The following is a 72,089-nucleotide window of genomic DNA, read 5'->3' as shown; positions in this document are numbered from 1 at the left end:
GGATTAAGGGGTCCTCGGGCGTCCAGCCTGTTGGACATGTGCCGGTGTTGGGACCCCAATTCTAAGTCACACCGATCTAGCATGTAACACGTCATATCACTTTGCAGCCTCACGGACGGTATTCCCACGGGTGTCGCCTTACCTGGCCCGGGATCGTTTGCGCCTTTTGGCTCACGTATATGATAGTGTCGCTAGCATCCATATGACAGAAAACCCGGGCCGACATGACTAGTCGTGAACCCAAAGTGGCACTAACTTACGGGGACAGGCATACATGAAACAACATCGAGCATGTCGGTCATCAGCGTGTGAATCCGGGCTGTAGCAACAGGGCTAACAGGACTTCAGAAATCTGGGCTGTAGCAGGCTAGGAGGACTCTGGAATTCACCGCGTGACATTTCCCCGAAGGGACAGACACAGGAATGATGGGAATCACATGCCGGCCAGTCTAAGTGTTCCGGAGCAGTAGTGCTGGGCTAGCAGGACTCCGGTAAACCGGGCTGTAGCGGACTACCAAGGCTCAGTGGAAGCACCAGACTACATTTCCCCATAAGAGAGGCTACCAAGGATAGACAACTAGGTTGTCGGATCCCACACATAGCAATACACGTCACACGTACGCATAACATGCAAGTATGTGCTGTACAATATGGCATCACAACATAACTCAAACTCATATAGATAAAGGCCCAGAAGGGCCACATAACATTTAATACAAACAGGGGTCTCATGACCCATCATTCAGAGCATACAAGCAACGGAAGCATTACTTGTCTGAGTACAGACAACTACAAAAGAAAAAGGCTGAGAAGCCTGACTATCCACAAGACCCTCCCAAGGGTACAAGATCGTAGCTGAGGTAACAAGCTAGTCGTCGCAGTCCATGCAGAACTACTACTGAGATAGAAGCCTCATCTGCATAACATAAATAAAGCAACGTGAGTACAAAGGTACTCAGCAAGACTTACATCAGGTCCTATCATACATGCATTAGTATCAAGAAGGTAATGTGGGGTTTAGTTGCAGCAAACCAGCTTTGACTCTGTGGCCATCCTGTACAACGACTGCTGGTAACTCTTTTGAGGTGGCGCACACGAGTCCACTAATCACCACATCAATACACTACTATGGATTCATTCCCGTCTCCCTACGAGAAGGCCATCCATAGCACTCATACTTGTCTTGAGCATTCTAGAGTATCCACTTCAAGTTGTCTATGTACCACGTAAGCGTCCAAGAAGTCCATAACCGCGGACACGGCTATTCGAATAGATCATGTTAACCCTGCAGGGGTGTACTTCTTCACACACGCTCTCGCCACTTACCGCCATGTACACGTCATGTATCTCGGCAACCTTGAAGCGGAAGCCTGGCGAGGGAGTCGGCCATGACCTAACTAACCACACAAGACTCTAGTCCAGGTTTATCACCTATTCGGGTTCCATCCGCAAGGAGATCCGGCCGGGGTTTCACTCACGGCCCCAAACGATGTGTGCAAGGTTCCCAAGCCCACCTCGCCGGATGGATCTACGCTTGGTACACCGTGCCACTTGTGCCTAGTCTGTCCCAAGCCCACCTGGCCGGGTGCCACTTGGTAGACTACTAACACTACCTACAAACACCAGAAACTAATTGCAACTGCTGGACAGAGATCAAGTTGGTTAATAAGTCGAGAGAGCTTGGAGCGCCCGGAGCCCAATGTGTGGTAGTAGCTAGTCATTGGACAACATACACAGAACTCAGTGCTTAAGGACGATTCCAGTGAGACAACCCACCATGTACTCCTACATGGCCTCTCACCGCTACCTTTACCAATCGTGTTCACACACTTAACTCTCAGCACCAGAACATATCGTAACACTCCAATTCATTCCCAATGAATCAGACCTGACACAACTCTAAGCAATAGCAGGCATGGCATGGTAGGAACACAACATGGCTCAATCAACTCCTACACATGCTAGTGGGTTTCAACTATTTACTGTGGCAATGACAGGTCATGCAGAGGAATGGGTTCAACTACCGCCGCATAAAGTAGCAGTTGAATCGCTAGTGTCCTAATGGAATAAAAGAGAACAGGAGCGAGAGAGTGGGATTGTATCAGAATGAACAAGGGGGGTTTCCTTGCCTGATAGATCAACAGAGGGGCACTACTTCTCAGGCAGGTACTCTGGAACACTCTCCGGAGCAGGACCTATCGAGAAGGAACGATGTCGGCAATCAATACACAAGCATATGCAACAATATGATGTATGAAGATGGCATGAATATGTGATGTTGTTTGTGCTAATGCATCTAGCATTCATTTGGTTGAAGTCCATTTGAACCAAAGATTGAAATGCAACTCCAAAATAACCTGTTATAAATGCCATTTATGTGTTTTCACTTATACAGCAGGTATAAGTTAGTTTGTCATGCATGAAACTAGTACAGATGGATAGATTGAATTTTTCTGATAATTTTTCTTACATAAATTATTTCAATCTGAGCTACGGTTGAATTTCTATGAATTTTAGAGGTTTATATCATTTTCTGGATTTTCCTGATTTATTTTTAAACCAGAAAATGATTAATTGCGTCAGCATGACAGTGGCATGACATCAGCGAGTCAACCCCGGCTGACCAGGTCAAACCTGACGTGTGGGGTCCACACGTCAGTGTCACAGTGTTAAACGGAGGGTTTTTTTACTAATCTAATTAAAATTAGTGGCGCTGGGCCCATTGTCAGTGTCTCAGGGGATTAGTTAGGTGGTGATTAGCCTTAAGCTAATCACCTGGCAGGTCGGGCCCGCACGTCAGGCCGGCGAGGTCATCACCGACGACCTCTGGACGCAGCGGTGTCCGCGATTCAGGCCACGAGGGCGGCGGCTAAGGGCACCGGGGCGTACCCCGGGCTCTCGCGCATCCAGGGGAGGCGACGGGAGGGCACGGGGTGGCCGGAGCTCGCCGGAGCGGAGCTCGGGGCGGCGGCCGGGGCACGGCCTCGGTCGGCAGAGGGGCTAGAGGATGCCGGAAGAGCAGGGGAGAGGGGGGTTCGACGGCGGGGCTGACAACGGACTTGCAGGGCTGCTCGTTGTGGCCGGGGACGCGCGGGAGACGACAGAGCGACGATGGCGATCTACGGCAGCCGGAGGCGAAGACGATGGCGATGGTGGCGCTCCAGGGCCTCCCGAGGCACGTGGCTTGGCGTCGAGGACGAGGAAGACGGCGCGGAGCTATTGGACATGTCGGGGAGGCGAGGCCGTGGCGGTGGGCGCGGCAACGGCGTGCGATGGCAACGGTGGCGCTCGGGCGTTCGCGGGAGAGGGCGACAGCGGCGGGGAGGAGGACTGGAGAGAGCGAGAGAGGCCTGGGGGGTCGCGTGGCGTCGTGCGGGGTATCCAGAGCGACGAGGAAGAGGCCAGGCAGGCAGCTCGCGTGGCGCGCGGAGCGTGCGCGCGCGCCGAACACACGCCTCGCCTACTGGCGCGAGGTGGGGGACGGTGGCGGTGGCCAGTGGGCTGGGCCAGCACAGCTAGGCCGGCACAGTGCAAGGCCGCAGGTTAGCCCAGGTAAGGTTTTTCCTTTTTTTGTTTTTCTTTTCTATTTCTGTAATTTGTTTTCTGATTTAGTAAAATACTAAATCAATTTGTTTGCCTCTGATAATTTTTGTAGGGACTAGTTGGATTAATCCAAAACCCCACACCAAAAATCAGAGATATTGGACATATATTAAATATATAACTAATATATATCCAATGCAAATATTTATGCATTAATTCCAAATGGCCAAAATAAATATTTATGAGCTCCCAAAAATATTGGTTTGAATTTTACCTCTGACCAATATTTTCAGAGAGCAACATGAACATTTTCTTGGACCTTTTTGGAGCAATTTTTAACTGGGTTATTTCCAGAAATGATTTCTGAGGGTTTCACAAATCCCCATTTCAAATTTAAATGAAATTTAAACATGATGCACACATGACTAGCTAGTCTAGGTCATACCAGAACTAGGGATGTGAAAACTCGCCCCCACTCAAAAAAATCTCGTCCCGAGATTCAAGGGTCGACGGGAATAAACTGGGATACTCCAGTCGAAGACGATCTTCTTGCTCCCAAGTAGCTTCTCTCTCGGAATGATGAGACCACTGGACCTTGAGAAACTTGATGTTCTGACGTCGGGTGACACGCTCTGCTTGATCAAGAATGCGAATAGGGTACTCTCGATAAGTGAGGTTATCTTGGAGATCAAGCGTTTCGTGGTCCACTCCGCGGATGAGATCCGAGAAGCAACGCCTGAGTTGAGAGACGTGGAAGACATCATGAACTCGGGAAAGGTGTGGGGGTAGTTCCAACTAGTAGGCAACCTCTCCTCATTTAGCGAGAATGCGAAAAGGACCAATGTAACGAGGAGCCAACTTGCCCTTGATACTGAAGCGATGGGTACCCTTTAAAGGGGTCACCCGAAGGTAAGCCTTGTCGCCAACCTCATAAGTCATTTCCTTATGACGTCGGTCATACTGACTCTTTTGATGAGATTGGGCTGTTTTCAAATTCTCGCGAATGATTTGAACTTGCTCTTCTGCCTCCTGGATCATATCCGGTCCAAAGAATTGTCTTTCACCGGTTTCTGACTAGGTCAAAGGTGTTCGACATCTTCGTCCATAGAGAATCTCGAAAGGAGCTTTCTTGAGGCTGGATTGGTAGCTATTGTTATAAGCAAACTCGGCGAAAGGAAGACACTTCTCCCAATCCATACCGAATGAGATAACACAAGCTCTAAGCATGTCTTCGAGAATTTGGTTGACCCTTTCCACCTGACCACTTGACTGAGGATGGAAAGCGGTACTGAAAGAAAGATGGGTTCCCATGGCAGTTTGGAAAGTCTCCCTGAAATGAGAAGTGAAAAGACTACCACGGTCTGAATTGATCTCTAGTGGAACACCATAAAGTCAAACTATTCGAGAAATATATAAGTCAGCGAGCTGACTAGCGGTGATATTCTCTCGAACATGTAGGAAGTGAGCCACTTTGGAAAGACGATCAATGACTACGAAGATAGCATTATTCCCTCTCTTGGTCCTGGGAAAGCCGGTGATGAAGTCCATACCAACTTTATCTCATTTCCACTCAGGAATAGCTAAAGGCTGAAGGGTGCCAGCAGACCTCTGATGTTCTGCCTTAACGCGATGACAAATGTCACAGTTAGCAATGAACTCAGCGATTTCTCTCTTCATCCTAGTCCACCAGAACCTCTGGCATAGATCTTGATACATCTTAGTACTACCGGGATGAATTGTGAGAGGAGATTCATGCGCCTCCTTAAGGATCAGTTGTCGCAGATGTTGATTCTTGGGAACCACCAAGCGATTCTCAAAGAAAACAACACCTCGATCATCTATAGAGAAACTACCACCAACTCCCTTGTTAATGTTTCTCTTGATCCGGGAAATTCCCATATCCTGCTTCTGAGCAGAGATGATTTGGTCCACAAGAGTAGGTTTCGCCACCAAGGTAGAAAGGAATCCATGAGGAGCAATGTGAAGATTAAGCTTACAGAATTCCTCATGAAGAAGTCGTTGGCCCTGCCGCAACATGAGATTTTTGCAATAGGACTTACGACTTAGCGCATCAGCCATGACATTTCCCTTGCCTGGGGTGTAGGTAATCCCTAAGTCGTAATCTGAGATCAACTCCAACCAACATCTTTTCCTAAGGTTCAAATCTGGTTGGGTGAAGATATACTTGAGACTCTGGTGATCGGTGTAAATCTCGCAACGTTTACCAAGAAGGTAATGTCGCCATGTCTTAAGTGCATATACTATGGCTGCAAGCTCTAGATCATGTGTAGGATAATTCTCCTCATGTGGATGCAACTTTCGAGATGCATAGGCAATTACATGGCGATGCTGCAAAAGAATGCAACCTAGTCCCTGTCGTGAGGCGTTGTAGTAGATAATAAAGTCTTTAGTGAAATCCGGTGGCACAAGTATGGGAGCAGAAGTCAGACGTCTTTTCAGTTCCTGAAAACTGTACTCACACTGTGGGGACCACTCAAACTTTTTATCTCTCTTGAGAAGTTCTGTGAGAGGTTTGGCCACTTTGGAGAAGTTCTCAACGAAGCGGTGACAATAACTGGCTAGACCAAGGAAACTCCTAACTTGTTTAACTGTTTCAGGTGGAGTCCAATCAAGAACGGCCTGAACTCTCTCAGGATTGACAGCAATGCCCTTACCAGATATCACGTGGCCCAGGTAGGTCACTTCTGGCAACCAAAATTCGCACTTGGAGAACTTGGCATAAAGGCGGTGCTCTCTGAGTTTCTCTAACACAAGTCTAAGATGTTCGTCATGCTCTTCCTCGTTCTTCGAGTAAATAAGGATATCATCGAGGTAAATGACGACGAACTTATCTAGGTACTCCATGAAGATCGAGTTCATCAAGCGGGAGAATGTAGCTCGACCGTTGGTTAGACCAAAGGACATGACGGTGTACTCGTACTAACCATAACGAGTGACAAAAGCCGTTTTAGGAATGTCCCCATTTCTAATCTTGATTTGATGGTAGCCTAACCTCAAATCCATCTTGGAAAAGACTGAGGATCCAGCGAGCTGATCATACAGGTCGTTGATCCTGGGGAGCGGATACTTGTTCTTTATCATGAACAAATTAACGGGACGATAATCTACAACCATACGGTCCGTACCATCCTTCTTCTTGACGAAGAGAACGAGGCAAGCCCAAGGAGAAGAACTAGGACGGATGAAACCCTTTTGCAAGGACTCATCAAGTTGTTTCTTAAGCTCAGCTAGTTCTAAGGGTGCCATCTTGTAACGTCTCCTAGAAATTGGGGTGGTTCCCGGGAGAAGATCTATGACAAACTCTATATCTCTGTCAGGTGGAACACCTGGTAGTTCTTCTGGAAAGACATCCGGAAAGTCATGGACTACCGGGATATCCTCATGGTCTGGAAGAGGGCTGGCATTAAGAGAATAAAGCTGACGCTTTGCAACTCTGGTGGAGACAGTGACTGTCTTGCCAGATGGGTGTGTGAGCTGAACAGACCTGGTGTAACAATCAATCTTGGCATAATGAGCTTTCATCCAGTCCATACACAAGATGATGTTAATATATGAAGACTTAAGAGATATCAAGGAAGCTAGGAATACAAGTCTGTCAACATGTATTTCATTGCCATAACTTATCCTAGAAGTTTGCCATTTGGATCCAGGAGTTTGAATGAGTAGTGGGGAGGGCATATCACAAAATGACATGTCGTGCAAGCGGGTATAACTTTCGGAAATGAAGGAATGAGACGCCCCAGTATCGAACAGAACCGATGCTGGATGACAGTTTACAAGGAGTGTACCAAGAACGACATCTGGATCATCATGTGCGTCTTTAGCTGAGACGTGATGCACACGTCCATGTTCAGTGGGAGCTGACTTGGCACCGATCATCTTGCGTGATGGCTTACTACCACGGCCAACAGAATTCTCGGTCTGGGATGGAGCAACACTGGTCTGAGTGCAAATACGGGCAATGTGGCCTGGCTCTCCGCACTTGTAACAAATCTTGGAGATAGGACGTGGACCCGCATTGGCAGGCGGTCCACCAATAGGCCTAGGTGGAGAATATGGCTGAACTGGGTGCCTCATAAGATGGCGTCGGTGTGTAGCCGGGTGGAAGAGCAGAGTTCGGAACCCAGATCCGGCGCTTCTGAGAACTAGAACCGGAGGAAGAACCCAAATCACGGGTGTGCTTACGAGACTCCTCGTAAGTGAGCTGAGCTGTCTCTGCGTTAATGGCCTTGTTCACAAGAGCCTGGAATGTATTGCAATGGTGAAAGTGGAGATCATGACACAACTTGGGGTTGAGACCCTTCCGGAACCTAGCCTGCTTCTTGGTGTCTGTGGACACTTCTTCTATAGCATAGCGGGCGAGGTTATCAAACTCTCTAATGTAAGCATCAACAGCCATCTTACTCTAGGTGAAACTACAGAACTCTTCTCTCTTGCGATCGATGAGGGCTTGAGGAATGTGATGCTCGCGAAAGGCCTCAGTGAAATCTCTCCAGGTAGGAATCTGACCAGCTGGAAGCATACCCTCATAGTTCTACCACCAAAGACTAGCAGGACCTTCCAGGTGATATGCAGCGTAGGTTACCTTGTCACTTTCAGCTACGTTTGCAGAACGCAGCTTGTGTGTGATACTACGGGGCCAGTCATCTGCATCGAGTGGTTCAATGGAATGATGGAAGGTGGGTGGTTTCAGACCAATGAAATCATGGATGGCCGCTGACTCTTTGCACTGGGGTGCGGTGTTCTCCTCGATACGTGCTAACAAGCGGTTAGACTCACGCTTGTTCTTCTCCATCTCTAACATGAACTCTGCCAATGAAGGCTGGTCGGGAGGATCCTCCTTATCCCTACCACCTCCGTGGTTCAGGGAACGAGCAACAGAACTTTGGTTAACTGACGACATCCTGAGAAGCAGAACCAAGGACGAGGTCAACAACAACTATAGGATGCAACATGTAGCACAAGGAAATTTAGTATCTCTCAAACTCCTAAGACGATTCTGGCAGCATAACGGCAGTAAAATGATCAAAATGAGACATTCTGCAAAAGACGGGGTAGCACCATACTCAACATCATCACTCAAGGTTCTGAGATAGTACTAATCAACTACACCGGAAGTCCTCGAAAACTAGAGTATGACTCTGATCAACCAATCCTATGAGACTACGGAATAGTAACACGTGATCCTGATAGACAGAAGAGAAAGCCTAGTTCCTTAACCCCGTAGGAAAAATAGGATGACTCAGATCAGAAGGGCATGAGGTATAAGGAGTAAAAGAGCCTTACGTTCCCTTCCACATCAATTCCCCTATATAACTAAAGAATTTCTAGACTCAACTTCGACCAGTTTGGCTTGGTAATCCTACAGGCAGTCAGGCTCTGATACCAAAGCTGTCGGGAACCCGATTCTAAGTCACACCGATCTAGCATGTAACACGTCATATCACTTTGCGGCCTCACGCACGGTATTCCCACTGGTGTCGCCTTACCTGGCTCGAGACCGTTTGCGCCTTTGGCTCACGTATATGATAGTGTTGCTAGCATCCATATGACAGAGAACCCGGGCCGATATGACTAGTCGTGAACCCAAAGTGGCACTAACTTACGGGGAAAGGCATACATGAAACAACATCGAGCATGTCGGTCATCAGCGTGTGAATCCGGGCTGTAGCAACTAGGCTAACAGGACTCCGGAAATCTGGGCTGTAGCAGGCTAGCAGGACTCCGGAAGTCACCACGTGACATTTCCCCGAAGGGACAGACACAGGAACGATGTGAATCACATGCAGGCCAGTCTAAGTGTTCTGGAGCAGTAGTGCTGGGCTAGCAGGACTCCGGTAAACCGGGCTGTAGCAGACTACCAAGGCTCAATGGAAGCACCAGACTACATTTCCCCATAAGAGAGGCTACCAAGGATAGACAACTAGGTTGTCGGATCCCACACATAGCAATACACGTCACACGTATGCATAACATGCAAGTATGTGTTGTACGACATGGCATCACAACATAACTCAAACTCATATTGATAAAGCCCCAGAAGGGCCACATAGCATTTAATACAAACAGGGGTCTCATGACCCATCATTCAGAGCATACAAGAAACGGAAGCATTACATGTCTGAGTACAGACAACTACAAAAGAAAAAGGCTGAGAAGCCTGACTATCTACAAGACCCTCCCAAGGGTACAAGATCGTAGCTGAGGTAACAAGCTAGTCGTCGAAGTCCATGCAGAACTACTACTGAGACAGAAGTCTCATCTGCAACATAAATAAAGCAACGTGAGTACAAAGGTACTCAGCAAGACTTACATCAGATCTTATCAATCATGCGTTAGTATCAAGAAGGTAATGTGGGGTTTAGTTGCAGCAAGCCAGCTTTGAATCAGTGGCTATCCTGTACAACGACTGCTGGTAACTCTTTTGAGGTGCCGCACACGAGTCCACTAATCACCACATCAATACACTACTATGGATTCATTCCCGTCTCCCTACGAGAAGGCCATCCATAGCACTCACACTTGTCTTGAGCATTTTAGAGTATCCACTTCAAGTTGTCTATGTACCACGTAAGCATCCAAGAAGTCCATAACCGCGGACCCAGCTATTCGAATAGATCATGTTAACCCTGCAGGGGTGTACTTCTTCACACACGCTCTCGCCACTTACCGCCATTTACACGTCATGTATCTCGACAACCTTCGAGCGGAAGCCTGGCGAGGGAGTCGGCCACGACCTAACTAACCACACAAGACTCTAGTCCGGGTTTATCGCCTATTCGGGTTCCATCTGCAAGGAGATCCGGCCGGGGTTTCACTCATGGCCCCAAACGATGTGTGAAGGGTTCCCAAGCCCACCTCCCCGGATGGATCTACGCTTGGTACACCGTGCCACTTGTGCCTATTCTGTCCCAAGCCCACCTAGCCGGGTGCCACTTGGTAGACTACTAACACTACCTACAAACACCAGAAACTAATTGCAACTCCTGGACAGAGATCAAGTTGGTTAATAATTCGAGAGAGCTTGGAGCGCCCGGAGCCCAATGTGTGGTAGTAGCTAGTCATTGGACAACATACACAGAATTTAGTGCTTAAGGACGGTTCCAGTGAGACAACCCACCATGTACTCCTACATGGCCTCTCACCGCTACCTTTACCAATCATGTTCACACACTTAACTCTCAGCACCAGAACATATCGTAACACTCCAATTCATTCCCAATGAATCAGACCTGACACAACTCTAAGCAATAGCAGGCATGGCATGGTAGGAACACAACATGGCTCAATCAACTCCTACACATGCTAGTGGGTTTCAACTATTTACTGTGGCAATGACAGGTCATGCAGAGGAATGGGTTCAACTACCGTAGCATAAAGTAGCAGTTGAATCGCTGTTGTCCTAATGCAATAAAAGAGAGCAGGAGCGCGAGAGTTGGATTGTATCTGAATGAACAAGGGGGGTTTGCTTGCTTGATAGATCAACAGAGGGGCACTGCTTCTCAGACAGGTACTCTCGAACACTCTCCGGAGCAGGACCTATCGAGAAGGAACGATGTCGGCAATCAATACACAAGCATATGCAACAATATGATGTATGAAGATAGGTGTCAAAAAATATGATGTATGAAGATGGCATGAATATGTGATGTTGTTTGTGCTAATGCATCTAGCATTCATTTGGTTGAAGTCCATTTGAACCAAAGATTCAAATGCAACTCCAAAATAAGCTCTTATAAATGCCATTTATGTGTTTTCACTTATACAGCAGGTATAAGTTGGTTTTTCATGCATGAAACTAGCACAGATGGATAGATTCAATTTTTCTGATAATTTTTCATATATAAATTATTTCAATCTAAGCTACAGTTGAATTTCTATGAATTTTAGAGGTTTATATCATTTTCTGGATTTTCCTGATTTATTTTTAAACCAGAAAATGATTAATTGTGTCAGCATGACAGTGGCATGACGTCAGCGAGTCGACCGCGGCTGACCAGGTCAAACCTGACGTGTGGGGTCCACACGTCAGTGTCACAGTGTTAAACGGAGGGTTTTTTTACTAATCTAATTAAAATTAGTGGCGCTGGGCCCATTGTCAGTGTCTCAGGGGTTTAGTTCGGTGGTGATTAGCCTTAAGCTAATCACCTGGCAGGTCAGGCCCGCATGTCAGGCCGGCGAGGTCATCGCCGACGACCTCTGGACGCGGCGGTGTCCGCGATTCAGGCCACGGGGGCTGCGGCTAAGGGCACCGGGGCGTAGCCCGGGCTGTCGCGCATCCAGGGGAGGCGGCGGGAGGATGCGGGGTGGCCGGAGCGGAGCTCGGGGCGGCGGCCGGGGCAAGGCTTCGGTCGGCAGAGGGGCTAGAGGGCGCCGGAAGTGCAGGCGAGAGGGGGGTTCGACGGCGGGGCTCACAGCGGACTTGCAGGGCTTCTCGTTGTGGCCGAGGACGCGTTGGAGACGACGGAGCAGCAATGGCGATCTACGGCGGCCGGAGGCGAAGACGATGGCGATGGCGGGGCTCCAGGGCCTCCCGAGGCACGTGTCTTGGCGTTGAGGATGAGGAAGATGGCGCAGAGCTGTTGGACATGTCGGGGAGGTGAGGCCGTGGCGGTGGGCGCGGCAACGGCGTGTGGTGGCGACGGCGGCGCTCGGGCATTCGCGGGAGAGGGCAACAGAGGCGGGGAGGAGGACTGGAGAGAGCGAGAGAGGCCTGGGGGGTCGCGTGGCGTCGTGCGAGGCATCCAGAGCGACGAGGAAGAGGCCAGGCAGGCAGCTCGCGTGGCGCGCCGAGCGTGCGCGCGCGCCGGACACACGCCTCGCCTACTGGCGCGAGGTGGGGGACGGTGCAGTGGCCAGTGGGCTGGGCCAGCACAGCTGGGCCGACACAGTGCGAGGCCGCAGGTTAGCCCAGGTAAGGTTTTTCCTTTTTTTGTTTTTCTTTTCTATTTCTGTAATTTGTTTTCTGATTTAGTAAAATACTAAATCAATTTGTTTGCCTTTGATAATTTTTGTAGGGACTAATTGGATTAATCCAAACCCCACACCAAAAATCAGAGATATTGGACATATATTAAATATAACTAATATATATCCAATGCAAATATTTATGCATTAATTCCAAATGGCCAAAATAAATATTTATGAGCTCCCAAAAATATTGGTTTGAATTTTACCTCTGACCAATAGTTTCAGAGAGCAACATGAACATTTTCTTGGACCTTTTTGGAGCAATTTTTAACTGGGTTATTTCCATAAATGATTTCCGAGGGTTTCACAAATCCCCATTTCAAATTTAAATGAAATTTAAACATGATGCACACATGACTAGCTAGTCTAGGTCATACCAGAACTAGGGATGTGACAACCGGACTGATGGGCTGTGAAGATACAAGACCGAAGACTCTCACCCGTGTCCGGATGGGACTCTCCTTGGCGTGGAAGGCAAGCTTGGCGTCCTGATATGAAGATTCCTTTGTAACCGACTTTGTACAACCCTAGTCCCCTCCGGTGTCTACATAAACCGAAGGGCTTAGTCCGTAGAGGGGCAGAATCATGCTCATAGTCATACATGCTAGACTCTTAGGGTTTTAGCCATTACGATCTCGAGGTAGATCAACTCTTGTAATATTCATATTCATCAAGATCAATCAAGCAAGAAGTAGGGTATTACCTCCATAGAGAGGGCCCAAACCTGGGTAAACATCGTGTCCCCTGTCTCCTGTTACCATCGACCTTAGACGCACAGTTCGGGACCCCCTACCCGAGATCCGCCGGTTTTGACACCGACATGGGGAACTTCTTAGCAGCTTCCTTCTGTCGGCGTTCTGGGAACGGGGGTCCCCAGACTTGCCTGCCTGCGGCCCACGGCGTGGCTCCACTAGCGGCTCTGTATGGCCCATCTCCACCAGCAAACACTCAAGACCCTCGCGAGGGGCCGAGCCTTGCGAGGCGGGTGACACAAGACCTTCTCAAGGGTTGCCTCACTAGGCTGGCTCGCGAGGAGCAGAGAGATCAAGGCAAGGGGCACCTCGCGAGGTCCCCATGACGTGAGCCATGATATCCAAGGCCAGGTGGGTGCAGAGTACTCGTTTCCTCTTTGGTGCTAAAGGAGCAGGTGTAGGCGTGGAGTCCCGAGGCATTAGACAAAGGTTTCCAGATCGGTGCAACGAGACCAAGACCAGCAGGACGGCAGGACGGAGGTCATCGCGGAGCCCATGACGGCGTCACCACCGGAGCCGTTGGCAGGCGGAGACCACCTTTTGTCAGGATAGCTTGTACTAGTTGCCCCCCTTCAAATTGGCCGTTGTGGGATCCCTTCCCGCCTAATATTTGGGAAGAGGACCCGGGCCTCTCTAAATAGGACTAGCCAGCACCGTAGGTGGCAAAAGATTCAGCCCCAAGGGATCATTCTGACCATCCTCACACACACAAGCTCACCGAGCTCAAGAACGCCTCTCCTCAGGAGGTAGTTCTTCCCTTGTACTTGTTCATCCAAGCCTACTAAGTAATCCACCACACCACACTGGAGTAGGTTATTACACCACATCGGTGGCCCGAACCAGTATAAACTCTTGTGTCCTTTGTTCTTCGGGTTCGGCGAGCTGAGCTTTGAGATTGCGGTGAGAGTGTGAGCTAGGGGACAGAGATCTTCATGCGCACCCCAGAGTTTGAACCTCAAGGGTTTTGCCGGAACCCGTAATCCGACATTTGGCGCGCCAGGTAGGGGTGTGCTGAAGCTCTCCTTCCGTCACTCCACCGCTCCACCACATCCATGGCAGACACGCGTCGAGCCCGCGCCGAGCGTCGGGCCGCCCTCGCCGCCCGTATCGCTCAGACAGCCCCTGTCGGCAGGCCTCCCCGTCGTTCTCCGTCACCCGCCGCCAACGCTGCCACTGGCCCGGCGGTAAACGAGCAGCAAGCGTCCTCGCTGCACCCCTCTGTGCGGCGGGACGGCTGCACCGCCACCCCGTCGCTGACTCCAGCCGGCTCATCGTCCCACGCTCGTCGCGCACCCACGGACGCGCAGGCCGCGCTGCTCATGGCACGTCAGCTCCTGCGCTACCGCCCGGTCGACGACCTCTACGAGGACTAGTTGGACCGCATCGCCGAGCTCATCAGCGCCGCTGGGGGCTCCCCCGCATCGTCCCTCTCGCTGCCTCGCCCTCTGCCAGCTATGGGCGATGTAGCTCATGGAGCACCTCCACCACCTCCGCACCAACACGGCACCCTGGCACCAAGATGCGCGGCCCCTCGGCGCGACCCGCCGCGCCGGGCACCCGCGCGTGAAGAAGGAAGCTGCCAAGAGGTCCCCCGACCGAGAGAAGATGCTCCCGCGCTCGCGGCGCCACTATGTCAACGCCGCATGCCGCCTACGGCAGCAGTACGCGGGCACCAAGACCAAGCTCCTCCCCCGCGGCGGGCACCGGTGGCTACGGCATGCTGTCGTGCCTTCACCCCGGAGCTGCGTAGCATCGTTTGGCCAGGCAAGTTCAAACCAGACCTGCCTCCGCGCTACGACGGCACCCCCAACCCTGCGGAGTTCTTGCAGCTCTACAAGCTGAGCATCGAGGCGGCCAACGGCGACGAAAAATTCATGGCGAACTGGTTTCCCATGGCTCTCAAAGATGGTGCTCGCTCGTGGCTCCTGAATCTGCCCCCTGGTTCGATCTCCTCTTGGGGCGAGATGCATGATCTCTTCGTCGCCAAATTCCAAGGCACTCGCGACCGCCCGCCGGCTGCTGGTGATCTACGCCGCATCAAGCAGCAGCCGGGGGAGACCCTGCAGAAGTATATCCAGCGCTTCAACATCGTTCGCCTCAAGATCCCCAAGGTGACAGACGAAGCCATCATTTCAGCATTCTCTGATGGTGTCCGCGATGTCAAGATGGAGGAGGAGCTCGCCATCCACGAGGAGCTATGCACGGCTCTGGATATGTTCAACATGGCGACCAAGTGTGCGAGGGCTGAGGAAGGGCACCTCTCCCTCCTCGAACTCCCAGCTGTTGACCTAGAAGAGAAGAAAGCCAAGGCCAAGGACGTGAAGCACAAGGGGGTAGCCGTGCTCGCGGCGGAGCCAGACAGAAAGCACGGCCGGGACCACCCCGAGTCGTCCAAGAGCAGCCGTTCGTTCTGCGCCTTCCACAACGTACACAACCACAACACCAATGACTGCCAAGAGCTCGGGGCCATTCGAGATGGACGCTTCGTTCGACGCCTCGAGCGCAACGACCGTGGCTATGGCCGAGGAGGAGGATGAAGTGGAGGACGCTGGGACGACCACGACCCCCGTCAGGAGTGGCGCGACCAGCCTCGCGGGGACCGCTGGCAGGACCAGCCTCGTGAGGACGCCTGGAGGGACCAACCTTGTGAGGACCGCCCCCAGGGCAATCCTGGCCTTCCTCCACTGCCACCACCGCCAACAAGGAACGACGACCACCATTAGGACGAGGGGGCTGGGGGCTTCTAGGAGCCGCGAGCTATCGTTTGCATCTTGGGCGGTGCTCAGGCCCCAGCTTCCCAGCGCATCTTCAAGCAGTTTGCTCGCGAGGTGAATGCAATCCTTCCCAGGCTCGAGGCCACGCGCCCGCTCAGGTGGTCCAAGTGCGCCATCACCTTCAGCTCGTCGGACCAGCTCAAGTGCGCGGCCACTGCTGGCGCCCTTCCGCTGCTTTGCTCACCCGTCATCAGCAACGTCCATGTCACCAAGACCCTCATTGACAGCGGTGCAGGGGTCAATGTCCTGTCCGTCGAGACGTTCGACAGCCTCCATGTGCCATACGATCAGCTACAGCCTACAAAGCCATTCTCAGGAGTGACCGATGGCTCCACCACCCCGATAGGGCAGGTCCGCCTCCCCGTCATGTGTGGCTAGCATGACAACTACCGCACCGAGCTCATTGACTTCGATGTCGCCCACGTCCGTCTGCCCTACAACGCCATCCTTGGGTATCCAACGTTGACCAAGTTCATGGCGGTGACACACCACGGCTACAACGTCCTCAAGATGCCGGGGAGTGGCGGCATCATCACGGTTCCGTGTGAAGAAAGAGATGTCGTGTGCTCCCTTGAGCGCGCCTTCCAAGCCGCGGCAATTGAAGACCCCGACAACGAAGGCACACTGTACCCTCCTGAGGCCATCCCCAAGAAGAAGAAGCAGCTACTCCACCTAGCGCCTCAGGGAAGCGGTGTCTCTAGTGGTACACTTTAGGGTCTGCGCCCACAGCCGGGGCGCCTCCCTCCCTCGCATAGGAAGGCGCGCCCGGCGCCCTCCTTAGGTTGGGCTCGGGGGCTCTCTTCTGGAGGGCCTCAGACCTAGCCAATGTCACGAGGGAGGCGCTCGGGCACAACTTGGAGGCGTGCTTCGCTGCATGTTTCCCTCAAGAGGGCACAAGGCGAGGAGCGCCAAGTGCTCAAGAGTTCATCACCCAAGCGATCCAGGAGCTTCAGGAAGCAAGGACCATACGCGGCGACCGCCGCCCACCACCCGGCGCAGCTCCCCATCATGGTGAGGACGGTGGGCTGCGCATCTGCGTCGACATTCCAGGGCTCAACAGGGCCGCAACTCAGGAGCGCTTCTGGCCTTCGCACGATGGTCGGTGCGAGGGTCCACCTCACAGCTATGTTCGCATGTTGTTTGGCCTGCCGAACGCGGCTGTCACCTACCAGGGTCACCTACGGAGCATCCTGGCTGCTGAGGAGGCCAGGCATCACGCAGTCCTGGCGGAGACGAAGACGGTCCCCAAGGAACCACCCGAGCCCCTAGAGACTCCTGAGGCTCAGGGCCCTGGTGGCTCGTGAGGAGCGACCTCTCCAGCGCGCACCTTCAGCTACCTCAACACCCCTTCGGCAACGGAACCAGGTGAGATTTTCCATTCTACTCAGCTAGGAGCGCCCCTCGGGTTGCATCATTCCCAGGTCGTGCAGGCATGTCCCCGCGATGTGTATCTTTTTGCATCCTTAGCTTACTCTGTTGGGGGCGCCCCTCAGGCTGCATCATCCCCAGGCCGCTCGGGTCCGTCCCAGTGGCATGAATCGTTCTTGCATCTATTTGAACTAGCTTATCTTCCTGGATGGTTTCCCTATGGCTATCGCTTGCTTGATTACATCTCGCGGCATCCCGCATTACTAAACGATCTCCTGTTTACCCCGCGGCGAGACCTCCACACATCGGCATGGTGCTTGTGCTCGGGTCCGTCACTGCAACACTGATAAACCTAAGAGATCAAGCTCTGGGTCGCGGCCTGCACCGCGCACGTCACCTCATCGGATCTTCTGTGCCTCCGCCTTCCTGTGGAACAATCGACAACTGGGTAACCAACGTGATCACGGGCAATATTCCCTCTCCAACTAACCTGCAGGAACCTCCCGAGGATGGCAGCGGGCGGTACCGCGGGCTCCCTTCTTTCCCCATGCAATTCGCTTGCGCGTTAGTGGGGGGTCCTGAGCATCGCGCCGGAGGAACTCTCACTGGCTCTCCAGCCCTCACCCCCTAGCCTTGTCCACGACATCATGACCTGGCATACCAGCGGCGGCTGAGCTCGCTCGAGGGCCGGGACCCAAGGACGTAGAGCACAGGGAAGAGCGTGAAAAAGATGGGGAAGTTCGCACGGGCCTAACCCAGCTACACTATGGCCATTGACGCACGAACCTGGCGCTGCAAGAGGAATCGGCTCTGGGCCGCTAAGATAAGTGTTGCACTCACGTTGGCTAAGCGCTGTGGCATAGGATTCCCAACTCTTGCAGCCTTGCTACAGCGATGCCGCCTTCCTTTCCTACCTTTAGGTAGCTTCTTGCATGATAAAGGGACCACTTGAGCATCGCGCCTCAGGAGCTCTCACTGGACCTCAGGCCGCTCACATCCTGGCCTTGACCACGGCATCGCGACCTGGCATACTAGCAACGGCTGCAGCCTGCCTGGGGACCGGGACCTGTCGGCGTAGAGCGCTAAGTTAGCGCGAGGACGCAAAGGGGGTCCCGAACTGTGCGTCTAAGGTCGATGGTAACAGGAGACAGGGGACACAATGTTTACCCAGGTTTGGGTCCTCTCTATGGAGGTAATACCCTACTTCCTGCTTGATTGATCGTGATGAATATGAGTATTACAAGAGTTGATCTACCACGAGATCGTAATAGCTAAAACCCTAGAAGTCTAGCCTGTATGACTATAATTGTATATCTCCCGTTCCGGACTAAGCCCTCTGATTTATCTAGACACCGGAGGGGACTAGGGTTGTACAAAGTCGGTTATAGAGAAAGGAATCTTCATATTTGGCCGCCAAGCTTGCCTTCAACGCCAAGGAGAGTCCCATCCGGACACGGGTAGAGTCTTCGGTCTTTGTATCTTCACAGCCCAACAGTCCGGCCCATATCCAATAGGCTGGACGCCCGAGGACCCCTTTGTCCAGGACTCCCTCAGTAGCCCCTGAACCAGGCTTGATTGACGAGGTGTCCGGCGCGCAGATTGTCTTCGACATTGCAAGGCGGGTTCCCTTTTCCGAATACTCCAAGATAGTCTTCGGACGCAAGGAATGTGTCCGGACCTGCAACACAGGTACCACACACACAGCCGTAGAGAGTATAATATTTCACGAGTCCCATCCGCTTGCAAGATGACATCATGCCTGCCCGGTCATTATTTCGATCCGTTTTCGTCTGCCGTTGTGCGTTTTGAGATGCGGTTTCCATTGGCACGTCTTGTCAAAGCAGAGATCGTGTCCGCTTATCGCGGGATTCTCATCAATACGAGCGTGGGTAATCCAACCGTGCCGTTTGCACAACCCTTGGGAATAGGCGAGCTTTAAGGCGAGTGGGGAGGCATTCGATATTCACTGCCTTTAGAAGGGGATAAGGATTCCCCTTCTTCACCCACGCATTCTCTCTTCCTCTGCCCTTCCATTCTCGAGCTCCAGCGCCCAGGTTCCCATCTTTTCCGCCTTAAGCAAGCACTCCACCATGTCCGGGTCTGGAGGGCAAGGCATGTGGATGGCCTCCTCCATTAAGGAGAAGGACATCGTCGAGCTTCGGGAGGCCGGGTATCTGGCGAAGGAAATCGCCCACCGGCTTCCGGCCAAGGGGCAAGTCGTCCCTACACCAAGGCCAAACGAGAGGGTGGTGTTACTCCGTCTTTTCTTCCGCGGGTTAGGGTTCCCACTCCACCCTTTCGTTCGTGAACTGATGTTCTATTACGGGCTAGATTTCCATGATCTAGCCCCGAACTCCTTCCTCAACATCACGGCATTCATTGTCGTGTATGAGGCTTTCCTCCGCATCCAGCCCCATCTCGGCCTATGGCTCAAGATCTTCAACGTGAAGCCAAAGGTGGTGGACAGCCAACACGTGGAGTGCGGAGGAGCCATGGTGATCAAGATGCCCAACGTCATATGGCCCAAAGGCACATTTGTGGAGACTGTTAAGGAGTGGCATAAGCTGTGGTTCTATATCACAGAACCCCGCGACGCCACCTGGGCCGCGGCTTCCGAATTCAAGTACGGAGCTCCAATGCGGCTGACCTCCTGGATGGAGAAGGGCCCAAATTGGTCTTCATCGGATGAGTTGTGGCGCTGCAAATGCGCATCCAAAGCATGGTGGACAGAAACATCAAGCTCGTCGACGTGATCCAGGTGATGCTAGTTCGCCAGATCCTCCCCTGCCAAAGCTGAACCTCCCCTTTATGGGAATTCGATCCGGAGAAGCACCAAACCTTGGTGAGGCTCTTTGGAACCACTCACGAAGATGCCTGGAAGTTGCTCTTTAAGGGCGACGAGAAGCCGTTGGCCATAGACTCGGACCGCGGGCACGATCTTGCCCATCCCGCCAATGCGGTAAGTCCTTCAAGTCTCAGGGCATACCCTCTACTTGCTTGCTCAAGGAGGGTAACTAACTTACTAATTTAGGCTTTCAGGTATGGATGGAGAAAGCGGAGCGGATTCGGTGTCCGGCTCCGTTGCCCGAGGAATCAGTCATCCCGCTCTTGGTGAAGATGCTGGTCTCGGCGCCCTACCAGACGCCAGAGAAGAAGGCCAAGGGGGACCGGGGGTAGTCTCCGCCGCAAGGGCGCTTCGGACGTGATGCCCGAAGACAAGAGTCACTCCTCTGCCACCGAAGACGACGAGGAGGAGGAGGAGGAGAGCAACTCTGCCCTAGAGGGGGGAAGGAAGAAGAGGGCGGCCTTCGCAAATTTGGAGGCGAGGGCGCCCAAGAGGGGGAAGGCCCCTCTCGCGGATAACTCCGCATGGGATGTCGACAGCAACCCAAAGCGCCCCCCCCCCCCGAAGCAAGCCCCTGGCCGCATCGTAAGTACTAAAAATCCGTATATGTCCATGTGTCTGGCCTTCCTGCTTCATGGTATTAATATATTATGCTATTACAGTCCGGCCCACGACAGCTCCTAGTGGTCCTCATCAGGAGGTTCGCTAGATTCAAAGGCGATGGCCAGCGAGTCACCGCCGGCCGCTCACTCTCCCACGACCAAGGGCGGTGACAAGGTGGTGTCCCGAAGGACCTTCCCAGGCCAGGGAGAGGTTCAGGAGGCCGTTAGGGTGGCGCCAGAGGATGACTCCTCTACCGCCGGGCACATGGGAGAGGAAGCCCCCAAGGAGGCTGGCGATGGGGGCCATATCCAATTCGGCCCCCAGCCGAATACCATTCCGGAGATCTATACGGCTCCGAAGTCAAGCGAGCAGCCTTCCCCGAAAGGAGGAGGTGTGCCTGTTCCACCGGTGACCTCTGTCCAACCAGAGGCACCGGATAATCTACTGGAAGCGCTACGAGGCGCTTCCATTGTGGATGAACACCGTATCCTTATGGGTACGGTGATTGAGAAGGTTCAGTCCGTCAAGAGCGGACTGACCGAAGCCTGCAGTAGCCTGCTGACAGGTTTTGAGGTAAGCAACGCAAGAGAGAAAATCCCAATATAGACAGTAGCCCCTGAGACACTGTCCAGTGTTCGAAAGAAAAGTCGGACAGAGGATCAATTAATTTTCGCAGGAAACTAACTAAATGTGTCTTATATGAATAAGCAGGCTTCATTGCTAGCCGCGACCTCACACACTGCCGAAGTCTCCGGACTGAAGCAGAGACTGGAGCGGGCCGAGGAGGAGCTCGGCCAGGCGAGGAAGCAGCTAGAAGACTAGCAAGGTATGTAATAACTCGCCATATATTCGGAAAGAATAAATGTTGTGTATTGACCGTAGTGTCATGATATGTGTAGGAGCGACGACCGAGGTCGAGGCCCTTAAAAAGGCCCTGGCCGAAGCCGAGGAGAAAGCTGCCAAGGAGCAAGTCGTCTGCAAAAAGCTCAAGGCCAGGCTCAACGAGGTCCAGCAAGAGCTCCAGGACGCTATGAAAAAATGCGAGGCCTTGGAGTGCGATGTTTCGGCTCGAGAGACCGAACTCGCCAAGGCTCGCCAAAGCGTGGAAGAGGCCCGGGTTGAAGCCCAGGCCGCCCTCCAGGAGATCCAAGAGGCCAAGAAGATCGCGGCGGGTAAGGCGTCTAGTATGCAAAGCAAGTATGTGAAGAAGAAGTATTTCTTACTAACCCGGATTCGGAGTTCTCCAGGGGTGTTTGTGGATCTGCCACACAGTGTGTCTGACGCTGCGGAGTTCTTCCGAGCCGAAGAAGGGAGCTCAACAGAGAAGCTGTTCTGGTCGCAATATCTTGCACCAGAACATCCGGTGCCTCTCAGCGATCAGCTAAAACAGCTGCTTAAGCTGCACAGGGTGGCCGAACTGGCCATGAAGGATTTGATAATCCGGCTGTGGCCTGCCGAAGCTATACCCAACAGCTACTTCGGCCTCGTGAAGCGGTTGGTGAATGCCTGTCCTCGGCTGGACGTAGTCAAGCGGTCGGTCTGCATCGAGGCCGCGCGCCTGGCCTTCGCCCATGTCAAGGTGTGGTGGGAGAAGATGGACGCCGTCAAGCTAGCGACCGAGGGGCCGCCTGAGGGCAAGGAGCACCGCACGCCCGAGCGATATTTTGGAGACGTCCTGGAGGGGTCTCGCATTGTGGCAACGCAATGTGCGAAAGACATTATCTTTGAATGAGTACATTCATGTTGTCTCTGCCTTGCATGATAAAACAAAGTTGTTATGTAATATATTGTTTGTTTAAAAAAAATTACCTCATGTGTGGCCGTATTTTGTGAAATCTGAGAGTTGGCCAGTCGTCGGCTTCTGCCCCCAGTAGGTAGTACGGGGGTGTTCGGGATGTAATCTAAACACTCTTGATCCAATTTTATGGTCCTTGAAGGAGGTGTTTAGCGCAATGAACTAGGCAAGAAAACACCTAGAAATTCCCCTGTACGTTTGTGCTTCTTGCATCTTGGCGTATTTATCCTTTGACAGGACCGGTGATCAAGCCATCAGGGAAAGCCTGTGGAAAAGAAACCTGAAAAGGGGAAAGAGAAATAGTGAAAGTATGTGTGTCCGGGAGCGGTCGAGCCATATTGCGGATCACAAGCTAGCTATGCCTCTGTCTATGCCCATGGTATTTTGAGTGCGTAGTTATGTACGCGCGGCGCGAATGCCGCCACTTGATCGGGACTGGGACGGAGGCCAAATTGCTAATTGAGCTCTTGACGAGCCGAGCTGTCCTACTGCAGAATAGTTTGGGCCCTCTTGATAGTGTCCGGGAGCTCGGCCGCCGAATGTGACACCCAAGTTTTTATTTGGATTTTTTCAAAAGATTTTATTTGACTTGAGGGAGGTGATTTAAATTTTTCTTCAAAAGAACTCTCCCTTTCAAATACTTTTTTATGGCAAAAGATTTATTTGGATTCACCCAAGATCTGTCTTTGGTCTTGGAGGTTCTTGCTTTTTATTTGGACTCAAGACAAAATGCTTTTCACTTGGAAAAATGCCTTTTGAAAATCTCTTTGAAAGTTGCACTATGGCTTTTGGAATAATCCTTTGCCACTTTCAACAATTCCTTCTTGCCATGGACTTAGTGCAAATCCTCGCTCCAAACCCTTCCCTCACCTTTGGATCATGATTTGCATCAAATCGAGCAAGTTGAACCTCCCCATGTGATTATTTCCATTTAAATCTTATTCAAACAAATTTCTGTCTTCTATTCTAGCCATTGGTGATTTACAAAGGAGCTACACTTTCTGCTTGGATTTTTGTCCCCAAACCAACTCCCCTCCCTAGTCCTTTGAACCCTCAACCAAGATCCATGAAGATCCACTGGTCTTCAGTTCAAATTTTTCAAACTACACTTGCTGCAAGTTTGGACCAGATTTGTCAAATTTGGTGAAATTCATTCAAAACTTTCTCCAAAAATTCCAAGTAAAATCAGGCAGCCCCTGGGTGCATTGAGTGGTCACCTCACCAAGTTACAGCCCCAGAAATTTTTTTCTCATTGCCAAATCTTTCTGTCGAACACCTGGAGTGCATTGTCAAAATCAGGTTCAGAAAGTTCAGAGAACAGTTCAGTGGCTTACTGTCGTTTTCTTCAGAGATGGTTGTCGATCTCGACAGTGCCCCGATGTCGCCTTGCTCCCCGTCCCCTCCCCCTTGTTCCTGCACCGCACGAACGCCTGGCACCTTGCGGACGTCGGCGACGAGCAGCAGAAGGTGCGCCGCCCCATGACCGACGCCAGCGGCGGCTTTGCGGCCGCTAGCGGGAGGCACGGCGCTGACGGCGCCACCCAGCGCCGCCCAAACCACCGGAGCTCGCCGCGTGGCCTTCCACGCCCCCGAACGCGCTGCCACCCTCGTGGGGAACCGCAGGGCGCAGAGCGCGCTCTCTACCGCCGCCGTGCCCGTGCGGTCACCTCACCGTGGACTGACGCCGTTACGCCAAGACCAGCCGAGGTTAGCGGGGGAATGACACCAGTAACCTCCACTGATGCTGCCTGGCCACTCAAACCTCCTGCCAATCCACTGCATCGCCGTAATCGCTCGCCGGAGATTCTCCATTCACGGCCGCCCCGTCGATCCGCCTATAAATAGCGGCCCCGAGCTTCAACTCGAGCACACACCATCCCTGCACTCCACCTAGAGCACGCCTAGCCACTGGAAGAGCCCCGAGGAGGTCTCCTTCCTCGACTCCGGCCGCCGCGACCCGCCACGGGATCCAGCTCGATTCGCCCCCGTGTGTGCACCTCCGCCTCCCTTCGCTTTCCAGTAGCTTCACCATGCATCCCTCTTTCTAACCCGCGCTTCAATTCGAAGTTTGCAGCCCTCCACCGGAGTTCTCCACCACCACCCGAGCCGCCGCCCGCCGGAGAAAGTGTCGTCGTCGACGTGGTGCTCCCCGTTGGTCGAGTCCACCACCCACCGACGCGGAAGAAGACGCTGAAGCTCTTGGTACCCTCCGATCCTCCTAACTCGCCGTGGTTCGACGCCGGCGTCCACCGCAGTCTTCGGGCGCCGGCGAGCTTTTCAAACCTGACATGTGGACCCCGCATGTCAGCCTCTGTTCTATTCTTTCACGAACCGTTTTCTGTTGGCGCCTTCGGGCCAAATACGTTTTCTTTCTTTAGCTAGCGCATTTCTTTCCGAAGCGTTTTCTGGTTTCTCAGTTTAAACCCTGGAACTTTTCTGTTTCATTACAGATAAGTCCCTGGACAGAAACCTTTATAACTTTTTAATAAAAAGGGATTTTTGAGTGATTCTTTTTCTGACAGTCTTAAAATTTTGTCTAGTTTTTTATGAGATTTATTTGGAAAAACTTTGGAGAAGTTTCTGTGCACGCATTGGTTTTCACGTTAGTGCCTGTTTTCGTGATTGCCGTAGGTTCCGGAAGAGGTGACGGAGCCGCGAACTTCGCCGAGCTAGACTCTGACTTCTCCGAACCAGGCAAGCATGTTTTGAACATTTGGTATGACAAGTGTTTTGCATGTTTGCGTGAAAGTTTTGTCCGTGGCATATGAGTGTCGGTAAATACCTCGTTGCTTGTAAGGCAACTACCCGCATGTTCCAAAGTTGCGATGATCTCTGATGAGAGATGGCCTAATCATGTGGTGATATGAAGGGCAGCAAGGTGGTACTGTTGTAGCATACCAGCCTTGCGTCATCCGACTTTCTCCGACGTTAACATGGACGGAGTCACGTTATCGTTCCTTTCCCCGCATGTTCCATAGTTGCGATGATCTCTGATGAGAGATGGCCTAATCATGTGGTGACATGAAGGGCAGCAAGGTGGTACTGTTGTAGCATACCAGCCTTGCGTCATCCGACTATTTCTGACGCTAACGTGGACGGAGTCACGTTATCGTTCTTTCCCCCTTCCGTGCTACCACATGTTTCATTTGCCAGGATGCGGTTTAGTAAGTTGGTAATCTCTTTCCGTGTACACACCAAACAGAGAGGCCGGGATGATGGTACCTTGACCCAGGATTAAAGCCAGTCATCCGGTCAGGGGGCATGGGTGTTTCCGGTTGGGACCGAGAGGGGGGGCACCCCCTTAGAGTGCGCGTATAGAAATTTGATCCCATGCTACGCGAGGTTGTAGCCTCCCCGTCTCAAGGTTTTTCTTGAACGTTGCTGAGGGCGATCCCTGGCTTCGGAATGTTGAATTGGGTGTGTACTGGTTAGACGTGTTTCTTCTAAGACACCGTAAACGGAACTAGTCCCTGGGACTACTGAAATCCGTTGGCTGTGGTTAAGTACAAACTCTGCAGAGTCAATTCCTTCCAAGTCATCGTATCCATGATCAAGTAGTGAAATCGGTATGTCCATATCTATCCGCGTGGAAAACTTGTCCCCGGTGAACAAGCTCAAGTGGTAAATCCAGTTTAGTTATTATTCCTGTGGATGGACTAACTTAATATTTGTCTCGTACTTGTGATAATTTATGTTCCCAAACTATTGAATTATTAAGCTACAATATAAGCCCTTTATGTGACGTTGCGCTGACGTCCGACTGTGGCGTGTTTTTGTTTTCTTACTTTAAATATAAGCCCTTTATGCGATGTCGCTCAGACGTCCGACTGTGGCATGTTTTTGTTTTCTTACTTTAAATATAAGCCCTTTATGCAATGTCGCTCAGACGTCCGACTGTGGCACGCACTGCTTTTATTTTCTGTTATAAGCCCTTTATGTGGTGTCGCCCCGACGCCCGACTGTGGCATTACTATTCTGCAGTTTCCGCTCGAGGAGTCATTCAGACACTCGTTTGGCACCAGCATTATTATTCTTGCAGTTTCCTCTCGAGGAGTCATTCAGACACTCGTTTGGCACCAGTATTACTACCCTTGCAGTTTCCGCTCGAGGAGTCATTCCGACCCTCGCTTGGCACCCAGTATTTATTATCTCTATGTCTGATCGCACTGGTTAAATTGTTCATATGCTTCATCTTTACATTTGTTATATCTTATGTCCGAACTGTCTTGCGAGTACTTTCATAGTACTCACCTGGCTTATTGATTTGGCCAGATGTTGACGAAGGCGATCTCTTGGATGAAGAGTTTGATAGCGCGTCCGACGCCTAGAGGAGTCCCAGTCAGTCCTGCGCGATCCCGGACTTTGGTCACTTGTTTTATATACGCTTCCGCCACCCGCATAAGCCTCCTCGAGCCTCACTCCGACGCTCGATGAGCCGTAGTCTTCAGGAGTCATATCACTCGCTTCGCGGTGATATTTCCACCACCGTTTTTATCGTGAGTTAGTAGTATGCCACCCTATCCGCCGTCTTGTTTTATCGGCGTGCATGTAATAAATTGTTGGGTTGTCTCCGCTCAACCTTGTATTATATTCAGTACTCCTGGTATTTTTCTTCTGTGACCAAGATATTGTCTACCAGTGAGAAGGAATTCTTCCTTACTGGTCCGTAAAAGGGATTGGTCTCTCAATAATTACTTTATTGAAAAACCGGCCGTGACACCGAATTGAGGTTCTGCTTGAAAAGGCCGCTCTGTACTTCTGCTACTAAGGCAGCGGTATACTCCTCGGTACGGAGGGAGCGTTTCGTGTTTCCATTAACTGTTATGTCGTCGCGTGGTCCGGGCATCTTGAGCTTGAGATAAGCATAATGTGGCACTGCATTGAATCTAGCAAATGCCGTTCGTCGCAGCAGTGCGTGATAGCCGCTGCGAAAGGGGACGATATCGAAGATTAACTCTTCCCTTCGGAAGTTATCCGGACATCCGAAGACCACCTCGAGTGTGATTGAGCCCGTACAACGGGCCTCTACACCTGGTATGACTCCTTTAAAGGTAGTCTTTGTGGGCTTGATCCGTGATGGGTTAATGCCCATTTTGCGCACTGTATCCTGATAGAGCAGATTGAGGCTACTGCCACCGTCCATGAGTACTTGTGTCGAGGACCAGTGCGGATGAACCGCCATGACGGATACTGGTCGGATGATCCCGTCGATCAAAGGTGATCGGGCATGACGACCATGGATTGAATATTGGGGCGACTGGCTCTATCGCATAGACGTCCCTGAGCGCGCGCTCGCGCTCCCTCTTGGGGATGTGTGTAGCATATATCATGTTCACCGTTTTGACCTGAGGGGAAAACTTCTTTTGTCCCCCTGTGTTCGGTTGCCGGGGATCCTCGTCATCGTCCTCGCTTTGCAATCCCTTTTCCTTGTTCTCGGCATTTAACTTGCCGGCTGTAACACCCACGATGCGGCTATATCTCCTACATGTCGAGGCACGACTTAGAGGCATAACTGCATTGTAGGTATTGTCGCAAGAAGGGTCATCTTCACACAATCCCATGTAATGAACGAGAATGGGATAACGAGAGTTGGCTTACAATCGCCACTTCACACAATACATAAATTAATTCATACATCATCCAAAATCCACACATAGACCGACTGCGGTCAGATCCAAATGAAAATAAGATAACCCCAAATGCTAGATCCCCGATCGTCCCAACTGGGCTCCACTACTGATCATCAGGAAACGAAACATAGTAACGACCACGTTCCTCGTCGAACTCCCACTTGAGCTCGGTTGCGTCATCTGCACTGGCATCGTCGGCACCTGCAACTGTTTTGGTATAATCTGTGAGTCACGAGGACTCAGCAATCTCACACCTGTGAGATCAAGACTATTTAAGCTTATAGGAAAGGATGGTGTAATGAGGTGGAGCTGCAACAAGCACTAAGCATATATGGTGGCTAACATACGCAAATGAGAGCGAGAAGAGAGCAACGCAACAGTCGCGAAGCTAGAAATGATCAAGAAGTGATCCTGAAACTACTTACGTTCATGCATAACTCAAACCGTGTTCACTTCCCGGACTCCGCCGAGAAGAGACCATCACGGCTACACACACGGTTGATGTATTTTAATTAAGTCAAGTGACAAGTTCTCTACAACCGGACATTAACAAATTCCCATCTGCCACATAACCACGGGCACGGCTTTTGAAAGATAATACCCTGCAGGGGTGTCCCAACTTAGCCCATCATAAGCTCTCACGGTCAACGAAGGATAAACCTTCTGCCGGGAAGACCCGATCAGTCTCAGAATCCCGGTTTACAAGACATTTCGACAATGGTAAAACAAGTCCAGCAAAGCCGTCCGATGTGCCGACAAATCCCGATAGGAGCTGCACATATCTCGTTCTCAGGGCACACCGGATGAGATAGGCTACGAGTAAAACCAGCCCTCAAGTTTCCCCGAGGTGGCCCCGCAGGCGGCTCGGTTCGGACAAACACTCGAAGGAGCACTGGCCCCCCCGGGGGGGGGATGGCTTAGGTAGGAAAATGGTAAAACCAAGGTTGGGCCTTGCTGGAGGAGTTTTATTCAAGGCGAACTGTCAAGGGGGTCCCATAAATCACCCAACCGCGTTAGGAACGCAAACTCAAGGAACATAATACCGGTATGACGGAAACTAGGGCGGCAAGAGTGGAACAAAACACCAGGCATAAGGCCGAGCCTTCCACCCTTTACCAAATATATAGATGCATTAATTAAATAAGAGATATTGTGATATTCCAAAATATCCATGTTCTAACGTGGAACCAACTTCAACTTCACCTGCAACTAGCAACGCTATAAGAAGGGCTGAGCAAAAGCGATATTAGCCAAACAACGGTTTGCTAGGAAAGGATGGTTAGAGGCTTGACATGGCAATATGGGAGGCATGATATAACAAGTGGTAGGTAGCGCAGCATGGCAATAGAACGAACAACTACAAAGCAAAGATTGAAGTGATTTCGAGGGTATGGTCATCTTGCCTGCAAGGTTCTCAGAGTTGTCGAAAGCTTGATCCTCATAAGCGTACTCAACAGGTTCCTCGTTCACAAAATCGTCTCCCGGCTCTACCCACAGCAAGAACACAAGCAATGGAACCACAATCAATCATGGGAAATGCACAAACAACATGATGCATAACATGCATGATATGCGAGATGTGATATGCGATGCATATGCGTGCTCCGGAAGCAAAAGGATGAACAAGGCAGTAACTTGGCAACCCAAGTACGCCACTGGAAAAATGAGATGATTTCGGTCAAAATCGATATAAAGATCACCGGAAACGGATGCACGCTTTGCAAATGGCAAGCAAAACAAGAATGACTCGATTCTGCGATTAACAGCATGATAGCACTTAGAATACATCAAGTAACTATGCTACAGCAACCCAACATAGCAACAAAGCATATGGAAGTAATCTACAGGAGATGCTTGACAAAAGATGAACACTGAGCTACGGCTAGATCTCACCATAACAGGCTCAAACAAGCATGGCAAAAGTGCAAAAGATATCAGTTTCACGGACTTAGTAAAAATACTGGACATGGCAGAAACAGCATCAGATAGCAATGTTCAGAGCAAGCAAAACACATGCTATAAGAACTTAACATAGCAAAACAAGGCATGGTATGAATCTACTAAATGCATAGAACAAAAGTCCCTGACTGACCATGATCGAAAAAGTGGCAGAAGATATGATGGCACCCATGTAAACATAGCAAGTCTCGTTAACAGGTTTCAGACTTTGCAGAAAACAGAGCATGCCATTAACAGAAATATGAAGGCATATTTGTGAGCTTGATTCACTCATCACAAAGCAATGCATGACAAAACAAGCATACCTACAGCAAGATGGCATGTTTATAAAGCTAACCATGGCAAGAGCAAGTTCATATCATGTATGGCTCAACTACAACAGACTTGGCAAAATTGAATATCATGTTAACATTCTGCCAGAAATATTTTATAGCAAAAGTAGAGCAAGATTAAGACATGCTATGGCACTCCATAATTGCAAACAGGGGAATGGATGGATATAGCACAACTGTATCTAAAAAACATCCTTACTGAACATACCCAAAAGAAGCATGGATCTCACTGTAGACACATGGATACATGGCAACAAAATAACAGTAGTAACAGACTGCAAAAATCCTAAGTCCTTGGAAACAGAAACATCACGAAGCCTAGTTTGCATGCTTGTGCTAGTCACCACATAGATCACAAAAATACATGGCATACAGCTATGTAAATATGGCATGGCATAGATCAAAACACCTGTAGAGCTCATGCTCATAAGATGCACACATCAAATGTAGCAAAAATAACAAAACACCAAGTTCTGATAAGTAACAGCAGTAAACATCATATAGCCTTCTTGTACCAGATATTTGGGCATCAAGATGGACTCAAACGAGCATGGCACAATGGAACAAAATGAAGAGCATCTTGAGACGAACATTTCGATATATCATGCATGCAAAACGGAGCAGTATGCACTGAGATATGATGCGATGAACATGAGCACATAATGCAAAAATATTCGGAAAAGTCAACCTCGTCTAGATCCAGATCGGGGCAGCACGCGAACCTAGGCGCGGCGCGAGCTCTCCGGGGTTCGGCCGGAGACGGAGGAAGGAGAGGGCGGCCGGCCGGAGGGAGAGGGAGGAGACGGCGGGCTCGGGGGCGCGGCGGTCGGCGGACGGCGGCGGCGCGGAGTCGCTCGGGCGGCGGGGGAGCCGCGGGAGGGCGCGGAGGCGCGCGCGGGGGACCCGGGCGGCGGAACTGGCCGGGGGGCCAGGCACGGGCCTCGCGGGCCGGCGGCACGGGAGCGGTGGAGGAGCCACGTGGCGGCGCGTGGTTGGAGGAGAGCGGCGGCGGGGATTTGTCCGGCGGCGGCGGGCGTGTCCGGTGGGGCGAGGAGGATGAAGTCTAGGGTTTGGACCCGGGATTTCGGAGGGGAGGTGTTTATATAGGCATAGGGAGCTAGGAGAGTCCAAATGAGGCACGGTTTTCGCCCACACGATCGTGATCGAACGACCAAGAGCATGGAGGTGACTTAGATGGGTTATTGGGTTGTTTGGAGGGGGGTTTTGCTGCAACACACAAAAGCCCTTTGCGGTTACCCGGTTAACCATTGGAGCATCAAACGACCTCCAAATGGAACGAAACTTGACAGCTGGTCTACCGTTGGTGTACCAAAGCCACTTGGCAAGACTCGCTCCATTTCGAGAACGTTCAACACCCGCTCACGAAAAGAAACAAGATGGGTGCGCCGGTGCATGTGGGAGTGCCGGATTGCAAAACGGACAACGGGGAAAATGCTCAGATGCATGAGACTAACACGTATGCAAATGATATGCACATGATGACATGATATGAGATGCATGACATGAACAAAATGCAAAACGAGAGACAAAACCCGACCACGAAGGGAATATCATAACACATAGCCAAAAATGGCAAGAGTTGGAGTTACAAATATGGAAAGTTACATCCGGGGTGTTACACCGGCCTGTTTAAAAACCCAACAATCTCTGTTGGTATGGTTGTCTGGTTTGTCTGGGGTGCCATGGATCTCGCACGGACGATCGAGTATGCGGTCCAAACTGGATGGACCATGATTGTTTCTCTTATATGGCTTCTTCCGCTGACCGGACTTGGAGCCACTGAATCCGGCGTTGACTGTCGTGTCATCGGAGTTGTCACCATTGCTTCGGCGTTTGTGTCTGCTGCGTCGGAGCTTGTCGTTGCTATTTTTGACCTCGGAGGTGCCTATTTCACTTGCTATGTTTTTGCTACAGGCCAGCCAAGTATCCTCACCCGCACAAAAGCGGGTCATGAGTGCCGTGAGGGCTGCCATGGACTTCGGCTTTTTCTGGCCGAGGTGGCGGGCGAGCAATTCATCACGGATTCTATGCTTAAAGGACGCCAGGGCTTCGGCATCCGGACAGTCGACGATCTGGTTCTTTTTAGTTAGGAACCTACTCCAGAATTTCCTGGCTGACTCTCCAGGCTGTTGAACTATGTGACTTAAGTCATCGGCGTCTGGTGACCGGACATATGTACCTTGGAAGTTGTCGAGGAAGGCTTCTTCCATGTCCTCCCAGCTGCCAATAGAATTTTCAGGCAGACTGTTTAACCAGTGCCGAGCTGGCCCTTTGAGTTTTAGTGGGAGGTATTTGATGGCGTGAAGGTCATCTCCGCGGGCCATATGAATATGGAGGATAAAATCCTCGATCAACACCGCGGGATCGGTTGTTCCATCGTATGATTCAATATGTACGGGTATAAACCCTTCTGGGAACTCATGACACATTACTTCGTCAGTGAAGCAAAGAGGATATGCGGTGCCTCTATATCGGGCCGCATCGCGACGTAGCTCCGATGGAGTCCGTCTGCGGTTTTCGGCCCGAGCATGACTAGGTTTGTTACATCTGAATAGATAGTCGTCATCGCGTGTCGAGGCACGTCCTCGCGATCCGTAGATCGATCTTGTATGTCCTGCTCTACTGTCCAGGTCCTGCCAAAGGTCATATGTATAACCCCGAGCTATTTTATCCCTGCCTTTATGGCGGGGTGGGGCGGTCTGGTGTTCGGCTTGAGTTGCCGCTTTATCCCGACCGTGTGGTGGTCGGTCAGCCGCGTTGCGTGATGACGGTACGGGCTCCGGCGCCTCGCCATCGAACTGAGGTAGCAATTTGCGCGTTGGGTAACTTTTGGCTAGGCGCTTAAGGCCGTATTCTTTGGCTGCTAGGACATTAGTCCATCTGTCGTTGAGCAGATCTTGGTCAGCTTGAACCTGCTATTGTTTCTTTTTCAGGCTCCTTGCAGTGGCTATTAGCTGGCGCTTGAAGCGCTCCTGCTCGAGAGGTTCCGCAGGCACGATAAAATCCTCGTTGCCGGGGGTTACCTCCTCCTTGGAGAGCGGATGATAACTACCATCCTCCGAGTTGTCGTCTATGGCCTATTTATTTGGGCTAACTTGCCCATCTTCCCGATTGTCTTGTTCGGCGGTTTGTTCGTCGAGGTCTTCTATGCCTTCGGCACCATCCGGAGTGTTATCGTCTCCTGTGCCGGTGTTGCTGTCTTTGCTGCGGTGGGATTTAGAGCAGCGCCGCTGACGCCAGCACTTTGGTTGTGTCTTAGGAGGGTCATCCTTGACTGGATTTTCCTTGTCCTTGCCTTTATTCTCGTTGGGTGTATCCACCATGTATACGTCGTACGAAGAAGTGGCCGTCCAGCGTCCGGTAAACGACGGGTTTTGGGCCTCCTCTTCTCCGGCATCGTCGTCCATACTGTCGATGTCTTTGGAGTCATAATCGAGCATGTCAGTTAGGTCTTCGATAGTGGCTATGAAGTGGGCGGTGGGTGGGAAACGAAATTCTCCATCGTCAGCCTCCAGTTCAAATTGGATATAATTCGGCTGAGAGTCCCCCGCTAGGGATAGATTTTTTAATGAATTCAGCATGTCGCCTAAAGGCGAGTGCCGGAAGATGTCCGCGGCGCTGAACTCGGCGATCGATGACCGATCCTGCTCGACCTACGCGGACGCACATGGCTCGGAACTTATAGTCGGAAACGAGTCTGAGGTTCTGGTGACACAGACGTCACCCGAGGTTAGACCTGTGTGCTACCCCAACACCGCGGGATCTACGGCTTCCGTGGCGGATTTGAGCTTCCCATCCTCGGATGGCGCGATCTGCTCCGGATCTAAGGCCAGAGTGGTTACAAGTGCAATTTGCTGGGAATGGCCCGATGACAGATTTAAGTCATGTTCATCATGGTGACGGGGAGCGACTGTCGTGGTCTCGAATCCGTCGAAGATCAAGTCTCCACGGATATCCGCGACACAGTTCAAGCTGCCAAATCTGACCTGATGGCCAGGGGCGTAGCTGTCGATCTGATCCAGATGGCCAAGCGAGTTGGCCCGCAGTGCGAAGCCGCCGAACACGAAGATCTGTCCGGGGAGGAAGGTTTCCCCTTGGACAGCATAATTATTGATAATTGAAGGAGCCATCAAACCTTTTGGGGACGGCACAGTGGAACTCTCAATTAAAGCACCAATGAACTCTCGGGTAGGGGGTCCCGAACTGTGCGTCTAAGGTCGATGGTAACAGAAGACAGGGGACACAATGTTTACCCAGGTTCGGGCCCTCTCTATGGAGGTAATACCTTACTTCCTGCTTGATTGATCTTGATGAATATGAGTATTACAAGAGTTGATCTACCACAAGATAGTAATGGCTAAAACCCTAGAAGTCTAGCATGTATGACCATAACTATATATCTCCCTTTCCGGACTAAGCCATCCGATTTATATAGACACCGGAGGGTACTAGGGTTGTACAAAGTCAGTTACAGAGAAAGGAATCTTCATATTTGGCTGCCAAGCTTGCCTTCCACGCCAAGGAGAGTCCCATCCGGACACGGGTAGAGTCTTCGGTCTTTGTATCTTCACATCCCAACAGTCCGGCCCATATCCAACAGGCCGGATGCCCGAGGACCCCTTATTCCAGGACTCCCTCACTAACCCAGCTACACTATGGCCGCTGACGCACGAACCTGGCGCTGCAAGAGGAATTGGCTCTGGGCCGCTAAGATAAGTGTCGCACTCACGTCAGCTAAGCGCTGCGGCATAGGATTCCCAACTCTTGCAGCCTTGCTACGGCGACACCGCCTTCCTTTCCTACCTTTAGGTAGCTACTTGCACGCTAAAGGGGACCTCTTGAGCATCGCGCCTCAGGAGCTCTCACTGGACCTCGGGCCGCTCACCTCCTGGCCTTGACCACGGCATCGCGACCTGGCATACCAGCGATGGCTGCAGCCTGCCTGGGGACCAGGACCTGTCGGCGTAGAGCGCTAAGTTAGCACGAGGATGGAAAGGGGGGACTGAGCCGAAGCAGGACATGCAGTCGTAGATCTTCATAATAGAGGCAATATTAGCAAAAGGCACTACAGATCCTTTACACGCCCCCATGGGGTCTCGATTCCTCACAGGGAACAAAAGAAGAAGGTTTCTAGGGGCCCTATCCACAGGCGTCGACACCGCCAACGCCATCATCAACAGTGGGCCACAGGAGGCCGATGCCAACCCCATCCAAATCAACGACGGCGGCGGGCGGACGCCGCCGCTGCGCTCTGGGCACGGCGAGAGCCCGGGGTCACGTAGCTATCGTCACTCGTTTCCGGAGTCTCGTGAAGCTCGGGAGAGTCGCTGGACTCCCAAGCGTCGTCGCTGCTACCGGAGGAACCGCTGGCGAGGCCAGCGGCAGGGCCAGCTCCTGCCGCTGTGCTGTCCCGACGACCCCCTCCAGGGAGCACTCCAGGCCGCGGCCTTCCCCGTCAAAGACCTTGAAGAACATCGTGGAGGCGCCGTCGTATTCGAAGTGGATGGCGAGGGCGCCCTCCGCACGGGAAACCCGGGCGACCTCCCCCATCCGCGGGTCATGAAGATCTTTCTCAGGGAGGCGACCTCAACCTCCACCCTGGTCGCCGAGGCATCACACTCGGTGTACTGCAGCCACAGCTCGAGGGGACCACTCGGCGGCATCTCGGCGGAGAAGAACTGCGGGAAGCGAATCCAAGAGCGCGGGGGCATTGCCGCCCACACCAACATTTCGCGTGAGGAGCCCTCGGCGTGGGTTCCTGGGGCGGCGGCGCGCGCCACTGTGGCACGGCCACTACGGCGGCGACGCGGTCGGTCTTGGTCGCTGCCTCCTCCTCCTCCGAAGCCCTCTGCCTGGGCGTACAAGGGCAGCTGATATCCAGGAGGAGGCCGCTCATGCCATGGCCTCGTCACCTCCGGCCTCTCGACGACGTCGCGGCGGCGGGCCAGCCTCTTCTTTCGCGGGAGTGGCCCCGACTCTTTGCGGGGGCTTTTCCCTTCTCGATGGCCGAGAACCTCCGTATTGGCGCCATGGGTGACGCTGCTAGCAGTAAAACAAGGAGCCAGGAAGAAGAGGCAAGCGGAACGAAGGAAGAGATGGGCAACAGGGGCTCCGCCCCCCTCCCCATTTATAGCAAGAGAAGGCCAACCGCCGGCCTCCACGATCGCAGGTAATGATGGCTTTCTTCATGCACCAAGGAATCGTCAAGTCGGGCAATTGCCGAGGCCACGTGGGGAAGCAGAGACGCCCACGTCCCGTCAGTCTCCACGCATCAATCAAGGCCGCATGCGGTTGGGGCCCGCGACGCTCCGCACTTGCCCCTTGGCTTCGCCTCGAAGCCAAGTACGAGCGCGCCTTGGGCCCGGGGGCTACTATCGGCATTCTAGGAACGAGGGTCCCCAGACTTGCCTACCTGCGGCCCATGGCATGGCTCCACTAGCGGCTCTGTACGGCCCATCTCCAACAGCAAACACTCAAGACCCTCGCGAGGGGCCGAGCCTCGCGAGCCGAGCGACACAAGACCTTCTCAAGGGCGGCCTCACTAGGCTGGCTCATGAGGAGCGGAGAGATCATGTCACGACCGGTTTTTCAATAAAATAATTATTGAGAGACCAATCCCTTTTACGGACCAGCGAAGAAGAATTCCTTCTCACTGGTAGACAATAATCTTGGTCACAGAAGAAAATACCAGGAGTACTAAATATAACACAAGGTTGAGCAGAGACTGCCCAATAATCTATTACAGGCACGCCGATAAAACAATACGGCGGATAGGGTGGCAAACTTCTAACTCACGATAATAACGGTGGTGGAAATATCATCGCGAAGCGAGTGATATGATTCCAGAAGACTACAACTCATCGAGCGTCGGAGTGAGGCTCGAGGAGACTTATTGCGGGTGGCGGAAGCGTAAACAACATAAGTGACCAATATCCGGGATCGCGCAGGACTGACTGGGACTCCTCTAGGCATCGGACGTGCTATCAAACTCTTCTTCCAAGAGATCACCTTCGTTAACATCTGGCCAAAACAACAAGCCAGGTGAGTACTATGAAAGTACTCGCAAGACAGTTCGGACATAAGGTATAACAAATGTAAACATGAAGCACATGAATAAGTTAACCAGTGCGATTAGACATAAATAAATACTGGGTGCCAAGCGAGGGTCTGAATGACGCCTCGAGCGGAAACTGCAGAATAGCAATACAGGTGCCAAACGAGTGTCTGAAAGACTCCTCGAGCGGAAAATGCGAAATAATAATGCGGGTGCCAAACGAGTGTCTGAAAGACTCCTCGAGCGGAAAATGCGGAATAATAATGCGGGTGCCAAACGAGTGTCCGAAAGACTCCTCGAGAGGTAAATGCAGAATAATAATGCCACAATCGGGCGTCGGGGCGACACCACATAAAGGGCTTATAACAGAAAGTAAAGACAGTGCATGCCGCAGTCGGACGTCTGAGCGACATCACATAAAGGGCTTATATCGAAAGTGAGAAACGAGTACACGCCACAGTCGGACGTCTGCGCGACGTCACCTAAAGGGCTTATATCACATCTCATTATTACAACAGTTCGGAGACATAAATTATCACAAGCACGAGACACAAAGTAAAGTTAGTCCATCCACTGGAATAACAATAAATCTGAAATTTTACCACTTGAGCTTGCTCACCGGGGACAAGTTTTTCACACGGATAGATATGGATATAATGTTTACCCTACTGATCATGGATACGATGATTTGGAAAGAATTGACTCTGCAGAGTTTGTACTTAACCACAGCCAATGGATTTCAGTAGTCACGGGGACTAGTTCCGTCTGCGGTGTTTTGGAGGAAACACGTCTAACCAGTACACACCCAATTCAACCATCCAAAGCCAGGGATCACCCTCGGCAACGTTCAAGAAAAACGTTGAGACGGGGAGGCTACAACCTCGCGTAGCATGGGATCAAATTTATATACGCGCGCTCTAAGGGGGTGCCCCCCCTCTCGGTCCCAACCGGAAACACCCATGCCCCCTGACCGAATGACTGGCTTTAATCCTGGGCCAAGGTACCATCATCCCGGCCTCTCTGTTTGGTGTGTACACGGAAAGAGGTTACCAACTTACTAAACCGCATCCTGGCAATGAGACATGTGGTAGCACGGAAAGGGGAAGGGACGGTAACACGGCTCCAACCATGTTAACGTCGGAAAAGTCGGATGACGCAAGGCTGGCATGCTACAACAGTACCACCTTGCTGCCCTTCATGTCACCACATGATTAGGCCATCTCTCATCAGAGATCATCGCAACTTTGGAACATGCGGGAAAAGATCGATAACGTGGCTCCAACCACGTTAACGTCGAAGAAAGTCGGATGACGCAAGGCTGACATGCTACAACAGTACCACCTTGCTGCCCTTCATGTCACCACATGATTAGGCCACCTCTCAACAGAGGTCATCGCAACTTTGGGACAACCGGGTCGTTGCCGTACAAGCAACGAGGTTTTTACCGACACTCATATGCCACACACAAACTCTCACGTGAACATGCAAAACACCTGTCATATCAAATGTTCAAAACATGCTTGCCTGGTTCGGAGAAGTCGGAGTCTAGCTCGGCGAAGTTCGCGGCTCCGTCACCCCTCCCGGAACCTACGGCAAATCACGAAACGGGCACTAACGTGAAAACCAACACATACACAGAAACTTTTCCAATTATTTTTCAAATAAATCCCATAAAAAACTAGACAAAATTTGAAGATTGTCAGAAAAAGAATCACTCAAAAATACCTTTTTATTAAAAAGTTATAAAGGTTTCTGTCCAGGGACTTATCTGTAATGAAACAGAAAAGTTCCAGGGTTTTAACTGAGAAAACAGAAAACGCTTCGGCTGGGAATGCGCAAGCGCAAAGGAGGAAACGTATTTTGCCCGAAGGCGCCAACAGATAACGGTTCGCGAATAAAAGAACAGAGGCTGACATGCGGGGTCCACATGTCAGGTTTGAAAAGCTCGCCGGCGCCCGAAGACTACGGTGGACGTCGGCGTCGAACCACGGCGAGTTAGGAGAAACGGAGGGTACCAAGAGCTTCAGCGTCCTCTTCCGCGTCGGTGGGTGGTGGGCTCGTCCAACGGGGAGCACTATGTCGACGGCGACACTTTCTCCGGCGGACGGCGGCTCGGGTGAGGATGGGGAACTCCGGTGGAGGGCTGCAAGCTTCAAATTGAAGTGCGGGTCAGAAAGAGGGATGCATGGTGAAGCTACTGGCAAGAGAATGGAGGCGGAGGAGCACACACGGGGGCGAATCAGGCTGGATCCCGTGGCGGGTCGCGGCGGCCGGAGTCGAGGAAGGAGACCTCCTCGGGGCTCTTCCAGTGGCTAGGCGTGCTCTAGGGGGAGTGCAGGGCTAGTGGGTGCTCGAGTTGAAGCTCGGGGCCCCTATTTGTAGGCAGATCGACGGGATGGCCGTGAACGGTGAATCTCCGGCGAGCGATTACGGCGGAGCAGTGGGTTGGCAGGGGGTTTGAGCGGTCGGGCAGCATCAGTGGATGTTACTGGACTCGATTTGCAGCTAAACGGGGTCGGTCTTGGCGTAATGGCGTCGGTCCACGGTGAGGTCACCGCACGGCCTCAACGGCGGCAGAGAGCGCGCTCCGCGCCCTGCGGTTCACAGCGAGAGCGGCAGCGCGTTCGGGGGAGTGGAAGGCCACGCGGCGAGCTCCGGTGGTTTGGGCGGCGCTAGGTGGCGTCGTCGGCGCCGTGTCTCCCGCTGGCGCCCGCAAAGCCGCCGCCGGCGTTGGTCACGGGGTGGCGCACCTTCTGCTGCTCGTCGCCGACGCCCGCAAGGTGCCAGGCACTCGTGCGGTGCAGGAACAAGGGGGCGAGGACGAGGAGCAAGGCGACGCGGTGGCACTGGCGAGATCGGTGTCCATCTCTGAAGAAAACGACAGTGAGCACTGAACTGAATCTCTGAACTTTCTGAACTTTGACAAAGACAGTGCACTGCAGGTGTTCGACAGAAGGTTTTGGCTATGAGATAAATTTTTTTGGAGCTGTAACTTGGTGAGATGATCACTCAAAGCACCCAGGGGCTGCCTGAATTTACTTGGAATTTTTGGAGAAGGTTTTGAATGAATTTCACCAAATTTGCCAAATCTGGTCCAAACTTGCAGCAGGTGTAGTTTGAAATTTTTGAACTGAAGACTAGTGGATCTTCATGGTTCCAGGTTGAGGGTTCAAAGGACTAGGAGGGGAAAGAAGTTTGGTGGTAAAAGTCCAAACAAAAAATGGAGTTCCTTTGTAAATCTCCAAGTGGTAGAATAGAAGGCAGAAATTTCTTTGAATGAAATTTGAATGGGAATAATCACATGGGGAGGTTCAACTTGCTGGATTAGGTGTAAAACATGATCCAAAGGTGAGGGAAGGATTTGGGGAGAGGATTTGCACAAATGTCATGGTAAGAAGGGAAAGTTGAAAGTGGTAAAGGACTTTCCAAAAGCCATAGTGCAAATTCAAAAAGATTTTCAGAAGTTATTTTCCCAAATGAAAAACATTTTGTTTTGAGTCCAAATGAAAAGTAAGAACTTCCAAGACCAAAGGTAGATCTTGGGTGAATCCAAACAAAACTTTTGCCATAAGGAAAAATATATGAGAGGGAGAGTTCTCTAAAAGAAATTAAATTGCTCCCCTCAAGTCAAAATAGAAATCTTTTTTTTGAAAAATCCAAATAAAAACTTGGGTGTCACAACACCTACCCCCTTAGGAAAAATCTCGTCCTCGAGATTTCGGCTGATCCTCAAATAGATATGGATACTCTGCTCGGAGGAAATCTTCCCTCTCCCATGTGGCTTCATCCTCAGTGTGGTTGCTCCACTGAACTCTGAAAAATCTTGTCGTTTTCTGACGGGTCCTCCGTTCAGACTCTTCTAAAACCCTTACTGGCCTTTCTCTGTAGGTGAGATCTGGTTGCATATCAATGTCCTCATGAGGTACATGTTTTTCTGGATTGCTCACACATTTTCTTAACTGTGAGACGTGGAACACGTCATGGACGTCTGATAGCTCCTTGGGGAGGTCTAGTTGGTAGGCCACCATGCCTCTTCGTGCCTTTACACAAAATGGTCCAATAAACCTTGGGGCTAGCTTCCCCTTAATTTTGAACCGTTGGAGACCCCTCATAGGAGATACTCGGAGGTATACGGAATCACCGGGTTCAAAGCTGACCTCACGGTGCTTCTGATAATAGTAGCTCTTTTGGCGGCTCTGTGCTGTCTTGAGTCTGTCCCTGATTTGCTTAACTTTCTCCTCAGCCTCTTTGAGCATGTCTGGGCCGAAGATACGGCTGTCACCGGTTTCTGACCAATTCAATGGGGTACGACACCTTCGCCCGTACAACGCTTCAAAGGGTGCCATTTTCAAGCTGGCTTGGTAACTGTAGTTGTAAGCAAATTCGGCATACGGCAAACTCTCTTCCCAACTGGATCCATAGGTGAGTACGCAGGCTCTTAGCATATCCTCTAGGATCTGGTTCACACGTTCCGTCTGTCCATCAGTCTGAGGGTGGTATGCTGTACTGAAAGCTAGTTGCGTGCCCAGAGCTTGTTGTAGGTGATCCCAAAATTTGGAGACGAATTGGGTGCCTCGGTCTGATATTATAGTCTTTGGGACTCCGTGCAAGCAAACTATACGGGAGAGATAGAGTTTTGCCAGTCTTTGTGTGAAGTAGGTAGTCTTCACGGGAATGAAGTGAGCAACCTTGGTTAGTCGGTCTGTGATGACCCAGATGGCGTCATTTCCACGCTGTGATCGGGGTAATCCGACAATGAAGTCCATCCCGATTTCATCCCATTTCCACTCCGGTATCCTGTTAGGCTGGAGTAGCCCTGCTGGTTTTTGGTGCTCGGCCTTGATGCGCTGACATGAATCGCAACAAGCGATGAATGTGGCTATATCTCTTTTCATACCGTGCCACCAAAACCTTTCCTGGATGTCCTTGTACATTTTGGTTCCTCCAGGATGGATCGAGTATGGGGCGGTGTGGCTTTCCGTCAAGATATGTTGCTTGAGTTCCTCAATGTTAGCTACGCAAAGCCTGTCCCGGTACCATAATGTTCCTTCACTGTCCGTGACGAATTCTGAAGTCTTACTACGGTTCATTTTCTTCTTTATGCCTTTGATACTGGGATGTCCCTGTTGAGCCTTCTTGATTTGTTCCACTAGGGTGGGTTGTATCTCCAGGTTCGATATGGTGCCCTCAGAGACCAACATCATGTTGAGCCGAGTGAACTCTCGCTGAAACTCAGGCCTCAAACTTTGCTGACCGTCACTGTCCGGGCTGGGGTTTCGACTAAGGGCATCGGCCACTACATTTGCTTTCCCTGGGTGGTAGTGAATACCGACGTCATAGTCCTTGACCAGTTCCAACCAGCGTCGTTGGCGTAAATTCAGCTCTGGCTGTGTGAAAATATATTTGAGGCTCTTATGGTCTGTATATATTTCACAGCGATTTCCCAACAGAAAGTGCCTCCACTCCTTGAGTGCATGTATAACTGCTGCTGGCTCCAAGTCATGTGTTGGGTAATTTTCCTCATGTTTTCGCAGTTGCCTGGTATGCGACAACTTTGCCATCTTGCATTAGCACACATCCGAGACCTTTTCGGGACGCGTCACAATACACCTCAAAGCTCTTGTGTATGTCTGGCACAGTTAAGACTGGTGCGGTTGTTAGCTTCTTCTTGAGTTCTTGGAAGCTCTGCTCGCATGCTTCCGTCCATACAAATTTCTTGTCCTTCTTGAGTAACTGTGTTATAGGTTTTGCCACAGTGGAGAATCCTTCAATAAACCTCCTGTAATATCCGGCCATTCCTGGGAAACTCCGCACATCTGTAACATTCGCGGGTGGCTTCCAGTCCAGTATGGCCTTGACTTTTTCTGGGTCTACGGCCACGCCTTCTTGGTTCAATATATGGCCCAAGAAACCAACTTGTCTTAGCCAAAATTCGCATTTGCTAAATTTGGCGTACAACTGATGTTTCCTCAATTCCCCCAAAACAATTCTGAGGGCTCAGCATGTTCTTCTGGTGTCCTTGAGTAAACCAGAATGTCGTCAATGAATACCACCACAAATTTGTCCATGAATTTCATGAATACTTTGTTCATGAGGTGGACGAAATGTGCGGGGGCGTTCGTTAGTCCAAAAGGCATCACTGTAAACTCGTACAACCCATATCTGGAAGTGAAAGTTGTCTTGGGAATATCTTCTGTTCGTACCTTCAATTGGTGATATCCCGATCTCAAATCAATTTTTGAGAATACCTTGGCCTGTGCGAGCTGGTCAAACAAATCATTTATTCGTGGCATCGGATATTTGTTTTTGATGGTGACCATATTGAGGGCTCGATAGTCTATGCACAGCCTTAGTGTCCCATCCTTCTTTTTGGCGAACAACACAGGCGAACCCCATGGTGAGGAGCTGGCTCGAATAAATCCTTTGTCCAACAATTCTTTTATCTGCTTCTTTAACTCCACCAATTCTGAGGGTGCCATTCTATACGGCTTCTTATAAATGGGAGCGGTGCCAGGTGCTAGTTCGATGCTGAATTCGATCTCTCGGTCTGGTGGCATGCCTGGTAGTTCTTCTGGGAACACATCGGGGAACTCGCATACCACTGGCACTTTTCTTAATTCTGCGATGTCCATCTTGTTCAGTTTTGGTTTCTGTGATCGTGGCCTTTCTTGAGCGGAAACTCTTATAGTCTTGCCGTGATGGTGAGTGAGAATCACTGTCCGATTGAAACAGTCGATGAATCCTTTGTTGGTGGTTAACCAGTCCATTCCTAAAATGACATCCAGTCCTTTACTTTCCAACACGATGAGATTCGCGTGGAATGGTAGTTCTTCGAACTCAATGACCACTCCTTGGCAGTAACCCTGAGCAATTTGCTTATTTCCGGGGGACTTGATGATCATAGACTTTTCCAAGGGAAGTATCGGAAAACCGTGTTGTGAAACAAAACTCTTCGAAACAAACGAATGGGAAGCTCCAGAATCAAACAAAACCGTGGCAGGTACTGTGTTGACAGGGAACGTACCGAGCACGATGTCTGGGGCATTCAGCGTTTCTTCCCTGGTCACATGGTTCAGGTGACCCTTCCTGTGGTTGCTGCTGGGGTTGAAGTTGTTGCGCTTGGGGGCTGGATTGCTCCCACCATTGTTCGGCTTGGGTGCCGTGTCTCTTGGCTTCGGGCACTGTTTAGCATAATGCCCTTGTTGACCACAAGCATAGCAGGTGACCCCTGGACGGTATGTGAACTCCTTATCTCTGGCATGAAACTGTCCGACGGGTCTTGGCTCAGTAGTTGTGGATCTCCTTGCGTCTGTCCTTGGGCTCTCAGTCTTGCCTCGGTTGCTGCGGGCAAGAGTCGTCTTGTCCCTCTTCCGCTTGCGGATATCTTCCAGACTACGGCGCTCATTCTCCAGGGTGATGGCCTTGTCCACCAGCGTCTTAAAATCCGGAAAGGTGTGTACAATCAGTTGGCATCTCAGTGCTGGTGCCAGGCCGTCCAGGAATTTTTCCATCTTCTCGTTTTCTGTCATGTGCTCGTCGTAGGCATAACGAGACAGTTGGGTAAACTGGCCGTTGTATTCTGTGACGGACATGCCTCTTTGCTTCAGGTCATCAAACTCTCTCTTCTTGATCTTTAGGATGCTCCTGGGAATGTGTGCCCCACGGAAGCCTTCCTTGAATTCTTCCCAGGTGATGTTGTGTTCCCTGGGGTGCATGTGTAGGAAGTTTTCCCACCATGCTGCGGCTGCTCCAGTAAGGTAGTGTGGTGCATAAAGCACCTTCTCATGATCTGAGCACTGAGCGATAATCAGTTTCCTTTCAATCTCGCGAAGCCAATCATCGGCTTCCAGTGGCCTGTCGGTGTGAGCAAAAGTTGAGGGGCGAGTCTTCTGTAACTCAGATAACTTGGAATGTGGTTGATAGGGTTCACGGTGGTTTCCCATATTGATGACATGGTTCATCATCTCCTGGTGCTGTTGCTGGCTTTGCTCGAAGAGACGGCATACTTGAGATAGTGCCGCTTCGCTGTCCTGTTGGCTGGACTGACCCTGAGTGAAATTGTTGCTGGTCTGTGTTCCGTAAACCTCTTCTGGCTGATTGGGCATAGAGCGAGTCCAAGGGCGAGACATTTTTCCAGTCTGGGGTATCATTTGCAAAACCCATGAGAAAAACTGTGTAGCGCAGGAAAACTCTTGCAAAGGTAATAATCAAAAAGGCTTCTAGGTTTTCAAAGAAACACAAATGATTTTCACGGAGAAGAAGTGCTTAACACAAATCCTACATGCGAAAGCAAACACAAGATACAGCACTCAGGTTGTGCGTACACAATCCTGACATGTTATTAAAAACTAGCGTACTACTCCGGAAGGTAGCAAACACACCAACACAAACTAGCGTACAGATAAAAACAACACATCATACAAGCAGGCATAACACGCGGCTACTCGGTGCTCTCAGTCGGAGATGGTGAAGATCTCCTTCCCCTTGCCGATGGCAAGGCTCAGCGGTCCAGGAGAATCAACCTCCTCCTCTCTAGTTGGCTCCTGGCGTGCGACGCTGCGCGGCGGTGATGGTGCAGGGGCGACTGGTGGTAGAGCGCGTGCGGCAGGCGGTGCGGCTCTGACTGGAGTAGGAGCGATGACTCGGTCGAACTCCTCAGTGGTAGGCAGACGGCGAGCAGTGGCCAAAACGGCCGGTGCATACGAGGCTGAAGACGAGACGAAAGTCAGAGGCGGCGCCGTGTGGAGAAGCTCCTTCCTGCTGGCAGGACCGCCCCGGACTAAGTCCATGCGGGCAGCCACAAGATCATCTACGAGGTTGTCGAAAGACTCCTCCAGAGCCTTGAGATACTCCACAACCATCTCGATGGCTTCATCTCGCTCTCCCCGATGGCAGGCGAACGCATAGTGGCTGGTGTAGGGCACATGGCATGGGAGGTAGCGGTAGCGACGAGTCTTCATCGTAGGAAGGATGTCCCGAAGGCGAGCTATCGCCTCACGGGCAGCCATCTGCATGGCATGCCTCTCCGTAGGCATGGCCCTTCCCACAAAACGGAAGTGGCGTGCAGCTGAACGTCCTCCCTTGAACTGCACCACAGCCTGGTGCATAGACACGTCATCACTGAGCTTGTGCTGATAGAGTGTGAACTCCGGGCGAGCTGCTGGCCCGATCGCGAGCTTGGTGATGGAGACGAGGAGCTTGACAAACCCCTCGGGCACGTTGGTGAACACTCGATTCTCACAGCTGCTGCCAGCCATCTACAAAAGTAGGCAAAAATTCTGAGTAGTCATGTCATAAATTTTATGATGACCAACAGAAAATAGCTACAATTGCAAAATGCTGAAAAAGCACAAAAGACGCTAATAACCGATTAGCGATCGCACCTAGTGGCTTCCTACAGTCAGCCTGGCTTTGGTACCAACCTTGTCACGACCGGTTTTTCAATAAAATAATTATTGAGAGACCAATCCCTTTTACGGACCAGCGAAGAAGAATTCCTTCTCACTGGTAGACAATAATCTTGGTCACAGAAGAAAATACCAGGAGTACTAAATATAACACAAGGTTGAGCAGAGACTGCCCAATAATCTATTACAGGCACGCCGATGAAACAATACGGCGGATAGGGTGGCAAACTTCTAACTCACGATAATAACGGTGGTGGAAATATCATCGCGAAGCGAGCTCATCGAGCGTCGGAGTGAGGCTCGAGGAGACTTATTGCGGGTGGCGGAAGCGTAAACAACATAAGTGACCAGTATCCGGGATCGCGCAGGACGGACTGGGACTCCCCTAGGCATCGGATGCGCTATCAAACTCTTCATCCAAGAGATCACCTTCGTCAACATCTGGCCAAAACAACAAGCCAGGTGAGTACTATGAAAGTACTCGCAAGACAGTTCGGACATAAGGTATAACAAATGTAAACATGAAGCACATGAATAAGTTAACCAGTGCGATTAGACATAAATAAATACTGGGTGCCAAGCGAGGGTCTGAATGACGCCTCGAGTGGAAACTGCAGAATAGTAATACTGGTGCCAAACGAGTGTCTGAAAGACTCCTCGAGCGGAAAATGCGAAATAATAATGCGGGTGCCAAACGAGTGTCTGAAAGACTCCTCGAGCGGAAAATGCGGAATAATAATGCGGGTGCCAAACGAGTGTCTGAAAGACTCCTCGAGAGGTAAATGCAGAATAATAATGCCACAGTCGGGCGTCGGGGCGACACCACATAAAGGGCTTATAACAGAAAGTAAAGACAGTGCATGCCGCAGTCGGACGTCTGAGCGACATCACATAAAGGGCTTATATCGAAAGTGAGAAACGAGTACACGCCACAGTCGGACGTCTGCGCAACGTCACCTAAAGGGCTTATATCACATCTCATTATTACAACAGTTCGGAGACATAAATTATCACAAGCATGAGACACAAAGTAAAGTTAGTCCATCCACTAGAATAACAATAAATCTGAAATTTTACCACTTGAGCTTGCTCACCGGGGACAAGTTTTTCACACGGATAGATATGGATATAATGTTTACCCTATTGATCATGGATACGATGATTTGGAAAGAATTGACTCTGCAGAGTTTGTACTTAACCACAGCCAATGGATTTCAGTAGTCACGGGGACTAGTTCCGTCTGCGGTGTTTTGGAGGAAACACGTCTAACCAGTACACACCCAATTCAACCATCCGAAGCCAGGGATCACCCTCGGCGACGTTCAAGAAAAACCTTGAGACGGGGAGGCTACAACCTCACGTAGCATGGGATCAAATTTATATACGCGCGCTCTAAGGGGGTGCCCCCCCTCTCGGTCCCAACCGGAAACACCCATGCCCCCTGACAGAATGACTGGCTTTAATCCTGGGCCAAGGTACCATCATCCCGGCCTCTCTGTTTAGTGTGTACACGGAAAGAGGTTACCAACTTACTAAACCGCATCCTGGCAATGAGACATGTGGTAGCACGGAAAGGGGAAGGGACGGTAACACGGCTCCAACCATGTTAACGTCGGAAAAGTCGGATGACGCAAGGCTGGCATGCTACAACAGTACCACCTTGCTGCCCTTCATGTCACCACATGATTAGGCCATCTCTCATCAGAGATCATCGCAACTTTGGAACATGCGGGAAAAGATCGATAACGTGGCTCCAACCACGTTAACGTCGAAGAAAGTCGGATGACGCAAGGCTGGCATGCTACAACAGTACCACCTTGCTGCCCTTCATGTCACCACATGATTAGGCCACCTCTCAACAGAGGCCATCGCAACTTTGGGACAACCGGGTCGTTGCCGTACAAGCAACGAGGTTTTTACCGACACTCATATGCCACACACAAACTCTCATGTGAAAATGCAAAACACCTGTCATACCAAATGTTCAAAACATGCTTGCCTGGTTCGGAGAAGTCGGAGTCTAGCTCGGCGAAGTTCGCGGCTCCGTCACCCCTCCCGGAACCTACGGCAAATCACGAAACGGGCACTAACGTGAAAACCAACACATACACAGAAACTTTTCCAATTATTTTTCAAATAAATCCCATAAAAAAACTAGACAAAATTTGAATATTGTCAGAAAAAGAATCACTCAAAAATACCTTTTTATTAAAAAGTTATAAAGGTTTCTGTCCAGGGACTTATCTGTAATGAAACAGAAAAGTTCCAGGGTTTTAACTGAGAAAACAGAAAACGCTTCGGCTGGGAATGCGCAAGCGCAAAGGAGGAAACGTATTTTGCCCGAAGGCGCCAACAGATAACGGTTCGCGAATAAAAGAACAGAGGCTGACATGCGGGGTCCACATGTCAGGTTTGAAAAGCTCGCCGGCGCCCGAAGACTGCGGTGGACGCCGGCGTCGAACCACGGCGAGTTAGGAGAAACGGAGGGTACCAAGAGCTTCAGCGTCCTCTTCCGCGTCGGTGGGTGGTGGACTCGTCCAACGGGGAGCACTATGTCGACGGCGACACTTTCTCCGGCGGACGGCGGCTCGGGTGATGATGGGGAACTCCGGTGGAGGGCTGCAAGCTTCAAATTGAAGTGCGGGTCAGAAAGAGGGATGCATGGTGAAGCTACTGGCAAGAGAATGGAGGCGGAGGAGCACACACGAGGGCGAATCGGGCTGGATCCCGTGGCGGGTCGCGGTGGCCGGAGTCGAGGAAGGAGACCTCCTCGCGGCTCTTCCAGTAGCTAGGCGTGCTCTAGGGGGAGTGCAGGGCTGGTGGGTGCTCGAGTTGAAGCTTGGGGCCCCTATTTATAGGCAGATCGACGGGATGGCCATGAACGGTGAATCTCCGGCGAGCGATTACGGCGGAGCAGTGGGTTGGAAGGGGGTTTGAGCGGTCGGGCAGCATCAGTGGATGTTACTGGACTCGATTTGCAGCTAAACGGGGTCGGTCTTGGCGTAATGGCGTCGGTCCACGGTGAGGTGACCGCACGGCCTCAACGGCGGCAGAGAGCGCGCTCTGCGCCCTGTGGTTCACGACGAGAGCGGCAGCACGTTCGGGGGAGTGGAAGGCCACGCGGCGAGCTCCGGTGGTTTGGGCGGCGCTGGGTGGCGTCGTCGGCGCCGTGTCTCCCGCTGGCGCCCGCAAAGCCGCCGCCGGCGTTGGTCACGGGGTGGCGCACCTTCTGCTGCTCGTCGCCGACGCCCGCAAGGTGCCAGGCACTCGTGCGGTGCAGGAACAAGGGGGCGAGGACGAGGAGCAAGGCGACGCGTTGGCACTGGCGAGATCGATGTCCATCTCTGAAGAAAACGACAGTGAGCACTGAACTGAATCTCTGAACTTTCTGAACTTTGACAAAGACAGTGCACTGTAGGTGTTCGACAGAAGGTTTTGGCTATGAGATAAATTTTTCTGGAGCTGTAACTTGGTGAGATGATCACTCAAAGCACCCAGGGGCTGCCTGAATTTACTTGGAATTTTTGGAGAAGGTTTTGAATGAATTTCACCAAATTTGCCAAATCTGGTCCAAACTTGCAGCAGGTGTAGTTTGAAGTTTTTGAACTGAAGACTAGTGGATCTTCATGGTTCCAGGTTGAGGGTTCAAAGGACTAGGAGGGGAAAGAAGTTTGGTGGTAAAAGTCCAAACAGAAAATGGAGTTCCTTTGTAAATCTCCAAGTGGTAGAATAGAAGGCAGAAATTTCTTTGAATGAAATTTGAATGGGAATAATCACATGGGGAGGTTCAACTTGCTGGATTAGGTGTAAAACATGATCCAAAGGTGAGGGAAGGATTTGGGGAGAGGATTTGCACAAATGTCATGGTAAGAAGGGAAAGTTGAAAGTGGTAAAGGACTTTCCAAAAGCCATAGTGCAAATTCAAAAAGATTTTCAGAAGTTATTTTCCCAAATGAAAAACATTTTGTTTTGAGTCCAAATGAAAAGTAAGAACTTCCAAGACCAAAGGCAGATCTTGGGTGAATCCAAACAAAACTTTTGCCATAAGGAAAAATATATGAGAGGGAGAGTTCTCTAAAAAAAATTAAATTGCTCCCCTCAAGTCAAAATAGAAATCTTTTTTTTGAAAAATCCAAATAAAAACTTGGGTGTCACAGATCAAGGCAAGGGGCACCTCGCGAGGTCCCCGTGACGTGAGCCATGACGACCAAGGCCAGGCGGGGGCCAGCCGGCGCAGAGTACTCGTTTCCTCTTTGGTGCTAAAGGAGCAGGCGCATGTGAGGAGTCCCGACGCATCAGGCAAAGGTTTCCATATCGGTGCAACGATACCAAGACCAGCAGGATGGCAGGACGGAGGTCATCGCAGAGCCCACAACGGCGTCACCACCGGAGCCTTTGGCACGCGAAGACCACCTTTTGTCAGGATAGCTTATACTAGATGTCCCCCTTCAAATTGGCTGTTGTGGGATCCCTTCCCGCCTAATATTTGGGAAGAGACCCAGGCCTCTATAAATAGGACTAGCCACCACCGTAGGGGGCAACGGATTCGGCCCCAAGGGATCATTGTGACCTTCCTCACACACACAAGCTCACGGAGCTCAAGAACGCCTCTCCTCAGGAGGTAGTTCTTCCCTTGTACTTGTTCATCCAAGCCTACTATGCAATCCACCACACCACACTGGAGTAGGGTATTACACCACATCGGTGGCCCGAACCAGTATAAACTCTTGTGTCCTTTGTTCTTCGGGTTCGGCGAGCTGAACTTTGAGATTGCGGTGAGAGCATGAGCTAGGGGGAGGGAGATCTTCGTGCGCAGCCCAGAGTTCGCACCTCAAGGGTTTTGCCGGAACCCATAATCCGACACCTTCTTCGCGCGCGGGCACCCGGCGCGGCGGGTCGCACCGAGGGGCCGCGCGTCTTGGCGCCAGGACGCCGTCTTAGTGCGGAGGTGGCGGAGGCGCTCCATGAGCTACGTCGCCCGCAGCTGGGGGAGGGCGAGGCAGAGAGAGATGGTGCGGGGGAGCCCCATCAGCGCAAACAAGCTCGGTGATGCGGTCCAGCCAGTCCTCATAGAGGTCATCGACCGGGCGGTAGCGCAGGAGCTCGCATGCCATGAGCAGCGCGGCTTGCGCGTCCATGGCGCGCGACTAGCGTGGGACGATGAGCCTACCAGAGTCAGCGACAGGGTGGTTGTGCGGCCGTCGCGCCGCACAGAGGGGTGCAGCGATGATGCTTGCTGCTCGTTTCCCGCTGGGCTGGTGGCAGCGTTGGCGGCGGGTGATGGAGAACGATGGGGAGGCCCGCGGACAGGAGCTGTCTGAGCGACACGGGCGGCGAGGGTGGCCCAGCGCTCGGCGCGAGCTCGGCGTGCGTCCGCCATGGATGTGGTGGGGCAGCGGAGCGTGGATCGATGGAAGAAAAGCTTCAGCGCACCCCTACCTGGCGCGCCAAATGTCGGATTACGGGTTCCGGCAAAACCCTTGAGGTTCGAACTCTGGGGTGCGCACGAAGATCTCTCTCCCCCTAGCTCACGCTCTCGCCACGATCTCAAAGCCTAGCTCGCCGAACCCGAGGAAAAAGGGACACAAGAGTTTATACTAGTTCGAGCCACTGTTGCTGTGTAATACCCTACTCTAGTGTGGTGTGGTGGATTGCCTTGCAGGCTGAGGATAAACATGTACAAGGGATGAACAGACTCCTGAGGAGAAGTGTTCTTGAGCTCGGTGAGCTTGTATGGTGGCCTTGGTGGAATGGATTCAGTCCAAGATGAGATGCGTCCTACGGTAGAGGCTAGTCCTATATATAGAGGCCCGGGTCCTCTTCCCAAATATTAGGTGCGAAGGGATCCCACAACGGCCAATTTGAAGGGGGAGAGCTAGTACAAGCTATCCTGACAAAAGGTGGTCTTCGCCTGCCAAAGGCTCTGGTGGTGACGCCGACGTGGGTTCCGCGATGACCTCCGACCTACCGTCCTGCTGGTCTTGGTCTCGTTGCACCGATATGGAAACCTTTGCCTGATGCCTCGGGACTCCTCGCCTGCACCTGCCACTTTTGCACCAAAGAGGCAACCGGTACTCTGTGCCCGCTGCCGCCCGCCTGGCCTTTGTCATCATGGCTCACGTCACGGAAACCTCGCGAGGTGCCCCTCGCCTTGATCTCTCCACTCCTCGCGAGCCAGCCTGGTGAGGACGCCCCTGAGGAGGTCTTGTGTCGTCCGCCTCGCGAGGCTTGGCCCCTCGCGAGGGTCTTGAGTGTTTGCTAGTGAAGATGGGCCGTACCAAGCCGTTAGTGCGCCACGCCATGGGCCGCAAGCAGGCAGGTGTGGGGACCCCCGTTCCCAAAACGCCGACAGATATGTTATTTCCTTCCTCTACAAACCGACTCTGTACAACCCTAGGCCCCTCCGGTGTGTATATAAACCGTAGGGTTTAGTCCGTAGAGGCTATCAGAATAATCATAGGCTACACAGCTAGGGTTTAGCCATTACGATCTCCAGGTAGATCAATTATTGTAACCCCCATACTCATCGAATACAATCAAGCAGGATGTAGGGTTTTATCTCCTTTAAGAGGGCCCAAACCAGGGTAAACATCGTCTCCCCCTTGTCCCATTGTTACCATTGATCCTTAGACCACAACTTAGGCCCCCCTACCCGAGATTTGCCGGTTTTCACACCGACAGTTGGCAAACCCGGTGGTGGTGCGCAAGGCGAACGAGAAATGGAGGCTTTGCATAGACTTCACAGGTCTGAACAAGGCATGCCCGAAAGACCCTTTCCCCTTGGCACATATCGACCAGATTGTGGATTCCACTTCCGGGTGCGATCTGCATTCCTTCTTGAATGCATACTCCAGGTACCATCGGATATTCATGTCCAAGGAAGATGAGGAGAAGACCACATTCATAACCCCATGTGGCACGTACTGCTTCGTATGGATGCCCTTTGGGTTAAAGTGCGTTGGGTCCACTTTTGCAAGAGCAGTGCAAATTTGTTTTGAGTCTCCACTACACAGAAATATTGAAGCTTACATGGATGACATAGTAGTGAAAACCATGGACAGATCAACACTCATTTCAGGACTTGGAAGAAACCTTTGTAAACCAGCACATAATCAACTTGAAGTTGAACCTAGAGAAGTGTGTGTTTGCCGTTCCCTCTGGCAAGCTACTTAGTTTCTTTGTATCTCACCGGTGGATAGAGGCCAACGCCGACATGATCAGATTGGTCGAGCAGATTCAAGCACCCAAGACAGTCAAGGACATGAGGCGTTTAACTCGGTGTGTTGCCGCGCTGAGTAGGTTCATTTCCAAGTATGCCGAGCGCGCCGTGCCATTCTTCAAAATTTTGAAGAAGGCAGGGCCCATGAAGTGGACCACGGAGGCAGAAGCAGCGCTGTAGGACATAAAAACTTATCTTTCCTCTGTTCCCACCTTCATCGCTCCTAAGCCACAAGAGCCATTGCTGCTTTACTTAGTAGCAACTAATCAAGTGGTTAGTGCAACATTGCTGGCGCAGCGGGAATTAGAAGGAGCAGCCGCAGCTACTGTCCTCCCCGGAGAAGGAAATGAACCAGTCACGACAGAGTTGAGCACAGGTCTAGAGAAAGAAGAGCAAGGTAGTGAAAGCAGTCCCGAGACTACGGCAAGGAAGAAGGTGGTGCAGCGACCAATCTACTTTGTCAGCTCCCTGTTGCAGGGTGCTAGGTCAAGGTAGAAATTGATCTTCGGCCTCGTCATGGCCTCAAGGAAGCTACGCCATTACTTCCAAGACCACGAGATCATAGTTGTCACCCGTTTCCCTTTGCAACCATACCACGGAACCCTGAGACCATCGGCAGAATAGTTGAATGGGCACTAGAGTTATAAAGCTTTGGACTAAAGTATGAAAGCACCTCAACCATTTAGAGCAGAGCACTGGCGGAGTTCATTGCACAATGGACACCCACTCGAGATGAAGAAACGCCGGAAACAGTTATCCCCGGCAAGGAAGCGCCCCAAGAATGGATCATGTACTTTAATGGTGCATTCTCATTGCAAGGTGCAGAAGCTGGCGTGCTCTTCGTCGCACACACTGGAGAGCACCTCAAGTACATAGTCTAGATGCACTTTCCCTAGGAGAAGGCTACCAACAAAACTACTGAATATGAAGGGCTCCTTCCCGGGCTCATGATTGCGATAGAGTTGGGGATTAGGAAGTTGATCATCCGTGGAGATTCACAACTTGTGGTGAGGAAAGTCAACAAGGATTACCAGAGCCCGTTAATGGAGGCGTACGTTGAAGAAGTGAGGAAGTTGGAGGAGCACTCTAACGGATTACAAAAAGAGCACGTGCCACGTGCGGAAAACAACACTTCTGAATATCTGTCAAAGTGTGTGTCGGTGCAACAAACCCTGGGTCCATTGCCCGGACTGTGCACGGGCACAAGAACAAGATTGAAGCACCAGTTTAAGTCAGAGATGGAGGGACCAAGAGATTCAAAGAACCAACATGCCGTTTAGAGGGACTAAGATCAAACAAGAGGAGCAATATATCGACAAGAGAAGGGCCTCACTTGCCGGGCAGGTGAGCTCGGCAAGGGGCGAGGCCACCATCAGAAGCAGACGACCAAGGCACCCCGGCAAGGCCTGCTGGGGCTCGTGGGGCCAGAACCACCCCACCAACCACTCAAGCACGACCGACGTCGTCAATCAGTGCGGTGTCAAGCCGCAAGATGATTAAGTGGCAGCCATTCGCCACATGGCAGTCATTTCCTACAGAAGAAACCTACAGATGACACCCGTCCTGTGATATGTCAAGAGAGCAGGCGCGGAGCTGGCAAGATAGCCCGGCAAGCCTTGCCGGGCAACCAGTGATGTGACACTAAGCGGTGCATTCAATGCACCCTGTTAGCCCGCAGAGTTTGGTATGATAGCACTGTTTGCTATCATATCAGTGGATAATGACTACTTTGCCGTTGTGGTGACCCCTTGATCTATAAAAGGAGGCCCATGGCGCCCGTAGGAAGGGTTGGGAAGTTGACGAACCCACACCCCCATACGCGCGTAATCGCTGCTGCCCTATGGCATCCCCTGTCGGGCAAGTGTTTTGCGTTTGACCATCCCTATCCCACCACCAATCCACTAAAGCAGGAGTAGGGTCTTACACCTCGCGGCGGCCCGAACCTGGGTAAATTGCTTGTGTGCTCTCTGTCGTGCTGCCGTGCACTGGTCTGCTCTTTGCGCAACACGACGTCCCCCTACCGAACCAGCAAGGGGCCTCCTGGTCCCATAGGTGGCCGTGGATATCCCGCGACATCTTTGGCGCGCCAGGTAGGGGGATTGCCTGCGCGAACCTGAAAGCATGAGCAGCACGTCATCTTCATCACCATCTTCGTCTTCCATGACGCCATTGACCATGGTGGCTAAGAAGAAGAAGTCCGGCCCTTCGGCCCATCAGTCCCCCTCGAAGGCTCCGCCGCCCGCAGCCTCTAGTGCCTCGGAGGATGCGGGGGTGAGCGAGCATGTGAACGTTGCTGGGGGCGTGATTGGAGCAGGTGGCGCCATCGCCACTCCCCCTGCGGCTGACACGGGGGCTGGAGATGTCGAAGGAGAACAGCATCAGCAACGCCTTGGCGGTCACGCTCCACAAGGAGCGGGCGAGGGGGTCACTCCGTTTGCACCCTCTCCTCCCACTGACGGGCATAGCCGCAGTAACGGCACCCGGTCCAGGGTGATCCATCGCCCTCCGGCTGCCCCCACCGCGGGAGCGACCGCAGCCCATGTGCCTCCTCCCGGACGAGCCGACTAGACCGCTGCGCTCAACAGATCTGCTGACCCTCAAGCACCACCGCCGCGCGACCCCGCTGCCTAGGTGGTCATCCTACAACTGCGTGGACGCGGCACAACCACCATCGCCGCCGCTGGCACCACAGGAGCCAAGCGACGGTGCGGTCGACGTCATCAACATCTATGCCAAGCACAGCCACGGAAGCTATGGCGCGAGCTCAGTTGCTGCTGAGGTTTCCGCCAGCGGCCGAACAGATGGATGAATGGCATGCCACCATCCAGAGCCTGCTTGGTTTCGCCGAAGCTGGGGGCTCACGACGAGCTGGCACGCCACGACCTCCCCAAACGACAGCAACCGCCCGTACGGCTGGCCACACGGAGGGGGCCGTCCCCACGGTGCAGTCCCCACCACGGCAGCCGACGCGGGTGCAGCTGAATCAAGACCCCGACGATGTCTTGATGGCCTCTTGTGACCCTCGAGCATGTCCAGGCCAATGTCGAGCCCCGGAGAATAGGCGGTGGGAAGACGCACGCGTCGTCATAGATCAGCGCCACGATGATCTCCGCCAGACTGATGGGTGCGGCGGCCTCAACGTCGATGAGCCTGCGCTCGATGTTGGCGGGTGCCTACCTTTCGAGGTCGGCTGCCCTGCCTTTACACAAGAGCTGTGGCAAGTCTGCTGGTCGTCCGTTCACACGTTCAAGCCAGAGATACCTGAGAAGTATGACGGGAGGCTGAACCCAGCAGAGTTCCTGAGCATCTACACCATTGTTGTTCAAGCTGCCGCGGGAAGAGATGAGAAGGTGTTCGCCAACTACTTCCCTTTGGCCCCCAAGTCCAACGTGAGGTCTTGGCTGATGCACCTACCGGAGAACTACATTTTTTCATGGGCAGACTTGTGCCACGAGTTCATCGGTACCTTCACCGGCGACCACCAAGAAACCGACAGGCCCAGCGACCTGCAACCTCTCCAGCAGAAGGATGGAGAAACTCTCCGTAAGTATTTACAAAGATTCAGTAAAGTTCATAGGAATATTCCAAATATCCATTCGGCATCCGTTATAGTAGCCTTCCAATCCAATGTGTGCAACCTTCACATTTGTTCTAACATGAATGTGCGGTTGCCCAAGACTGTGAAGGAGCTATACACACTGGTGGATAAGTGTGCTCAGATGGAGGAAGGAAGGAAGTTGCCCGAAGAGGAGGATTGCATCAATGTTGATTCAGAGGATGAAGATGAATCAGCCAGTCAGAGAAAAGGCAAGAAGCGCAGTAAGAAGCCAAGAGATAAGGTAGTGATGACTGTAGAAGGTTTGGGCACACCTAGTAACGGCAAGAAGGCCAAGGCTAAGGCCCCCGGCAAGGAAGTTTCCGCTTGTGCAGCCTGCCGGGAAGTCGCTGCCACCGAGAAAGTTGGGAAAGGCGATGGCCCGTACTGCAAGATCCACCGGACCAAGGGCCATGACCTTCAGGAATGTTACCAGGTTGAGCAGCTTGTGTATAAACAGAGGGCGGAATATGATAATCACGACAAGGAAAAAGGTGAGAATGCCGCTGGCAGAAAGGGCCGAGGCGGTGAAGCGAATCGCCGCGACAAACCCTTTCCGAACCAAGGAAAACCCGCCAGGGGTCAAGAGAAGGAAGTTTGTGATGATTTGAGTGACGAAGGGAATGAAGAGGTGACCAGTGAGTAGGAATTTCAGAAGGCCACTGACGCCCTATGCATTGACGGGGGTGCATCTTTGCACGCCTCCCACCGCCAGCTCAAGCGATGGGCACGAGAGATCAATGTTGTGGAGCCAGCGCCAGAGGCCCGGAAACCGCTCAAATGGTCCTGCACACCAATCATCTTTGACGAGGAAGATCACCCTGGCTGCACCACCACGGTAGGATGCTTTCCATTGTTGGTCTCCCTGACAATTGGCAACCTCACGATCACAAAGATGTTTTTTGGACTATAAACAGTAGGGTAAAAACCCCACTGCAATTTTTATTAAAATTATACAAAGTATCCAGGTACAAAGCAGAAAACTAAACTAAACTAAACTGAAAAGCAAAATATACAAAATATACAACAAAGGGGCTTGAGGGGAGCCCCTAAGAAGGAAGCTACGACAAAAGAAGAAGAGAAAAAGGAAGAAACTTCAAGAGGACAACACAAGGTCCAACCAGGTATTGGATGCATCTTCATATTTCTTATTGATTCTGTGTGAGAGCAGTTTCATCTCTGCCAAGTAAATGTGTTTCCAGCCTTGAAAGGATGGTTGTGTGTTCTCAAAAATCTTGTTATTTCTAGTAATCTAGATGGCCCATGATCCCAGGATGATAATTTCCATGAAGAAAGGAACCCTTAATTTATCTCTCAAATCTTCGCGCGCTTTATGTCTCTTTTGCATAATTGGAACGTACTATGTTGGAATGTTCGGGGTTTGAACTCTCCTAAAAACCTTCTTGCGTTGTCTAATGCGAAAAGCTCTTTGGGCTGCTCGATCATATGTTTTCAAGAATCTGAGATGCAAGACTTTAATGCTAGTGTCCTTAAGACAGTTTGTCCCCCGCGTTTTGATTCTTTTGCATTTATTCCCTCAATTGGCGCTTTGGGAGGGATTATCACGATCTGATGCAGCTCTTTGTTCTCGGGTCATATTTTCATCCAAGAGCAGTTTGCGTTGGGTGTAATTTTCACTTCCACGATCTCACCCCACACTTGGAAGCTGGTGAATATATACGGTCCTTGCCAGGGACAGCTGCGCGATAGATTTACTCAGTGGCTTTTTGATATTGACATACCCACCATAGAAGACTGGCTAATTCTTGGCGATTTCAACTACATTCGTTCACCTGATAACAGAAACAAGCCTGGTGGCAATATACATGACATGTTCACTTTTAATGACTTCATCAGAGAGCAAAACCTCACTGAACTACCAATCAAAGAGAGAAACTATACCTGGTCTAATATGCAGCAAAATCCCTTACTCGAGCAACTTGATTGGTTTTTCACCACCCTTAATTGGACCTCCTCATTTTCGAACACCATAGTTAATCCCCTTGGACGTCCAGTTTCAGATCATACGCCTTGTTCTGTTGTGATTCAGACCAACATACCTAAAAGCAAAATTTTCAGGTTTGAAACCTTTTGGATTGCACACCCTGGTTTCATGGATGTATTCTCTCAGGCATGGAATAAGCCACTCAAATATGGTAAGTCTGCTAATGCTGCTACAAGTCTCTGCCAAAAATTTAAAATTTTGAGACATGCCCTCAGTCATTGGAGCAAGAAAATCTCAAGGCTTAAGACAGCCCTTGCTAATACCAACAAAGCTCTCCTTGAGATAGACCACATTGCTGATCGCCGAATGCTGACCCGACAAGAGAATAACTTTCAATCTATTCTCAAAAAACATCTGCTCAGGCTACTTCAACATCAAAAAGACTACTGGAAGAAAAGGTGCACTATTTGTTGGATTAAATTTGGTGATGAGAATTCTAAATTTTTCCAAGCGGTGGCCACGGAACGATACCGTAAGAACTTCATATCCAGCTTGAAAATCAATGATGACATCGTTGTAGAGGACCATACTGGAAAAGATTCTATATTGTTTGAGGCTTTCAAAACTCGTTTGGGGACAACTAAACCACCACAGATGAAATTCAACCTTTCCCAGATGCTGCGTGACAACGTGGATTTTGACAGCCTCACCACACCCTTCTCTACGAATGAGATTGATGCTGTAGTTAATGAATGCCTCCAGATCGGGCCCCTGGCCCGGATGGTTTCAACGGTGCCTTTCTCAAAGCTTGTTGGACGGTGATAAAAGACGACTTCTACCGTCTCTGTGCGGAATTCCATGAAGGTAATCTTAACCTGGAAAGCCTCAACTATGGTCATATTACCCTCATTCCTAAGATCAGAGCGCTTGAAACTGTCAATGATTTTCGACCCATCACATTGCTCAACTGCTGCCTTAAGTTGATACAAAACTTCTCGCTAACCGTTTACAAAAAATCATTCTGCAAATCGTACACCGGAATCAATACGGTTTCCTTAAGGGGCGCACCATCAATGATTGCTTAGCCTGGGCCTTTGAGTACATACACCAATGCCAAGCATCCAAGCGAGAGATTGTTCTGCTTAAACTCGACTTCGCCAAAGCTTTTGACATGGTACAACACTTGGCTATAATACAGATTATGAAGAGCATGGGATTCAATGACAAATGGATTGTCTGGTTTAAATGCATCTCCTCTTCAGGAAAATCCTCGGTGCTACTTAATGGGGTCCCCGGCAAACACTTTTGGTGCAAATGTGGTGTCCGTCAAGGGGACCCACTGTCCCCCTTGCTCTTTGTACTTGCTGCGGATTTGCTTCAAACAGCGATTAATGACGCCATGCATAACAACAATCTGCACCTACCGATTCCCTCTGGTCGTAACAATCAATTCTCGGTCATCCAATACGCGGACGACACAATCATTGTAATGCCGGCCTGTCGTGTCCAAGCTACTTGCATGAAACAGATACTCACGGATTATGTTGATTCTGTGGGGTTGCACATCAACTTTCACAAGTCGACACTTATTCCTTTGAACACTCCGGAGGAAACGTACAAGGATATTGCTGACATCTTTGGATGCGCATGTGCACAACTACCGTTCACGTATCTGGGCCTACCCCTGGGCACGTCCAAGCCTACGGTCCTTGACTTAACTCCCTGGATCTGCAAGGCTGAGAGAAGAATCACCGCAGTGATATCACTGATGTAATATGCGGGCAAATTGGCTCTCATGAACTCTCTCGTCACCTCGCTGGCGATATACCCCATGGGAATCCTTAAACTCCCACCCAAGATCATTGAACAATTTGACAAGATTAGGAGACATGGCCTTTGGACTAAAAAAACTGAGGATGGTGAGAAAAGTAACTCTCTTGCGGCTTGGGACATGGTGTGTCGGCCCAAGAAAAATGGTGGCCTCGGAGTTCTCAATCTCAAGGTTCAAAATGACGCAATGCTTCTGAAGTTGCTCCACAAGTTCTACAACAAGTTCGACGCCCCCTGGGTGCACCTCGTCTGGGACACATACTATGCTTCCACTGTCCCCCATGCTGCTGCCCCATGCGGCTCTTTCTGGTGGCGACAACTCATTCAACTCATGCCAATTTACAGAGGGATCACCAAAGTTAAGATTGGAGCGGGTGACACAGCCTTATTTTGGAAGGACGATTGGAACAACTCCATTTTGTCAGAAACATACCCGCGTGCTTTCTCATTTACAAGCGATGAAGATGCCTCGACGCGGAAATTTCTCTCGATCACCCATCTTAACCAGGCTTTTGACTTGCCCCTCTCGGTCCAAGCATTTGATGAATTGCGAGCTCTCCAGCAAAATGTTAACACTGCAACAATGACTGACTCCAAGGATGCCTGGATATGCACTTGGGGATCTGCTGACTTTAAAACCACGGCCTATTACACCTTCTACTTCAGGGAGATGATTGCTCATGATGCATATCGATGGCTGTGGAAGACCAAATGCATCCCTAAAATTAAGGTCTTTGGTTGGTTCCTCCTCTCTGATCGCCTTAACACAAGAAACATGCTAAAGAGGAGACATTATAACATTGACAATAATTTGGACTGCCTTCTTTGTGGACAACATGTGGAAGAGACTGTTGAACATCTCTTTTTCCATTGCACTTTTAGTACCGCATGCTGGAGCAAGCTCAACATACTCTGGCCATCACAGGGCAACAGACTGGAACTCATGACATACCTCAAGACTTTGAACCCCAGGAAAATGATCATGGAAGTTTTCTTGGTGTTAGCTTGGAGCCTATGGAAAGAAAGGAACAACAACTACTTTCGCAAGGTGGACCCATCTATCCCATCCTGGGAGGCCAGATTCAGGAGAGACTTTGCTGACATTGCCTACAGGATGCCCCCCACAAGAAGCAGCTAGTGGCTGACTTACTTAGCTCTATAGCTTAGTTGTAATTATACACTCTGATCATCAATTTGCTGCCCCCTTGTACCATTCTCTGCACACCCCCTTCTCCCACTTGTGCATATGTAACATAACACTTGTAACCTTTGCTGGCTGTGAGTTGGTAATATATATGCAGTAGGAGCCTTTCCTACTGTCTAACCCCTTCAAAAAAAGTTTTGAGATATTTGAGGACATATGAAATCCCAGCATCTCAAGGAAAATTGGCAACCCAAAAAAACATGATGTAAGGTTTCCTCTTGCTGACAGTTCAAAACTGCACAATTGTACTCCTCCAGAATTAATGTTTTACTTCTCAGCAGGTTTCTTGTATTCAGCCTATCATGCAAGAGCATCCAGAAGAACATGTTGTGCTTAGGTTGACATGAGGATTTCCAAATCCATGCAAAATGAGGTGGAACTTGCTTGACACCTATGAGCACCTTATACGCTTTTGAAGAATTGAAGACATTGTTGCCCCAAATATAACTCCAAGTATCAGTCATGTCTTGATATTCTGATTGCCTTAAAGCATGACATTTGTCTTCTAACTAAAGAAATTGTTGATGTGCTTGAATTGAAAGGGGCAAATGAAAGAGGTCTTCAAGATATTCTGTGTGAACTACTTGTTGCACTGTCATTGAGGTATTCTGAACAAAAGAGAATAAGTGTGGATATTCCCGCTGTAAAATTGCATTACTCCACAAATCAGTCCAGAACAGGGCACTTCTTCCATCCCCTAAGTTACATCTGGCCATAGCTTTGTATTGATCATTTAATTGGAGAATAGATTTCCACCAAAATGATCCTACCAATTCTTCTCCTAGAAGTTTATTGTCCTGGTAGTATGACTCCCAAATGAGGTTAACCCAAGGTATATCATGCCTGTTGTAGAATTTATGGACATTTTTCATTAATAAAGCTTTATTTTGGGCAAAAATATCCATAACTCCAAGTCCTCCATGCACCTTTGTCCTACAAACAGTGGTCCAAGCAACAGAAGCTGGTCTGTGATCCTCCATGTCAGAACCTCTCCAAAGACAGTGTCTCAAGTATTTGATCACTTGGTGCTTGATAGTCACTGGAACATCCAGACAAGCCATGAAAAATATTGGCAAGGATGCCAGAACTGATTTGACTAGTAGTAATCTTCCAGCACTTGTCATAAATGTGGCCAAACAAGCAAACCTTTTTGCTACTCTCTGGACCATTGGCATGCATTGCTCCATTCTGGGCATATTTAATCCTAGTGGGAGCCCCAGATATGTGAATGGAAATTCTCCTCTTTGGCAGTTTAAAGTGTTAGTAAATATCTCCACCCTTTCCTCATGAATGTTAATAGGTACCATTATAGATTTCTAATAATTGACCTTTAGCCCTGTGGCAGTTCAAATGTGTTTAGAAGAGTTTTAAGGCAGAAAAGTTCTCTGGCATCAGCTTTCATAATCAGCAGTGTATCATCTGCATACTGGACTATTGGGAAATCAGGGCATGAGTTTATTTCAAGAGGGGCAGTGATAAGTCCTAGATCTCTTGCTCTGTTTAGGATGGAGTGAAATAAGTCTGCAGCTAGCACAAATAGAAGTGGTGAAAGGGGTCTCCCTGCCTGACTCCCCTTTTGCAGTAAAATCTCTTACCTGGTACCCATTTAACATCACAACAGAGGAAGAAGAGTTGAACAGAATTTGAATCCAAGAGATCCCTCTTTCACCAAAAGTTTTTGCTCTCAAAACTTCTATTATTGCTTGATGCTCAATAGTGTCAAAAGATTTTTCAAAATCTAATTTTAATACAAGCAGTTCCTTCCTAGATTTGTAACATTGGTGCAAATACTCATAGGACCACCCCAAACAATCTTGGATCACCCTGTCTTTTAAGAAACCATACTGGTTAATGTGAATCAGTTGCAGGATTACTTTTTGCAGCCTATTTGCCAACAGTTTGGTGATAAGCTTGAAAACACCATTTAGCAGAGATATAGGTCTGAAATTATTAGGAGACACAGGAACCTCTTTCTTTGGACCAGAGTGATGTAGTAGGTATTAATGCTTTCTAATGAAATGTTGCCTGCATGAAAAGCACGAATGAGATTCTTAACATCCTGACCAATAATGTCCCAACAAGATTTAATGAACTCATTGTTGAAGCCATCTGGGCCAGGTGATTTATTATGTGGCAGCTCTTTCACAATCTGGTTGATCTCCTCATTAGAGAATGGCTTTTCTAAATCTTGGAAAATCTCTGGATTGTTGTGTTGACCCAATAAACTTTGTAGATCAAAATGCATGGTGTGCCCCTCTGATTGTCCCAGTCTCTTCTTAAAAGCTTCCCAAAGAATTCCAGCTTTGCCTGCATGATCTGAAATTTCCACATTATCCTCATTTCTCAGTGTAGCAATTTTATTATGTCTAAAGTTGATGGAAGCTTTTGTGTGAAAGAATTTTGTGTTTTCATCACCAAACTTGACTCCTTTTATCTTTCCTCTCTGTTTCCAATAGATCTTTTGATTGTTGAGAATGGTCAACAAGTGTTCTTTCAACAGATTTCTGCAATTCCATTCAAATGTACTGAGCATTCTGAATTCTTCAAAGAAGTACAGCAAGTATATTCATTCATTAAGTTCAGCAATTTGTTTCCTCAGACATGGCATGTCTTTGATCCACAACTTGATGCTCCTTCTGAGATGTTTCAGTTTTGCATTAATGATTTTAGCAGGCTCAGTAAAGCCAACAGGAATATCCCAAGCATTTTTAACTATCTCCTTGAAAGATGTGTGTCTCAACCAGTAATTTTCAAACCTGAATACTTTTGATCTAGGGATGGAAGTCCCCACTTTGATCATGCATGGAAGATGGTCTGAAATGGGCCTAGCAAGTGGTAGAGCAGTTGTAACAGGATATGAGGTCATCCAAGCTGTAGAAGTAAAGAACCAGTCTAGTTTTTCCAGCAAAGGATTTTCTTGCATATTGCTCCAGCTGAACTGTCTACCTTTTAAAGGCAACTCAACTAGCCCTAAATTGTTGATGGCTTGATTAAAGAGAAGCATCTGATTAATATCACCACCAAGTTTATTTCTGTCTGAAGGAGATCTGATGAAATTGAAATCCCGCATAATAATCCAGTCCTCATCAGGGGGCATCTCAATATTATTAAACCCGTTGAGAAATTCCACTTTATCAGCTTGCTCACAAGGACCATAAATGTTAGTCAAGATCCAGGTCTGAGCAGAACTATTGCATGTAAACTTAACAGATAAAGAAAACCTGTTAGAAAACATGAGCTCCCCCCTAAATAATCCCTCATTCCATGCAATAAGAAGTCCTCCAGAGGCCCCAATTGAGGGCAGAAATTCAAACTTATTAAATCTCCTAGGACAGAAGTTGTTAATGTATGCCAGGTCAAAATTTTCTCTCTTTGTTTCTTGCAAGCAAATGATGCCTACAGCACTTTCCTCCACTTTCTGCTTAATAGCCAGCCATTTATTTTCAGAACTGATCCCTTTGATGTTCCAGTTCAAGATATTCCAAGACCTGTTGTTATTCATGATTACACTTTGATGAAGTTATAACACCACTCAAGGCCCATCCCTTGAGACAATAATTATTGTGGATATGAGTGCACATGAGAGAGTGCCCCATGTTTTGTTGCTGCAGACTAGCCCACAAATTCAGGCCAGTATTCCTAGGACCAAGGGAATTCATGAAACATTCCACAGTTCCAGAGAAGAAAACTAAAACACAAATCATACACATTGTAACCACACAGAAGATCACAACACAAATAGGAACATAAGATAGCATGATAAGCAGATAATTGTTGCCACCTAGCAGAAGTGTGTTACATCCCCAATAAACCAAAGTCTCGCATGACCAGACCTTCAACATAACTAGAACAAAAGTGTCCTTCCTCCCAGAGCCTCTCCTAGAACTAGTGGAACTAATCATGGGGAACTATCCTTATTACTGTCACTCTTGGCCTTGGAAACCTTGGCCAGCTCCTCATGTTCCTTCTCCTTGTTCTTTGGCCTCTTGCCCAACTTCTCCTGGAGATCCTCCTCAGCAACCTTGCAAAAAGATTTTGTGAGGTTTTTAACAATATTATTTTGGATGATTGGAGGAACAGCATTGCAAGGTAAACATTCCTTGCCAGAATAGGGATTTCTTTTAAAACCTTTATTTTCCTCTCTAATTATGCCACTCCTTCTTACCTGGGTTTCCACTAGGGGAACTTTTCCTCTCCTCTTCCTAGATATGGCCTCTCCAGCAGGCAGTAGAATGATGTTATTTGGAGAAATTCTCTTGAGTGGGCTGCTAGCTTCAGAGGAAGAATGAGCTACTGGGCTGACCCCCTCATTTTCTTTATCCTGACTAGCAGCAATAATTTGCTGACACACAGGAGCCTGGTTGACAGAACAAACATCAGGGATTATGAAAGTCATAGTATCTTCCTCTTTGCAATTTTCAGTCAGAATATTCCACAATGAGGATTTTAACAGCTTTGAAGTCCAACCAAATCTATCAGGTGTAAGAAGCAGGTTCAGAATGAAATTGAACCAACTTACAGGGATTTCTGCAGTGTATGAATGAGGCACCTCCTGAGAAGAGGGAGAAAAGTGCTTGACCCACAGATCTAAACCTTCTTCAGAGATTAAATGATCTCCATCAATAACTGAAAAAGCATTTGCATGTGCTATATTGAAATATTTAGAGTATGTATTGGAGATGTCCTTCTGATTGTTACCTTTAGAAGAACCAGGTTGCAGAGAAGCTGCATTCTGAGAGGAGCCCAAGGCCACAAAAGACTCATTGACCTGTTCCTGCATCAAATGTATGTTTTTATCCTTATCTGCAATTGTCGGTGTCAAAACCGGCGGATCTCGGGTAGTGGGTCCCGAACTGTGCGTCTAAGGCGGATGGTAACAAGAGGCGCGGGACACGATGTTTACCCAGGTTCGGGCCCTCTCGATGGAGGTAATACCCTACTTCCTGCTTGATTGATCTTGATGATATGAGTATTACAAGAGTTGATCTACCACGAGATCGTAGAGGCTAAACCCTAGAAGCTAGCCTATGGTATGATTGTCGTTGTCCTACGGACTAAGCCCTCCGGTTTATATAGACACCGTAGGGGGCTAGGGTTACACAGAGTCGGTTACAAGGGAGAAGATCTACATATCCGTATTGCCAAGCTTGCCTTCCACGCCAAGGAGAGTCCCATCCGGACACGGGATGAAGTCTTCAATCTTGTGTCTTCATAGTCCAACAGTCCGGCTAAAGTATATAGTCCGGCTGTCCGAGGACCACCTAATCCAGGACTCCCTCACTAGCCCCCAAACCAGGCTTCAATGACGATGAGTCCGGCGCGCAGATTGTCTCTGGCATTGCAGGGCGGGTTCTTCTCCAAATTCTAAGTACCTGTTGAGTAGTGTCCGGCTTCCCATAAATGTTGCACTCCTTGGCTTCTGCGCCTAATAATGGCTATCTTCCACGTGTTGAGCGAATGCGAGAAGCCAGGGCATTTTTACATTTGCCGCCCTAGCCATGTGAGTAAATCGTCTATTAAAGACACGGGGATTCTCAGATCCAGATCACACCATCCTCCCACAGCGAGTATCCATCGGAGCACGCCCGGAAAAATCCATTCCAACATGGCCGGCCATCGCAGCTCCTCCTCTCGCTCCCGTAGCCCTAAGCCCGGCAATTGGAAGAAGTGTTCTGTCCCTCACAGCCGATTAGTAGAGTTACAGACCCAGGGATTTCTCCCTCCAGCGTATATGGGCCCCGTTCGAGCCGGGCTCGCCACCTACAATGGCGGGGAGCAAGCGGAGAGCTTTCCCAACCCATCCATGGGGGAGCGGGTATGCCTTGTCCCTTACTTATTAAGAGGGCTTGGATTTCCAATTCATCCGTTCCTCCGCGGGCTCCTGGAGTTCTACGGCCTCTAGCTGCATAACTTTACTCCCGCTTCCATATTACACATCGCTGGCTATGTCGCCCTTTGCGAGCTGTTTCTGGGCTGCGAAGCTCATTTCGAGCTATGGAAGAGGCTATTCTGCCTCGTACCCCATACATAGGAGGGGTCAATATATCAAGTGGGTGGAGCCGAAATATGGCGCATCGCCGGGACCGGATACCTGTCCGGTACTCCGAAGAAGACATCCGAAGACTGGCCTTCGGAGTGGTTTTATATGGAGGACGTCCCCCTTCCGGACCCTATCTGGATGGGCCTTCCTGAGTTTGACAATGCTCCCTTGAAGAAACGCCGCAGCTGGCGCCCTTGGAGCCCTCAAGAGGAAGATAACGGGGAAGTCCTTTACCTGATTGGTCGAATACAGACGCTGGCCCAGTCGGGATTGACAGTAATCGAGGTTATGTCAATACGTATAATGCGGGGGGTGCAGCCACTTCAATATCGGGGGCAACCCATGTGGCACTTCAACGGAGAAGACGATGCCACCCGCTGCGGTCGTAAGGGACCGGACTCAGTCGCTGCTCTAGCAAAAATTATGTCCGATTTGTACAAAGCAGAGGAAGAGGAGTTCATCCGCATCAAGCCACGGGATGGATTCTCCATGTACAACCCTCCAAGCTGGGTGAGCTGCTACTTTTTATTCCCAACCTTCTCGCATCCTTCGTCATAAGTATTTACCTTGCCATTTCATAGCAGGAACTGCGAAAAGCTATAAGGGAGGTCCACAGCCTGCCTCCACAACCGGAGGACCCTGACCGGGCCCTCAACCCCGGACTTGAAGAAGATCCGGACACATTTGTGGAGCTTATTGACAGGAAGTTCTATCAATTAAACTGCGACGGTGCCATGGTGGCCATCATAGCCGATTATCCAGGACTACTCCCTGCCTCGCATGTAAGTAAAACCGGAGTCCTAACTTCCAAGAAGGATCCCTTTTTCTGCACTTCACCTACCGCACACATATCGTGTTTTACAGGCAAGGCCCTTGGGACGCCATGCCGAACCCGCAGTGACTCACCAACAAGGGGCACCGAAGCCGGGTAGGCTTAAAAGGAAGGCGGTCAGGACTGAGACGCCGTCGCAGAGGTATGAAAGAGAACCCCGCTCCATGGTGGTCATCTTTTAAAATATAATAACGCCCATGTTCCCTAGTAGGAAAAACGCTCGCCGGACTATATCCGGAGAGGTTGCCGGTCACGCCTCCACCAGTCGGGCTCCAAAGCCGGACTTAGAGGCGGACGCTAACATGGGGCCAACGCCGGATGTTCCTCCTACAGAGGATGCAGATAGGCTATCCGCTACAAATTCCGAAGTGGAGAGGGCCATGAATCACAGGTGTCGTCGGGCCGTACTCCGTGACGCTTGTTTCTCCCAAGAGGCGTTTGATGCCTTCAACTCAGGAGACGCGTACATCCGAGCTGCTCAAAATGGTCTTGCCAGAGCCACGGACCAGTATGTAAAGTATATACGGGTAAGAAAATCTAATAATTATGTATATCAGTAGCCCCTGAGACTTGAAACAGTTGGCACGACTGATTTAAGGATCATTGTTTGCATAGGTTCTTACGGAGAAGAATACCCAGTTGTCTCAAGAGCTGGAGGAGTGCAAAGCCCAGCTTCAGGCCGCGATTGCCGCGGTGAAGGAGTCCGAGAAGGCCCCATCGGGTAACACTTGTTTTTATTGCAAAGAATGTCATGTACCAGGTAGTATGCGGCATGCATGCAAATCTAATAATAGATTCAGCAGATGACTCCGGAGTGAATCCGGAGGTCGTGCGTGGGGATGAGCAACATGCTAACCGACAGCTAAAGGCTGGCGAGCGCGTGCTTACATGGGCTAGGCGGGAGAAAAACAAGCTCCAAGACGCCAATACCCGGCTGGGCGTCGAACTGAAAGATGTTCGGGCCCAGCTTGCTGACTCCGTAAAGGAGAATAAGAGGCTTCAAAGCGGCATTTTTAGTAAATGCTTGAACGAACTTTTAAAGAGTTCAGCGAAGAAACCAGCTGACAGAATTATATCTGCAGGTATGCTGACGGGTCGTCCCGCGGAGGAGATGCCCGGGTCTACAAGCGATCTTCTGCCAGCGCTCTCACAACTGCACAAACAAGTACGGTAGGTGATGCAGGGCATTGCTCAAGCCTTGTGGCCATCCGCCTCCCTGCCAGGAGGCATGAGAGAGCTTGTAGAGAAGCTCAAGGGAGCGCGGTGGCGCTTCCGATTATGGAAGATATCAGCCTGCCGACAAGGTGCAAGGGAAGCCTGGGCCATGGTGAAGACGCGATATACCAAGGCTGACCCGAACCACATGCCCGAGGTCGGACCTGTGGGGCCTGATGGGAAAGAGATCCCCGTCAGTTTGGTTTATGACTGGGTAGAATTAGCCGCAAAGTATTCTCAACAGGACTGTAGGCTAGACAGCCTGTTGGATGGTATAGAAGAAGAATTTAGTCAGTCTAATTGACTGTGTACTTCAAGTGACATATATTGTCCCTAGCCGGATTGTAAATCATTTGTCATGGCGGACCCTTTCGCTTCAACCTCCGGACTCGACAGTCCGGAGTGTATCCGAATACCGGCTCAGTTATGTAAACACCGGGATATGCGAGGAAACCAGGCGTAGGGGTCATAAGTGCTTGAACAGACAAGTACCCAACTAGCTATGTTATATTACATGGATAGTAAGAAACATCTTCCAGGGAGAATAGTTCCGTTAAGGGTTCCTTTCCCTGGGTACGCATGCATTAATGTGCATGTCCGGACTGCGAAAAGAGACGCAGGATATAAACATCTGCGGGCATGTAGTACAATAAATAGAAATCGTCTTTTGTTCACCGACCGAATATTCCCTTAAGAATGCTAGCTTTCGGCTTCACCCAGTCTGAGGTACACATCCGGCTGACCCAGCAGTAACAATCGCAGAGGTGCTCCCCTTATGCCCTAGCCGAATTAACGGGAACGTAGGGCATAAACACAAGAGCCAGGCAACCCAGCTTGGCCAAAACTTAAGTCATATCGATGCATATAATGGCAAAAAAGGTACATGTGAAAAGTAACACATGTGTGGGGCCTAGAGCCCGGAATGTAGCTATATTAAGCTTCTGTATAAGAAGCCCCCAGGTATCATGAGCGCGGCTAGCGTGTCAAGATTGTGTAGTCAAGACACATTTTAGCCTTTTAAGGAATTGAAGAAAAAAGGGGAAGAAAGAAAGAAAGAAAAGACAGATAACGAATGTATAAAAAATTGACAGAGGTAGGGAGACGAACACAGAGTCCGGCACTAGGCGTAGAACCT

Source organism: Triticum aestivum, chromosome 1D, assembly GCF_018294505.1.
Source record: "Triticum aestivum cultivar Chinese Spring chromosome 1D, IWGSC CS RefSeq v2.1, whole genome shotgun sequence".
Taxonomy (NCBI): Eukaryota; Viridiplantae; Streptophyta; class Magnoliopsida; order Poales; family Poaceae; genus Triticum; species Triticum aestivum.
This window is presented reverse-complemented; position numbering follows the sequence as displayed.